Source organism: Prunus persica, chromosome G2 (genome assembly GCF_000346465.2).
Source record: "Prunus persica cultivar Lovell chromosome G2, Prunus_persica_NCBIv2, whole genome shotgun sequence".
NCBI classification, from domain to species: Eukaryota; Viridiplantae; Streptophyta; class Magnoliopsida; order Rosales; family Rosaceae; genus Prunus; species Prunus persica.
Window position 1 is genome coordinate 3,530,157 of NC_034010.1, and position 71,009 is coordinate 3,601,165.

At 38.9% G+C, this 71,009-nt stretch overlaps 8 protein-coding genes across 12 annotated transcripts in view; 3 read left to right on the top strand and 5 right to left on the bottom strand.

The window, feature by feature from the left end:
- The window catches only part of LOC18785298 (uridine 5'-monophosphate synthase), a 4,112-nt gene extending 3,216 nt beyond the window's left edge, over positions 1-896 (bottom strand). The window contains exon 1 of the mRNA XM_007217877.2: positions 1-896. This exon is cut by the window's left edge and continues 55 nt beyond it. Coding sequence (XP_007217939.1) covers positions 1-749 — 749 coding nt within the window. The 5' untranslated portion in view covers positions 750-896.
- LOC18784559 (probable ADP-ribosylation factor GTPase-activating protein AGD11) lies at positions 3,953-9,587 on the top strand. 4 transcript variants are annotated; one of them, XM_020558583.1, is made up of 11 exons: positions 3,953-4,372; positions 4,450-4,513; positions 4,629-4,749; positions 5,060-5,140; positions 5,818-5,902; positions 6,663-6,738; positions 7,199-7,362; positions 7,454-7,685; positions 8,508-8,624; positions 8,711-8,806; positions 8,981-9,587. In XM_020558583.1, exons 3-11 carry the CDS (start codon positions 4,701-4,703, stop codon positions 9,260-9,262), a joined length of 1,182 nt encoding a protein of 393 aa, XP_020414172.1. In that variant the 5' UTR covers positions 3,953-4,372; positions 4,450-4,513; positions 4,629-4,700; the 3' UTR covers positions 9,263-9,587. The 4 variants fall into 4 exon arrangements, with proteins under 4 accessions (XP_020414172.1, XP_020414174.1, XP_007218074.1 ...); XM_020558585.1 differs by having other exon boundaries at positions 4,659-4,749; XM_007218012.2 differs by having other exon boundaries at positions 3,953-4,357.
- Positions 11,087-13,267, bottom strand: LOC18784690 (subtilisin-like protease SBT4.13). Its single transcript, XM_007219592.2, has one exon. It carries the CDS (start codon positions 13,265-13,267, stop codon positions 11,087-11,089), a length of 2,181 nt encoding a protein of 726 aa, XP_007219654.2.
- On the bottom strand, positions 18,580-20,778 carry LOC18785944 (subtilisin-like protease SBT4.3). Its single transcript, XM_007219505.2, has one exon. The coding sequence runs from the start codon at positions 20,776-20,778 to the stop codon at positions 18,580-18,582; it is 2,199 nt and encodes a 732-aa protein (XP_007219567.2).
- LOC18786116 (subtilisin-like protease SBT4.4) lies at positions 28,783-31,122 on the bottom strand. Its single transcript, XM_007220694.2, has one exon. It carries the CDS (start codon positions 31,120-31,122, stop codon positions 28,924-28,926), a length of 2,199 nt encoding a protein of 732 aa, XP_007220756.2. The 3' UTR covers positions 28,783-28,923.
- Positions 33,412-35,041, bottom strand: LOC18787295 (uncharacterized protein At5g39865). Its single transcript, XM_007218742.2, has one exon. The coding sequence runs from the start codon at positions 34,623-34,625 to the stop codon at positions 33,798-33,800; it is 828 nt and encodes a 275-aa protein (XP_007218804.1). The 5' UTR covers positions 34,626-35,041; the 3' UTR covers positions 33,412-33,797.
- LOC18785946 (LEAF RUST 10 DISEASE-RESISTANCE LOCUS RECEPTOR-LIKE PROTEIN KINASE-like 2.5) lies at positions 42,902-58,028 on the top strand. 2 transcript variants are annotated; one of them, XM_020557736.1, is made up of 5 exons: positions 42,903-43,152; positions 43,288-44,054; positions 54,396-54,883; positions 56,404-56,433; positions 56,565-58,028. In XM_020557736.1, the coding sequence occupies exons 1-5, from the start codon at positions 43,150-43,152 to the stop codon at positions 57,704-57,706; spliced, it is 2,430 nt and encodes an 809-aa protein (XP_020413325.1). In that variant the 5' UTR covers positions 42,903-43,149; the 3' UTR covers positions 57,707-58,028. The 2 variants fall into 2 exon arrangements, with proteins under 2 accessions (XP_020413324.1, XP_020413325.1); XM_020557735.1 differs by having other exon boundaries at positions 42,902-44,054.
- Positions 63,413-64,802, top strand: LOC109947521 (heavy metal-associated isoprenylated plant protein 3-like). The gene is made up of 4 exons (XM_020557915.1): positions 63,413-63,580; positions 63,716-63,844; positions 63,977-64,103; positions 64,195-64,802. Exons 1-4 carry the CDS (start codon positions 63,572-63,574, stop codon positions 64,674-64,676), a joined length of 747 nt encoding a protein of 248 aa, XP_020413504.1. The 5' UTR covers positions 63,413-63,571; the 3' UTR covers positions 64,677-64,802.

A 71,009-nucleotide genomic window follows, 5' to 3' on the forward strand; every position in this document is an offset into this window, starting at 1 on the left:
AAATTGCTCTGCTTCTGCACCATCACCTCAAAAAGCCTCTTCCCAGTCGGATTCTTCGCCAGCTTCACTCTCTCCTCAAACCCTAAACCCCTAATCTTAACTTTTTCGACATTTTTCAGCAACGCCGGCGCGACCACCTTCCGGTTCTCCTCCAAAAACTTCAACACAACGCCCTCCATCTCCTCCGCAACCTTCCCCTTCTCCTTCAAAACCCTAACCATCTCGCTCAACCGAAACAGCGAGTGCAATCGAATCCCATTCTCCTCCAAATTCTCCCTCCCCCCTTGTTCCCGGTCGATCAAAACGACGGCGTCCTGGACCTTCAACCCGGCGGCGCGTAGAGGCGCGGCGGTCTCCAAAACCGACGCGCCGCTGGTAACCAAGTCCTCGATGATAAGGCAGACCTGGTCGGGCTTGTAGACGCCTTCAATGGCCTTGGCGGTGCCGTAGTCCTTGACCTCCTTGCGGCGCATGAGCATGGGGATGTCATGGGAGGTGCTGATGCAGGTAGCGATGGGGAGGGCGGTGTAGGGGACGCCGCAGATGAGGTCGTAGCGCGTGGAGGAAGGGACGGTGGAGATTAGGGTTTTGGAGATTTGGAGGAGGAGGGAGGGGTATGATACGATGAGGCGCAGGTCTATGTAGATAGGGGAGGAGATGCCGGATTTGAGTTTGAAGTTGCCGAATTTGACGGCCGAGATTTCGTGGAGCTGGAGGATGAGGGCCTCGGTGGACGGCGACGATGTCATTTTGTGAAGCGGCGGCGGCGGCTTGTGGAGAGAAAACAAGTGTTAGTGGTGTGAGTGGGCACAGTGAAAGAGATACAGTGGCTTTTATTTTACGTACGGAATAAATAGAGTAAAATGTTTAAAAGAAAGTAAAACAGAAAGAAAATTTTAAATAAGAGTGCTGTTATTTCTATCTTTGTCTTATTTTCCACCCATTACATAAATTCTAAATTGTGGTGAAATTTATATTGGGGCCTCATATAATATAATACAAAAATATTATATATAACAAATTTGTCATAATAAAATAATTTTTTTTTTATAACTAAAAGCTTTTTGTTTTGTTTTATGTTGGGGGAATATATATACTGCTGCTTAGTTCAATGTAGGCCTCATCATTTGGCCCGCGGGCTCATGGGCAGAGGGGGGTTAATTCGGTCTGGTCTGTTATGGGCTTTGAGATGGTCCGGCCCGCTTTGAGTCTGGCTAGGCTTGGGTGTCTGAAGCTCGGTCTGGCTCATAGGTCCGGCCCAATTAAGCCCAAGAAAGCCCGGCCCTGCCCGCCCACAAAAATTCGGCCCGTTAAGCCCGCATACATATATAATTATGTATAAATAAAAGTTTAGGTTTAGGATTATATCACTTAAATCACATATATAATTTGTTTAATTTCATTTACTTTTCTTTACTCATTCCTAATTTATAATTGGATGATTAGCACATTAATTTGTGTCAATTATTAATTCAACAATTATATATATGGGGGCGGATCGTGGCATCATATTTTTGACACAAGTTTTAGACCTTTAGATCTATAAACTTTTAATGGTTGAGATGTACTTTCATTTCTCAAAACAATAAATTTTCTTCAATTAATATTTATACATTGGGATTAAAATTATGATACCATATTAATTAAGAATTCATTCTCTCTCTCATCTCATTAATTATCTTTATTTAGTTCTTTCCCTTTCCCACTAGACTCCTGTTCCTTCGCAGCCTCTGCAATTTTATGCGCTCTCTTTCTTCCACATTCATCATCCTCCTGCTATCTTCTCTTCTCTACTAATTAATTTGTTGCCTAAAGCAAATGAGAGGAAAAAAAAGTAGCTATATCTTCTATATGGTCTATTGGAACAAAGAAATCTTCCATATTTTCTCTACTAATTTGGATTTTCTTCGAGTTTCTCATATGCTTTGCTATGTTTTAGCTTTAACTTTATATTCAACATCTTCATAACCAATACTTATTGAAAAAAATTTATTATGTGATAAAAATAAAATATTAAGAAGAAGAAACTAGATTGTACGAAAACAAAGAAAACATGTTTGGTAGCCCTATTTTTAAAAACTCAAACTCAAGAAGAACTTCAAAAAAACACCCCAATTATTAAAAACAAAAAATATCTGTTTTTTCAGTTTTTTTTAAACAACCCACAAGTTCTCAAATTTTTAAGATTTGAAAACAGTTTTCAAATTGCATACCAAACAAGTTTTTTTAATCTTAAAAATGGATTTAAAAACTCCTTGTTTTTAAGAAAAATTAAGTTTTTGAGTTTCCTATTTAACAGAGAGCTTCCATCGAGGGATCCCTCAAATAAGCTTATTTGAGGGACACCCCTTGTAGGCCCCACTCCGGATTGTATTTCACTAATCCAAACCTTCTATTTTGTAGATACTCATTCAAAGATCATCTCTACAAAAAATCACTTGAATCCGATATCATTTGACCACTCAATTAAGTTATTGAAATTTTAGCATTTTCTTGAAACACCGTGTTCATTGATTTTGTAAGACACAATTGGATGTTGAAACGGTTTTCGATTTGTCTAATTTTTTGTAAGGATGATCTATGAATGAAGACCTAAAATATAGATGGTTTGGATCATTGGGAAAAAAATTGTAGGGTACCCTAAATGACGTCCCTCAAATAAAATTATTTGAGGGATCCCTCAATAAAAGGGGACTGTCCTATTTAAATATGATACCAAATGCCCCCTGAATATCTCAAGTTAAAAACTTCAGTTTTGTTGGGTCTTTCTATATTGGATTTGTCTTAGCAAAAACGTTTAGGCCTCGTTCGGTAACGTTTTAAGGGGTTGTTTTCATTTTCAGAGAACAAAAATGAGGCAAAAACACGTTCTGTGGCCCAAAAATAGAAAACACTGAGAATGTTTTCATAAAATGAAAACAAGTTCATGTGTACTTGTAGAAAACGGAAAAAAGTTGTTTTCATTCTCATGGAAAACGTTTTCATAAAAATAATTCACATACTATTATTTCAAATTGTACTACCAGATACGTTTTCATTATTTTTGTTTTCTGAAGATGTTTTCTAATTAATCTACCGGACGCATTTTTATTTCCTGAAAATGCAAATTCGTTTTCTTGTTTTCATTCTCTGAAAATATTATAAGAAAACATTCTCCGAAAACGTTACCGGACGGGCCCTTAGCTTTTTGTCACTTGTTTATGCATTGCTTTTTTACTAAATAAGAAAATGTGTTTTGTTTGATTAACTTGTTAATCAATGTGACTCCTCTTTAAATTGATAGGACATGTGCGGATTGTATGGGTTTAATGGAAACCTAAGTTAAAAAGCAACAGACAATGTGCTATAATACATATATATTTAAGATCGCATGGCGACCAACCAATTTTTGGTGTAGTGATTTTTTTTCTACTTAATTGGAGAATGTTTTAATTTCGACTTATATTAATAATGATGACGATATATATTTGTAATGGGTAATTCGTTTGGTTTTATTCATTACTTGAGATATGTAGCGTCTTTGATCTATTACTTAAGATATTTACCATTTTGTAGGTCATATTGAGGAAGTTCGTTAAATATTTATTATGAGGCTAATTTTGCAACAGATGTGACTAAAATGAATATTATCTTGATCAACCTACTCTCTAGTCTTACAATTGTCCTCCTAATGTTGTTTGCTCAGTTAATTTTTGATGTTTAGGTCTTGGGTGTCCTATGGCTTTTAGGTTTAGTTTTGTGGAGTAAAACAATATCAGTCTGTAAACCTGTTGCTTAATCACTCTTCATAATCTCCTCAAAAAGAAACTTCATAATGTTCTAGAACCATAGCCAAGAAAAAGAAGAAGAAAAAAAAGAAAAAAAGAGAGCTGATTTTATCACCTTCACTTTTTTCTATTATTATTATATATAAAAAGCCAGTCTCTGTTGTTTTTTTTTTCTTTTTGGTAAATAATGCCAAACTCTGTTTTATTTGTTTTCCATGCCACTCTGTTTGGAGGCTCTTTTTCTTTTATGGCAGTTTAGATCTAGAGGGTCCGTTCTATTAACAAAAAAGCAAGGGGGGAAAAAAAACAAAAAAACTGCATCTTTAAAATGTTATTAAATACAAAATTAAAAAGAGAAAAAAGAATTAAGAAAAATTTGACAAAAGCCATATGCAGATTGCTCTCATCATTCTCTCCCCGGATCTGTGTATTGTTTTTTCCCAAAATTCCATAAAGATAAAATAATATTATATTCATTCCTGGTCCCCACCATTTTTTTTTGCCCTTTTCCCCTTTGTTTTCCAACCCAATATCCAGTTTTTGTGGTTCAATCTGTATGCATCTTTTTGTCAACGTTTGTGTCTCAATCTGTGAGGACCCGTCTGGTTAGCTTATTTGGCTAATAGTTTATAAATTTAAATCTCCCAAATTGTTTGACTTGGCTCCTTTTTGTTTGATGCAGAGAAGAACCCCTTCTTGTTCGGATAAAGACATCAAGTTTTGTTTTGTGTCGTATATTTCAATTTGTAAGAACCCATTTGAAGTCTTTGTTTTATCTGTCATGGGTTTTCCCGATATAAATGTTGTTTACAGTTGAATTTTTTTATTTAAATTTTTGTTAATTGAATCCATTGGATGCAGAGAAATTGCTGATAAAATGGTTGTTCTCAGATTGTAGCCCCCTTTCATGATTTGGGTCTGAATCATTGGAGGATGGAGATGTCTACCCAGCGAGATAATTCTGGTCCCAACAAAGTTTCAGGTATAAATGTATTTTGGAATGATTTTCAATATATGAGAAGATGTATCCTGCAACTTCATTTAGACCTCTGACATTACATGATGAGTAATAATGTAAAGTGATAAATTTTCCATGTGAAAGTATGATTCTTGGAATGAAAAAATGCTTTTGGTCAACATTTTATATTGGAACTTTCAAGTGCAACCTTGTACTTTCTTGATATTAAACATATTTTCCTACAGTACGAAACTTGATGAAGTGATTGCAGTGTGTTGTACAATTGAATTTATATTGGCAGTTCGTTAGTTAATTGAACGTGTTGCATTTGTAGGATCAAGTTCTTGCCTATATGATCTCTTATGTTCAGACGCACCGACTTGGAGATGCCCAAGTGACCGACGAACACAATCTGGTACGCTATAGCCTTTATATCAATTACTTGTTTTAAATCTGTTGTGTTCTGACTTGCCAAGCTTTTCTGTTTTCTGGATATGTTAGCATAGTTAGCGAAACGTACAATTTACTCAAGTTAGGTTTCTTAAGGGTGCAGTACACCATTTGAAATAGATAGGATTCAGATACAAGCAATTATTTATAACCATACAGTATGAGTTGTTCCAAGGAACATTTCAAATCAGGCTGGTTGATGCAGTTAATTAAAAGTACGAAATGATATATAGATAGCTCAGGGATGATCCAATTTATTCATGTCTCAACTTTACCTTCGTGGAGACCAAACGAAAGACCATGTGAACGGAAAAAAGAAGAAAAAGTGGTATGTGCAAAGAATGTATGAGGCTCATATAGAAGGTTTACTGCGTCGATAGTTTAAGTGGGAATATGAGAGATGCATTCAGCCTCTGAAAAACTTGAGTGTTATAAATACCTCAAAATCATGTACCAGTTGAATTAATACATCCTGAAAATTGAGTTCTGCACCGCCAAGCTCTCTAGTCTATCTAATATACAAATGTTTTTATTTTTATTTTTTTTTATGTTTGTTATGTCTTTGTTTGTTGTGGATCTCCCTGTGACATTCTCAATAAGGGCATATTGTATCTTTTGTAACTCTTATAGCTCATTGAACAGGTCCACAAGAAAGGTTAGAGATTTTGTTGCATCAATCTGCCAATAGGTCCTGTGCAGATTGTGGATCTCTAGATCCAAAATGGGTGTAAGTATCATATTTGCATGGAGAGAAAATCTTATCATCGATCCTGCTTTTTTCAATAACTACTGAAGCAAACTTAATATGAAGTTATTTTGAACAAATAAAAGTTGTTTAAGTATCTCACCTGGTCATGTCTTTTCCTGTTCACCATCAGTTATGTTGCTAATTTTATCTTTTTTCTTCATATTGAGTTGGATTTTGAGTTATGTAAATATCAGAATATGTTCTCATAAAAAAAAACTCTACTTAAGTGCAGCTTTGTTTGCATGAACTCAAACATGAATTTAACTAGTTACCATATTCCAAAGCTCCTCTTCAACCAAATTCCAGTTTTCTACTTTCTTTGAAGCAGTTGGAGTCTTTTGAGCCTAGAAATTATTAGTATCTTCGCAATGTTCTCATATCACATGCTCAATAAATAATCAACATATGAGCAAATGCATGTCTGCTTTTGAAAGTTCCTGAAAGTTTCCAAAGTGATAACTAGTGATTATCTTTTAATTCATCTTTCTCCTCTGTTAGTTATTGTCTTTTTACTGAGCTCAATGACTATGATATCTTTCTAGTGCTGCAATTTTTTTTACAACATTAATGTATGCATGCATGCTTATTTTTGTATGCAACAATAGTTCTGAAATTTTCTAAATGAAATAACCTCATGTTTAAAATGTCTGCATCAACTACTTCTTCGTAGATGTATGTAAGTCATGATTATCTTTGTTTCTTGCATTCTATTTTGACTGTAGCTATTGGTTTATATCAGATCTTTAAGCTTTGGAGTATTTATTTGTATAAAATGTTCTGGTGTACATAGAAGCCTGGGAGTGCATGTATCAAAGGTATGGCTCTGATCTATGCTTCTCAATAATAACAGATTTGCAACCTTGTTTTGGCTTTATCTAAACATTGTATTGCGTGAAATTTTGACTATTGGAGAAATAAATGTTTTGTAAACATAAAAGAGTGACCCTGCTCATTTAGTTCCTGAATGTACAAGCCTCATCCCAACTGCATGGGTTGTCCCTTTGATGTGATCCCTTGTGGTATGGGTCTTTAGGGTTAATTTGGTCGAAGCAGGTTCGTCCCTGCTATGAACTTTGCTGCAAAAGCAGTTAGGGGATGGGGAAACCTACCTTAATGATAAAAGAATTTCTTAAGTATATTCCTTGCATGTTCTCAGCCTTTTTAAAATGCTTCTTTTGGAATATCATTGGTTAATTTCCTACTTTGACCTCTCTCTCTCTCTCTCTCTCTCTCTCTCTCTCTGGGATATTCTAATCTGATCTGAAAATATGCTAGGTTGTATCAGTGAAGCTAGATGAATGGACAGATGAAGAAGTTGATATCTTGGCGAGTATGGGAGGAAACGTTGCTGTAAATAAGAAGTATGAAGCTTGCTTGCCAGAAAATGTCAAAAAACCAAAACCAGATTCTTCTATAGAGGAGCGCTTTTATTTTATTAGGTAATGCTAAGTACAAAACTTTTCATAGTGCTGTATTCAAATCTGTACCATTCTAAATCAAAAATTTAAACCCTACTTCTTGAATTCTCAGGAGAAAATATGAGCTGTTAGACTTTTTAAACCCCAATGAACAGGTGTCCTGTCCTTATCCGCCTTCTCATAAGAAGTCACCTTCTAGCAATTCAACCAATAATTCTACCCAAGATAAGAAACAGTTTGAAAAACAACCAACGAAACATCGTATTGGGCAGGCATTTCGTAACAGCTGGGGAAGAAAAGACTCTGAACATAAGACTGCGAAGAAGGGCAACTCAATGCCAATGGTAATGGCCTTTCTATTTAATCAGTGTTTTATCTCATCATGTTATTTCTAAATTGCTTTGATACCCTTACTCTCTTTGGAGTGAGGTGCTTATGTGCTACTATAACATCCACATTGTTTCTGAAAAAACGTGTCAAGTTACATTTCTCTTTTTTCTTTAATTACATCTACAAAAGGCTTAGTCATTCAGAACTTTTAAATGTTTATATGACTTTGGCATATGTGAGGTTTTCCTTATCTTTCCTTATAGTTTGATGATTTTCAAGCTCCAAATTTGCACTGACTTATCCTAAATATAGTGTATGCGTTCATGTTGAACTTTTATACGTGCCATACATATATAAAAGAAACTTTTAAAAGGACAGGTATGCTTCAGATATTCCTGTGATAAAGAATATTATTATATTTGTTGAAATTTTTTGTTACTACAAAATAATTGTAAATTGGAGCTTTGATTACTCAAACACATATGCGTTCACAATCACCTGCACGTGCACATATACTCATAGATTATTTCCCCATCAAAATGAAGGTACAGCATAATTGTAGTGCATGAGTTAGATACGCATATATGCATGGCTTTAGTCTTCACTTCATGGTCCTAGTCATCATCAATTTCTATGCTTCCACATTGTTGTGAAGGGAAATAAGGAATTGATTTGACAAAAAGGAAAATATTCTTCTTTAAATTTCAACCAGAACTTTTAATTGATGACAAACAAAAACGAGGAAAGTATAAGACTAATTAGAATTTATTGTATAGATTTAATTTTTTTTGTTTTTGATATGGGTAGTATCTTACTGCATCAAGTGTACATTATAGGCAGGTATGGTTGAATTTGTTGGATTAGTTAAGGTGAATGTTGTTAGAGGAACCAACCTAGTTGTACGGGATGTGATGACAAGTGACCCCTACGTCATCCTGGCATTGGGTCACCAAGTAAGTCTCTTCTACTTAAGCTGTGATGAGATGAATTCACTTTTTCATAAACTCATAATGCAATGTTCCTTGAATATTTGTTGCAGTCAGTGAAGACACGTGTTATTAAAAACAACTTAAATCCAGTATGGAATGAGAGCCTGATGCTGTCAATTCCTGAACACATTCCTCCTCTAAAAGTGGTAAGTTATACTCTGAAAATAGTTTCTCTGTTTTTCACTTGATTTATCATTAATAATATAGACAGTAGTGTTGTATCACAAGAATTCCCTTGCTATTGATTATGATGTTTAAGTGCTTTGCATCTTGCTTTTCAATAAAATTTCTGAAGTTATTATTTGGATGGTTACATTCAGCTGGTGTATGACAAAGATACATTCACAACTGATGATTTTATGGGTGAGGCTGAAATTGACATTCAACCTCTGGTGAGTGCTGCCATAGCCTATGAGAAGTCCACGATCAATGAGCCGGTGCAGCTTGGAAAGTGGGTAGCCAGCAAAGAAAATACACTGGTAAAAGACGGTGTCATCAACCTAGTAGATGGGAAAGTAAGACAGCAAATCACTCTCAGGCTGCAGAATGTTGAGAGGGGTGTACTGGAGATTGAGCTTGAATGTGTTCCTCTTAATCAATAGCTGGAATAGAAAGTTAAGGAAATGAAACTCGGTGGCCATTATGATTCTGAGGTTGCAACTCACCATGATAGATGTATGTTATATTGTAGAAGTCATTGTATTGATAGCTGTATCAAGCGAGTCTTGGCTGTATATTACTGTAGTTTTTTTTTTTCCTTTTTGTGTAGATAAGAAGTTTAGGAAAATTTCAAAACATTAATTTTTAACTTGGATTTTATTTTTCTTTTCTTTTCTATAAAATTTCAAAACGTTGTTCAGTTTGGGGAAATTGGAAATTTATCAATCGACATTGACTTAAAGTTAGTAAATCGAGGTTGGGGATTCAGTCATTGCTTTGGCATTTGGTAATTCTCTCTTAAAAAGTAAATGTTCTGAATACAAGCCGACTACTTCAGGTTGAACCATAGGTGGATGTAGCGTAATACTTTGTCTTCATTTTTACTCTCAGTCGACCGGTAGAATTTCCCCCCCCCCCCCAAAGAACCGATCGGCAAGCTGACCTGCACATCTGCAAGTATGCTCTTTGCATGTGCGTAATCGGTTTTAGTGATTGAATTTGGGACAGGCTTAAAACCCAGAGAAGGGAAGAACATAATGCAAAACAGAAGAAAAGAAAACCAGTGCGCATGCTGACCATGATTAGATAAACTAACCAATATTGTATCAACGTACTTGAATTGAAGAACTTTCAGCAACTTTAAATCAAAATTGTATCCAAAATAGTGAAGACTCGAACCATGAGAAGAATACCAGTGGTTCCAACAACACCCTTTTTTGTGTCCCAATAGTTTGAAAGAAAGCAAGTTAGGGAAAGAAGATTGAAATGTTGACATGAGGTACCCCTGATTTTATTCACGATGTCCTTTTTCACAATGGTTTTGTTATGCGGGATTAGGTGTTACGTCCCCCATGCAGGCTTGCAATTGATTGATTAATAAAGTTTACAATATTTCTGTCATAATAATAATTTCAAGAACAGCATCTCTAGGCATACCCCAGGTATTACCCTGCTTTCTAAACTTCGTTTTAACTTCTAAATTTTTCTGTAGTAATGGTAAAATTTAAAGACATTTACAAATTGAATCGTCCACTTCCTGGAAGTAGTAGAGATTAAAATGGAAAGTAATATTCAACAGTTGTTTTGTTCCCTAAAAAGGTCTATAAGTAACTATTGTAATGGAATTGGAATTTGGATCCTATCCTTATCTAAGGCAATCCTTGGTTTCCAATCTAAGTCGTCTATTAGAAATCCATAGGTTATGATTTACTAACTAATGAATTATATCAAGAATGGAGGCTGTCACAGTAAAAAAAAAAATTGTATCAGGTAGGAGAGGGATTAGATGGCACAGCTTACTCTGGTTTGCTGAGACGTTCTTTTCGTTTCGAACAATCAACTTCAAGTCACATAAAAGAAATCTTAGCCTCACAATTAGGCTCACCGTATAACAAATTAGGAGTCAGAAGGTACATTGATGAAAGTAATTAGATAAGCAATACCAGAGAATTATGCTCATCTACTTCTCTTTAGAAACAGAAGTCTCTAACTTTTTATTCTTTTCTTTTTCCTTTTTGAAAATGACTGTTCTCCCACGTATACACTCTCCCTTCAATTGTAAAAGGTTACCAGATGAGCCATTGGGATTTAAAGAAAAAGAAAACTTTCTTCACTTGGATAATCACAATCGAATTTTCCAGAAACAGTGCCAAATAAAGCTGTATTTATTTCAACAAATAAACTAGTTTAACAAATGTGTGAGAAACAATCAAAAGCTTTGTTTTATTTCCAACAATGGAGCCCTATGTGAACTTGTTATTAAGCTTCTATGCTGCTACAAGAATTGGACTTCTAACGCTATGAGTACCATCCGTCCAGACCAGCGACGCAGATACATGTGATCCTTCCGGTATGCCTCTTCCAACCACGGTCACATCGAAGGTCTTCTCCTCATTCAAGGACTTGAAGGAAAGAACATCAGGCTCAACTTTGATGTCAACTTCGGAACTTGAGAGGATATTTGCCTTGTAAGTGGAGTTTGGAAGGCCAACATTTTTAACTGTTCTAAGAAAATTGATCGTAAATGAAGTGCTTGAATTAACATTGGCTGCCAGTGAAGGGTAATTGAGATCCTTTGGCAATACTTTGGCGGACCCTGCAGGGCAAGAGCTGCTATCTCCGGATATAAGTCTAACGCTCCCCTCATCCAAGACCGAGCAGAGAAACTTAATGTAATCCTCTTTAGAAGCTTCAAACACAAGGCCGGGGTTAATAGCCTTTAGAGGATTGATATGTCCAGATCCATAAGCAAATTCAGCAGGGGAAGTTTTGGTATCATTCACGGGCCAAGCAGTAGTCATGATGGATGATTTGATGGCTGCTGGAGACCAGTCAGGGTGGAATGTCTTAATATATGCAGCTACACCAGCAACATGCGGGCAAGACATGGAGGTTCCAGATAGTATACTGTATTTTACACGCCTTTTGTCTTCAGTGCTACCTGTGATAGGAGCAAGAGTCGAATACGCAGCCAAAATATCTATCCCTGGGGCACTTATATCGGGCTTAATAATTTCAGGTACAATTTGATTAGGTCCGCGTGAAGAGAAGGAAGCAACAACAGGTGCACCATCATCTTTTATGGCTTCACTTTTTAGTATGTTGGCTCGAGGACGTTTGGTGGATTTGAGGTAGGACTTGACCACATCATAGTCTTGGCTGCCTAAACCAGATGCAGGTAGTGGGACAACAAAAGCAACATCAGGTTTGGAAGTGTTCAAAATTGAACCTAGTGCACCAGCTTGATGAGCCTCAGTATTGCCACCAGCCTGATCACATAGCACAATCTTTCCCTTAACTAAATCGGCGTCTAGGCAACCGGCTACACATTGCCTTGCATCGGAGTCAACGCATTGACTTGAAGCATCTTTTCCATATACCAACGGAAAATTTGTTCCATTTAACTTGAAAGAGTTTACTGAACTCCCAACAATTGTCTTTCCATTTCCAAGAACAATCTTGTCAATGATTCGACGATCTGTGCTACTCGCTGCAACCGTGAGCGTCCATGGTGCCACACTTGATACGCTGCCTGCTTCAGGACCACTGTTGCCTGCAGATTGTAAGGTTAGTATACCTTTCTCCATTGCATGAAAAGCACCGATTGCTATAGGATCCTGCTGGAAAGGAGCTGAACTTTCGGCTCCAATTGAAATTGTAATGATGTCAACTCCATCGGCAATAGCATCATCAAAACCCTGCAATATCGCCTCTGTAGGGCAACCTGAAACACTGCAGACTTTATATGCAGCAATTCTCGCCGAGGGAACTCCACCTCTTGCTGTACCTTGTGCTAGTCCATAAAAGCTCACATCCTTTACGGGATTTCCTGCAGCGGTTGAGGCAGTGTGAGTTCCATGACCAACAGCATCACTTGCGCCATCATCAGTGTAATACCGAGCTCCAATGATCTTGTTGTTGCAAGTGAAATTTTGGCCACCTTTACAAACACCTTTCCACTTCTTGGGAGCTGGACCAAAACCTTCATCATTAAAGCTCTCTGAGTCAGGCGAGATTCCACTGTCAATCACACCAATAATAGTATTACTCTCGACAGTAGCGTTTCGTTTGGTTGTCTGATTGAGACCAAGAAAGTCCCAAGATCTTGTTGTTTGAAGTTGGAATGTTCTGCTTGGAAAGACAGAGACAACTTCCTTCATGCCAGCAAGCCTTTCTCTTTCTTGCTCAGTGAGCTTGGCAGCAAATCCATTGAAGCTCCTTTTGTAGCTTGTGAGCAAGAAATTTGCGGCAGAAGTTTTTTGTACGACTCTTTCTAGTATACCAATTTGGTTAGACAATGGGGAGAACACCTCATCATGAGGAAGTGACCCCAGGTACACAATATATGTCTTTCTATCTTCCGAATCAATGGCTTTGCACGATAAGCTCGTAGTGAAAACGAGAATGGAGAAAGCATAAGAAAACAGGAGAGCTCCATGCTTAGCCATTGTTCAATGCTACAAAACAGTGCAGGTCAAGAGTATTTATAGTGAGATGAAGGACACAAAAATCGCATCTCCATTAAAAATCCTGATTTTATTTCCTCTCTCTTCTCCATTAAACATCCTGATTTTATTCCTTTAATAGTGAATTCATCTTTGGAATTGAGTTTATTCGTTGGCAAACTTTCCAAATGGAGATAAGCTAATGCAAATCCCATATATGTTAACAAAATGCATTTACTCGCATTTCATGATCCTGAGTCTCTGCATTTAGCCATAGTGCATTTACCTGCATTTCAGAGGAAGAATGAAGAGAGCGATAGGCAAGATGGGAGATGGAGATGAAGAGATTTTTTATTTTTATTTTTCCTGTCAAAGGGACTTAACACCGTCAGTTAAATAAAAAAGGAAACAAACTTATTGTAGCTGATGTGGCATATTCACAAGCATTGGATTAGTTGAATGGTCCAGATTTTATGAAATGCGGGTAAATGCAGATACTCGGGACTCATGTTAACATATCTGGATTTGACTCTCCTGAAGTACGTTACATGCAAATTAATTTCTTTCCATGTAGGATGAAAAAAAAAAATTCAAACATTCCAAATATTCAGATTCTATACATATCTGGCTTATGTGTAGTTTTGAATATTCAGATTCTATGTAATAAAAAAGAATGCACAGATAGACGTCAACTAACTATCACCAAGAAGAAGGTCAGGTTCAAACAACTGGTGCTTTGTTGTGAAGATCCTTTTATTATTCTTTGCAAAAATCCATAATTTAATTAGTATATCATCCCTTCTTCCATGTAATTATTTTCACAATTAATCCTAAATATTCAAACGACAATATTAGGATTCCGAGCATTTGCATTTAGATCCCTTGAATTTACCCACATTTCGTTAAATCTAAGCCACTCAAATACCTAAAATAAGGATGATCATAGAACATGTTGAAAGTCTTACCTTAATTTTATCGAAATGATATAATGCGATTTTATGAAAAAGTTACTTTTTGTGGTTATTTTTGTCCATATCTAAAATCTATACCAAAATCAAATATATAAAATTTAATAAATTTGTGAGGTTACACAAGTAAACATATGTGGATCAGAATTCTAATTACTTCATAGTGTTCTATACAATATGCTTAGGAAACTCACTAAGCAATGAGAGTGGAAGCGTGTAAATAATTTGTTTCACCAGGAAGGCGAGCTGCTGTTATTTTACTATTCTTTTTCTTTCTTTAACTGTACATGCGTATCTCTCTATGTTCTCTTTCAAGGAATGACACATAGGATTTGATGCAAGAGCCAGGTCTGGAAATATCATGATTTAGGAGTTGTGGAAATATGCACATCACATAATAATAAACGGTGAGAGATTATGAAACCAGCCGTAGATTCTACGAAACCAAATGTCAAAAGTTGAGCTGTCAAACCAAGTTTTAGGAATTTGTTTGAGTCCATGGAAAGCTGTCAAATTTAATTAGAAAAATTAGGTATTAGAGATAACTATTCTTGCTTTTGAGACGAGCAATATTTTTGTTTGGGTTTTAATACCTAGGAATGGAATTTTGTTTTGGATTGGGCCAAAGAGGAGGCCCAAATCTGTTGGTCCACCTTACATTAATCACTGAAAAGATAATTATATCCTCCTCTTTAGAAAAATTAGGTATTAGACATAACTATCCTTACTAATTAGTATTTGAGACAAACAATAATTCTATATGGGTTTTAATACCTAGGAATGAAATTTTGTTTTGGATTTGCCCATAGAGGAGGCCCAGATTGTGTGTAATTTTGATGTTTTTTAATTACATTATTGTAAAATTAGGTACTACTTTTTGGTCTTTGGCTTTATCCTAATTAGTTGAAATTGGATTCTTATTTTACAAATTAGTAAACTATACAGTGTGTTAAAATGAAAGCTCTCGTAAAACAACACTTTGGACATCTAAAGTAGAGGTGTCAAACGAGCTGTGCTGGGCCGGCCCACCCCGTTTAGAGTTGGCCCATTTAATAAACAGGCCGTGATGGGCCCATCCATATAAACTTAGGCCATGCTCATGCTGGGCCACTAAACAAGCTGATATGGGCCCTTGTCAAATTTGACTTATGTATTGCATTTTTTTTGTAATTTTTTTAAACTTCATTTAAATATTTTTTACAATAATGTATATACTAATAATATTTATTATTTATTTAAAAAAAAGGGTTAATAACTTTATAAATAGAAATTTGCTAGGTTATTGTTTGGGTTTTAAAAATTGAAACTTGAAAAACAAAATAATTATTTTATATATAAATAAAACATTAATTTTTAATATATATTATTAGAGAAAAGGAATAGACTTGAATTTTAAGATATATATGTAATAATATTATATATTATTTTTCTATAAAAACAAGTATAATTTAATAAATGGGCTTTAAACGGGCCGATTATTGGATTTTGGACCGGCATGGCCCACAATAGGCCACGAGGCAGCCTATTAGACCTAATTACCTCATCCCGGCACGGCCTAAAGATACGGACTGTTCTGTGCCAGGCCTTACTTAAGCAGGCCGTGCTCGAGCCAGCCTAGTCTGTTTGACACCTCTACATCCAATGCGGATGTATTGTTTTGATCTTATTAATTAACAATTGCTAAAGTAATATATCAATATGGATAATGCCCTTCAAGGTTGAAGGAAAATGTTTCCTAACTATTGAAAGCAGATAAGTAGAATACTTGGACAGAGAGACTGTTGTCATTGATGCTTAACAGAAATAATAGAGCATTGTCTGTATGACAGTTAATGTGATGAGAAAACCAGCTACAATGAGAGAAATAATTGCCCAAGGCGAGTGGATATATTTTGCTTCCAATTGCCTTCCATTTGTTCCAGGGATTTTGGTAGAATTTTGTTGAGATCATTACAAACCTCAAGAAAACAATTGCTTTTTATATCCACCCCTTTTGCAATTCTATTAAAGAGAGCAGCCACTTGTTCTTCCTCACCGAGGCCATGTTCAACGATGCCATTCTCCACCAGCAGCTTCACATCCCTTGGGGTATTCACTAAGCAATCCATGAACAAAAAAAAACAAAACAAAAAAAAACTCACTTACGTAAATCTCATCCTTGTAGTGGCATTGCTCATATGCAATCGCATTTTTAATGAACATCTCTGCAAAATCGTTGATTCTCAACTTTGGAATCGTAAAAATCCCATGATGACGATCAAATTGCATTTCAAATAAGCTTTGACTTCGGCCCACCTAAAATTTGAGACCTGCTTGATTTAACTCGGACATACTGGGTGGACATGAAAGTTTGTAGCAGAATACATATTCTAGTTTCCTCCGAGTCTTCCCTTCCTTTTAACTTTTGAAATTGCATTCTGTAGACTGTAGTTTTGAGTTCTTATAAGATCAACAAATTGATGTCTTTCTCTGCCAGAAAAAAGTTCTTCAATCTCCTTCAATTCTTTGGTCTTCTCATCATATTTTTTGAAATTGAGTAATAGGTACGAGAGGGAAATTATTGAAAGCTTATCAGTAGATTCAAAATAATTGTTTGCATCGAAGAGATCGTCGAGAATGCAAAGTGATAGCTGATATTCCAGCATCCACAGGTCAGACAATACATCACAGACCCTCCATGGTTTACTGCATGTGCAGTCTTCTTCATTTCGGAATCTTCGGAAACTCGACTTCACCAAGAGTTCAATAATGAAGGCTGCATCCACTAGAACCATTTCTACAAACTGATCGCTGGTAAAGACAATGGCTTCTTCATAAGAACTTCTCAGTTTTTGTTCTTGCTTCTTTACTTTCTCTGGATAATCCTCCACGCTTAGTTGGCTTCTTTCTAGAAAATCTCGTAGGTACCTCTTGTTGTGAACCTCTATGACCTTTAAGCGTTCATTTCCATGGTGAAGTAGGCCAATAGAGACTACGTGAGGTGTGAAGACTTTGTCATCTCCCTGTCGTAGTCTCTCGAGAACTCTATAGATACATCGGGAAAGAGGCGAGGAAGAGAAGTTATCCGTGCCGGGTACGCCCGGCTCGTTTAGAGTCGGCCCATTTAATAAACAGGCCGAGCTAGGCTTACCCATTTAGGAAAATCATCAATCCTTGCTCGAGTCCATGATCAAAGCCAATATGGGCTCGGGCCGTGCTCATGATGGGCCAGTAAACAGACTGATATGGGCTCACGCCAAATTTGACTTATGTACTGCATTTTTTTTTTACAACTTCATTTAAATATTTTTTACAATTATGTATATACTAATAAGGTTTATTATTTGTTTAAAAAAAAAAAGAGAGATCAATAACTTTATTTAAAGTACATTTAAATAGAAAATTGCTAGATTATTGTTTGAGTTTTAAAAATTTAAACTTGAAAAACAAAATCATATTTAATATATAAAGAAAACATTAATTTTTAATATATATTATTAGAGAAAAGAAATAAACTTGAATTTAAGATATATATATATAATAGTATTATATTATTTTTTTCTAAAACAAGTATAATTTAATAAATAGGCTATAAATGAGCCATCACAGCCCGTGACGGGCCACAGCCGGGCCCAGCCCATTGGACCTAATTACCTTATCCCGGCACGACCCAAAGATACAGACCATGTTGTACCGAACCTTACTTAAGTGGGCCGTGCTCGGGCAGATTCGTTTGACACCTCTAATCTAAAGGAACAACTCAGTCCCCAAGTGGGGCTAATTGAACCAACTCAGTCCCTATGGTGACTTGTGATATACAGATACAGGAAATGATTTAGTTGCAGTTTAAAACGCATCAAACCAGAGCTTAATATGTAAAGAAGCTCTTGATAGTAATGCATGGCTAGTCTTGTGCAACTTTATTTTTTGTTTCCCTTTATAAGAACTACGTTTTTACGTTTAATCTCATTAGAATTTCGGAAGTTCAGTACTATACTCTCCACCTCCATCAGACCTAAGAATATTTCAGTGAAGGATTTAAACTCACAACACAGATTGAGCTCAAGGCTTGTATTGCAAATGAAAAATGCAAGGGTCCATATGGATTAAAGTATTTACAATAAGGAATTTTGACTTTTTTTAGACTGAAATGGTTAACTGAACTTTAGAAATTCTTAAAGCTAATGAAATCCACATAATTTGATATACTCAAAGAGAGAGCCCTAATTTTTTCTAAAGGAAAATCCCTCATGTCTGGCTTTATTTCTGATTTTAACTAGCTTGATAAAGGTGTCACATAGAATCATAACATTCTTTTTGCTTTGCAATAATGAGGTTCTGAATATTGTACAAACAACGTAGTTGTGTTCAAGCTGATACGCTGCTTATGACAATTGGACTTCTAACAATGCAGTTGTGACTTCCATCGTACCAACACAGCGACGCAGACACATGCGATCCCTCTGGCATATCTCTTCCATCAACAGTTACAGTGAAATTCTTCTCCTCATTCAAGGTCTTGAAGGAAAGAACTTCAGGCACCACTTTGATATCAACTTTAGAATTTGTGGAGATCAATGCCTTGTAATTGGAGTTTGCAAGGCCAACATTCTTAACTCTTCTATGAAAGTTGATCGTAAACAATTTCATTGACGTAACATTAGCAGCCATTGAAGGGTAATTGAGATCCTTTGGTGATCCTTTGTCCGAGCCAGTAGGGCAAGTGCTCTTATCTCCCGAAATGAGTCTAATTTTTTCCTCATCCAACATCATGCAAAGGAACTTAATGTAATCTTCTTCAGAAGCTTCGTACACAAGACCGGGGTTTATAGCTCTTACAGGATTGAGATGTCCAGATCCATAAGCAAATTCACCAGGAGAAGTGCTGGTATCATTCATGGGCCAAGCTGTAGTCATAATAGCTGATTTTATGGCTGCTGGAGACCAATCCGGGTGGAACTCTTTAACATATGCAGCTACACCAGCAGCATGGGGGCAAGACATGGAGGTTCCAGATAGTACATTGTATTTTACACGCCTCTCGTCATAAGGGCTGGCCGAGATAGAAGCATTAGGTGAATATGCGGCCACAATATCTATCCCGGGGCCAGTGATATCTGGCTTCAGAATTTCTGGTACAATTCTATTAGGACCGCGTGAAGAGAAGGAAGCGACACGAGGTGCAGCAGGATCTTTTATGATTTCAGTCTTTAGTATCTTGGCTCGAGGATTTCTGGTGGAGTTCTGGTAGGACTTGGCCACAGCATACTCTCGATTGTTTAAACCAGTCGCAGATAGTGGGACAACAGATGCAACATCATCTCTTGAATTGCTTAAAATTGCACCTTTTGCGCCAGCTCGATCAGCCTCAACATATCCACCGGACCAATCACATAGCACAATCTTTTCCTTAACTAAATCAGGGTCTAGGCAGCCTTCTAGACAATACCCGGCAAGGAATTCCGAGCATTGTTTTGAAGCATTTTTTCCATATATCAAAGGATAACTTGATTCATTTGATTCGAAAGAGTTTACTGAAATCCCAACTAGATTAGTTTCATTTCCAAGAACAGCCTTGGTAATGAATTTACGATCTATGCTACTTGCTGCAACCGTAAGAATCCACGGTGCCCCACTTGAGACAGTACCATTTCCAGGACCACTGTTGCCTGCAGATTGTACAGTTAGTATCCCTTTCTTCATTGCATGAAAAGCGCCAATTGCTATAGGATCCGTTTCGAAAGAAGTTGCAACAGTACGTCCAATTGAAATTGTAATGAGGCTAACTCCATCATCAACACAATCGTCGAAAGCAGCCAAGATATCAACCGAACTGCAACCTTGATTAGTGCAGACATTATATGCAGCAATTCTCCCAGCAGGAACTCCTCCTCTTGCAGTACCTCGGGCTAGTCCATAAAAGCTCACATCCTTTACAGCATTTCCTGCTGCCGTTGAGGCAGTGTGGCTTCCATGACCAATTTCATCCCTTGCAGACTCTTCTGATGTGTAAAACCGAGCTCCAATAATCTTGTTATTGCAAGTGAAATTTTGGCCACCTTGGCAAGCACCTTTCCATGTCTTGGGAGGAGGACCAAAACCATCATCTTTAAAGCTATTGGATTCAGGCCAAATTCCACTGTCAATCACGGCCATGACAACATTGCTCTCAACCGTTTTACTTCGAGATATGCTCTCACTGAAGCCCATAAAGTCCCAAGATCTTGTTGTGTGAAGTTGGAAAGTTGTGCTTGGAAAGACAGAGACTACTTCCTTCATGTTAGCAAGCTTTTCTCTCTCGCGGTTGGTGAGCTTGGCAGCAAATCCATTTAAACTCCTTCCATAACTTCTCACCAACACATTTGCAGCAGAACTTCCCTGGACAACCCTTTCTAGTATACCAAGTTGGTGAGACAATGGTGAGTAAAGCTCATCACTAGGAAGTGACCCCAAGTACACAATATGGACCTTTCTATCTTCTTCATCAATGGCTGTGCACAACAAGCTCATAGCCAGTGCAAGAATAGGAAAAGCATAAGAATACACGAGAGCTCCATGCTTAGCCATATCGTTCGATGATGACATTCGTAACTGGTGATGAGTACTTTATAAGAAAAGTGATTTAATTCCTTAACCCTATTTCCAAGTTCATATAGGAAGCTGTGCACATTTCATGTACATAAACACACATTTGGATTAGGCGGCTCTGGCCCTAACAATTTCTAAAGATGTTGCAAAAGACAAGATTTGCCCACTCCCCCTGCTCTATGTACAATTTAAGGAATGCAGTAACGGCACTCAACCCACATTCTGCACGCCAAACCAGGAGTACGTGCTCAAATATGTCTTTCCATGTATGTAGGGTAGGATGACAGAGATCCAAACGTTTCAAGAAATTGTTTCAGATTTTACATATATTTGGCTCTGCTGCAATGTAGGAAAGTATCAATAGAAAGCCACAACCTAACTATCACCAAAATAAACGTCATACGAAAACAATTCATTTTTCATTTTTAAAATTTTCCAACAATCAATAAAATTTATTATGATGTTTTGGCCTTGCCAGTTCCAATTTAATTGGAATTGCACACACATGATCACATCTTCAGCTGTCAACCTAAACACAGTTATCTAAAATGCCTCCTAATCCTCTTCATTAGCTAGGCTCTCTTCAAAACACTTCATATTCATCAAAATTATTTGGAAAAAAGTGAATCCTCTGTTTCCTTTTTTTGTTTCCTTAAACTGTTGAGTTGCCCAGAAATTAAGAAAACTAACAAAAGAATAATAACCTCATGCCCTAACAAAAATAACAATGCAATGTTATGACTTTCATACTGATAGAAGCGGTAGAGCCAAAAGACAAAATACTGACCCAAAAAAAAAACACTGTGATTTTTTATGGAAGAAACTCTTATTTGTAGGGAAGTGGTCCAGTGGAAGAGAGAGTTTGCCTGGTTCTCACGTCTCAGTGGTACTTGTTGGCGTGACTTGTGGATATTGACTTACTTTCCTTACACACCAAGAATTCCTATTATAATTGTAATTGATTTACTTTAATTCCTGATTTCCTACTGTAAATAGATTTAGGAATTTATTATTTACTTGCCCATTCAGGTTTCGTTGTATTATAAATATGACCTCCTACAAGGAGAAGAATACACAGAAAATTCCCACAAACAAATATTCTCTCATAGTTTTCATATTTTAGCATGGTATCAGAGCGGCGATCTTGGAATTGCTGACTCTAGTTTCAAAACTCCGCCGCCGCTATGAGGGTTGATGATTTTTTCAACCCTCATGGAGGTAGCACCACCGACTCCTTCTCTCATTCTCAACCAACCATCGTTGAGTTGAGTGCCCAGATGGCTCCGCCCCTACAGATGCAGACTTTGACCCCGAACCCGATCCAGAATCAGGATCCTTTTTTGACGACCTCGACCCCGACCCCGACTATGACGACGACGACCCCGACCCCGACTCCGAAGACGACCCCGACCCGCACTCCGATGATGACCCCAACCCCGAATTTGTCTATGATTCAGACCCCGATCCAGAATCAGGATCTTCTTTTGACGACCCCGACCCCGACCCCGACTATGACGATGACGACCCTGACCCCGACTCTGAAGACGACCACGACCCCTACTTCGATGATGACCCCAACCTCGAATTTGTCTATGATTCAGACCCCGATTCCGATTTCGACTCCGACTCCGGCCCCGACTCATGCTCAGATTCCGATCCAAATTCCTACTCAACCTGTATCCTATGCTTCTTCCGCTGCACAGCTTATGACTTCTAGACTAACGACCCCGACACATGGACCAAATTGCGCATATTGTGGTGATCCGAGACACACTTGTGAGACTTGTTTTACATCGCATGGCTACCCCGATTGGTGGGCTACTCTTACAGATCGAGGACAATGCAATATGACCAGTAATGGTACTGGTTATGGATTCCATACTTCCGATAAGATTGATTCCAAGAGCTGGATAATTGATTCTGGTGCAACTGATCATATGACGTTTGATCCTAATGATTTTCTGAATACTACACAACCTCGACGAACCTGTATTGCAAATGCCAATGGTGTTACTTATCCTGTGACAGGGGCTGGCACTGTTGCACTCTCATCCTCTCTCACACTGTCTAATACTTTACTTGTTCCATCTTTATCCACTAAATTGTTGTCAGTTAGTCAGCTTACTGAACAATTGAATTGTTGTGTACTCATTTACCCGAGTTTTTGTTTGCTTCAGGATATTCACACTAAGGAGATTCTTGGTCGTGGTACTAAGAGAGGGGGGCTATATTATGTCGATGACTTCAGTCCCGGCGTGGCTAACAGTGTGACACATTCCTTTGATAGCAAACAAAAGCAAATTTGGTTGTGGCATCGTCGATTGGGACATCCGTCTTTTAGTTATATGAAGCATCTTATACCAGATTTATTCTCAGGTTTCAAAGACTCCGACTTCACATGTGATACTTGTATTTTGGCCAAGAGTCACCGTGTGCCCTACCCGTTGAGTACGAACAAGTGTACTACTCCATTTACATTAATTCACTCTGATGTCTGGGGACCTTCGCCTATCACTGCTCCTTCTGGTGTTCGATGGTTTGTCACATTCATCGATGATTGTACACGGATGACATGGCTTTATTTGCTGAAGAATAAAAACGAGGTGTTTTCCCGTTTTCAGTCCTTCCACAAACAGATGAAAACTCAATTTAATGCTCAAATCCAGATTCTTCGCTCCGACAATGGTGGAGAATTTGTCAATCATGACTTTCAGACTTACTTCCAACAACATGGAATTATCCATGAGACGACTTGTCCTCAGACACCGCAACAAAATGGTGTTGCTGAACGAAAGAATCGACATCTTCTTGAAACCGCCCGAGCACTTCTGATTGGCGCTCATGTTCCTCGCCATCACTGGGATGATGCTATTGTCACTGCAGTTCACCTGATCAACCGCATGCCTTCTGGTGTATTGACCTTTAAAACTCCTTTACAGGTGCTTGCGCAACACAGACATCTACCCTCTGATTTGGTACTCACACCCCGAATCTTTGGATGCGTGGCTTTCGTTCATCTCCACAAAAATCAACGTAGCAAACTTGATCCCTGTGCGCTTCGTTGTGTTTTTGTGGGTTATGCCACTCATCAGAAAGGTTACCGCTGTTATCACCCTCCTACCCAACGAACCTATGTCACTTTGGATGTGACTTTTCTGGAATCTGAGCTGTTCTTTCATGACCCATCATCCAATTCTGCGCTTCAGGGGGAGATACGAAGTGAAGAACAGAATTGGAGCAACTTGGCAAACAAAGAAATTCTCCCATGTACAGAAATGATTGATCATCCCGAGTCTGGAGCACGAGATTACTCTCTGTTGAAAAGTGACCAATCGCCCATTCATAGCGATCAATTGCCTGACCCACCTGATCCATGCGAAGATATTTCTGATCTGAGTCCCACACCTACAGACAATACAGAACAACAAGATGAAGACCCCCCTTCTAACTCAACAGTACCAACAGACCAATCTCCTGAGAATATCCTTGAGGTAACTACTCCTACTAGACTTGTGCATTTAGATGATAAAACTATTGGATATCAATTACCTTTCAGGCAAAATCGTGGGAAGCCACCAAACCGTTATTCACCGGATATTGGCAAGACATCCAAGTATCCAATTGCAAATCATGTATCCACTGAGAAGCTGTCTGAACCACTCAAGGCTTTTGTGCATCAGTTGTCTGCTATCCATATTCCAACCAAGGTCTCTGAAGCATTGAAAGATCCTAAGTGGGTCCAAGCTATAAAAGAGGAGATGAAAGCTCTTGAGAAAAATCAGACTTGGACATTAGAGACTATACCACGAGGAAAAAAGACTATCGGATGTAGATGGGTGTTTACTATAAAACACAATGCAGATGGATCTATCGAGCGATACAAGGCAAGACTTGTAGCAAAAGGGTACACACAGACCTATGGTATAGACTATGAAGAAACTTTTGCACCAGTTGCAAAGTTAAACACCGTCAGAGTCTTATTGTCCCTTGCAGCTAATTTGGATTGGCCACTACACCAGTTTGATGTAAAGAATGCTTTTCTACATGGTGAACTCACAGAGGAGGTGTACATGGATATTCCTCCTGGATATAATACTACTCAGACTGGAACAGTTTGCAGGTTACGAAAAGCATTGTATGGATTGAAACAGTCACCACGTGCATGGTTTGGACGGTTCACCATGGCAATGAAGAACAATGGTTTCAAACAGTGCAACTCAGATCATACTCTGTTCTTGAAACATCAAAAAGGGAAGGTAACAGCATTAATAATCTATGTTGATGATATGATTATTACTGGGAATGATAAACAGGAAATATCACAGCTACAAGACTATCTGGCTACGGAGTTTGAGATGAAGGATCTAGGTGGACTCAAGTATTTCTTGGGAATTGAGGTGGCTCGATCGCAGCAAGGCATATTTCTCTCTCAAAGGAAATATGTCTTAGACTTGTTGACAGACACAGGAATGCTAGATTGTAAACCTGCGGACACTCCTATTGTTCAGAATCATCATCTTGGAGAATATCCGGATCAAGTTCCAACTAACAAAGAAAGATACCAAAGGTTAGTGGGAAGATTGATCTATTTGTCACATACTCGACCAGACATTGCTTATGCGGTAAGCGTTGTCAGTCAATTTATGCACTCTCCAAGTGAAGACCACATGAATGCAGTTCTTCGGATACTTAGATATTTGAAGTCTGCACCTGGAAAAGGACTTATGTTCTCAAAGCATGGTCATCTAAATATTGATGGTTATTCAGATGCAGATTGGGCAGGTAATGTAACAGATAGAAAATCCACATCGGGTTACTTCACATTCGTGGGAGGTAATTTGGTGACATGGAGGAGCAAGAAACAAAATGTAGTAGCTTTATCCAGTGCAGAAGCCGAGTTCAGAGGCATGACTAAAGGGATTTGTGAACTTCTTTGGTTAAGAAAGTTGCTTATTGAACTCGGGTATAAACCTACATCCACAATGAATCTCTTTTGTGATAACAAGGCTGCTATAGCCATTGCACAGAATCCGGTTCAGCATGATCGTACTAAACATGTTGAGGTAGATCGACACTTCATCAAACAGAAGCTTGAGGCTAAAGTGTTTCAGTTTCCTTTTGTGAAATCCGAGGATCAATTGGCGGATATTTTGACAAAGGCGATTTCCAGTAAAGCATTCCACAATTCACTGAATCAGTTGGGCATTGGCGACATCTATGCACCAACGTGAGGGGGAGTGTTGGCGTGACTTGTGGATATTGACTTACTTTCCTTACACACCAAGAATTCCTATTATAATTGTAATTGATTTACTTTAATTCCTGATTTCCTACTGTAAATAGATTTAGGAATTTATTATTTACTTGCCCATTCAGGTTTCGTTGTATTATAAATATGACCTCCTACAAGGAGAAGAATACACAGAAAATTCCCACAAACAAATATTCTCTCATAGTTTTCATATTTTAGCATGGTATCAGAGCGGCGATCTTGGAATTGCTGACTCTAGTTTCAAAACTCCGCCGCCGCTATGAGGGTTGATGAAGCACAATTTGAATTTAACTAACAAAATCAAAGTACGTTTTCCACTTAGCCTAGCCTTAGATAAGGATTTAGTTGTCCATTTTGAATACAAGCGATAGTCTAAACTACAAAAGAGAGGGGGGGTTCTTCACACACATACTACCAAGGTGCTATGAGGGTTCGAACTTTAGACCACTAGTTTGCAAGTCAAAGGTTTCCACTAGCCCCGTTGGCAAGGAGTTAGTTGTCCATGACAAAATTTTTTAAAAAAAAATTTCTAGAAAAGTAGAATTGTGTTTTAAGCCAGAAGCAAATGATAGAGATAAAGAACTCGAGACAGGAGCACCAAAGGACCGTTTTTACACTTTTCAATGGCCTTTCAAGTCCTAGTAGGAATAGATCCTCTTCCAATTATTTTCCTCTTTTATTGTCCTGCACAAGTAAATATAAAATATTATATTATCTACAAATAATATGGTAATTAATATAAATATTGAAATAGCACTTTCAGGCTAGTATCATCTATTTTATATGTCTTGGTTCTGCATATTCTTTCCTCCTTGTTAATGCTCATGTCTGGGAAACGCTTTATTTCTGCTGTCAATGTGTACTTATTACTTCTAGCTAGCTAAATAGTATTAATCGGCAAATCAGAAATGTGGTAATTTCTGTTCAGATTTGTAATTAGTAAAATTATTGAATCTAGTTGGAATAAGTAATGTATAGTGTTAAAGAAAAAAACTAAATTGTTACATAAAGGAATTGATATTGTTTAGGAGTACGGTGTTTGCGAGTGATTACAAGTATCCGGGATTTACAAACATGATTTGTCACCCCATCAGGAACGATTCATGGTGTTTTTCCTGGTGGCTGAAGAAAAAGGGTTAGGTTGGTTTTTGTTCATAGCTATATGTACAGCAGGATTACATATAATAGAATGAACTTGTGAGGTTTAATTACACAAAGAAACCAATTAGACTGCTTAAGTAGTAAGCACTTAGACTGCAAGGCTGAAATTAATTAGTTTCAACTCTTCCTAACTTCCTAACTTCCAAACTAACAATAACCACTCAAATTAATCTTGCTGCCGTAAGCTCTATTGTATTATTGATGAACTCCTACAGTAAGCCTCTGTCATAAACAATAAGTTTGCCACGAAGAAAACGAAATCAAGCAGTTAGTAAACTGCCAAGGAGTTCGTAAGCAGTGGATACAAACTGAACATCATGATTTTTGCTTATAATTCTATCACACACAAAAGCATAATCAGCATATTTGTGCTCTTTCCATGAGTGAAACATAAAATGGACCATGACTGAAATATTGTCACACCAAAGTTCAGGATCAAATTTTTATGTTGTTAATTTGAGTTCTGTTCGGGTATGGGTTTCCTTGTTCCAGGAAGGGTTTGGAAATGGACCAGTGGCTGGAGTCCAGCTTGTGACTAAGAACCTAGCACGATGTAGAGCAGGAACTTTTAGCTGGTTTTCAGATCAAAGTGAGATGCAGTTAGAGAAATAGGAAATAGTGATCTGAGTAATCTTGCCATACAAGCAATGCTTACGAGCATATACGAAGACTTGTCAGTAGAACTAGTAAAAAGAAACGTTCGACTTTTACTCACGTGTGGCTTGTTTTTGTGCCTAACACGTGAACAATTCTTATTGAGTTAAATGAAGCACACAATTTCAATTGTGCCTGAAGCAAAGATGAACACACAATTAAAATGTGCCAGAAGATTTTTTTTTTTTTTTTTTTTTTACTGCACAGAACTGATTGACAGGCAGTGAATTGGAAGCTCTAGAAGGGACATGTAACACATTGGGAGGGTGCCTATACCTTGAAAAGCAGAATTAACGTGATGTTATTGGCAGTAATATGACCAGCCACATATCTGACGTTAAACTTCCTCTTCAAGAAAGATGAGTTGTTTTTAGTAAGAAACAGATCCAAAATTGGTTTTAAGTTCTTGAAAAGTTACCAGGAAGATTAGGTCAAGATGCCATCGAAATTCAAATGGGATCACCTTCTTCATCAAGAAACTAAAGCTCTATCGGTTTGTTCAGTGATGTTATACTCTGTAGTCAGCATAGAAGTTGCATAATGCTGGTTCTGTTTATTAAGTGCTTCTATTGAAATTCTCTTCAGCCAAAGTGAAACATGTAATTCTTGCAGATTTTCTGATCGACGAGTTGTTCCTTATTGAGTTATAGCTACAGTTAAGGGAGGCTACGTAAGCTTTTTGTTGTCATCTAGATCCGTTTAATTACTGATGCTTTCATAATTTGTGTGATGATCATATGTTAAGCTCTTTATACCAAATTTATATTCAAAAGATTGAAATAAGTACAAATCTTTTGTTATCAAAGGACTTGGATTAACAAAAAATAATTTGGATAATCACAATAAGGTTTTCTAGCAACAAATCCTTCACAGTTTTGTTTTATTTACCACAGGAACAAGTGTCAGATACAATCATAAAATTTCCTTGGTATGCAACAATGAAGTTTTGAAGAATAAAACTGTGAAGCTGTTTTGAAGAATAAAATTTCCTTCGTCCAAAAAAAAAAAAAATGTTTTGAAGAATAAAAACAATGCAATTACCATGAAGCTGCTTTGCTGTGTACAAGAATTGGACTTCTAACTCTATGAGTTCCATCATACCAAACCAGCGATGCAGACACATGTGATCCAACCGGCAAGCCTTTTCCAACGACTGTCACGGTGAAAGTCTTCTCCTCATTCAAGGACTTGAATGACAGAACTTGAGGTACTACTTTGATGTCAACTTTAGAATCCGGGAGGATTTTGGCCTTGTAGGTAGAGTTTGCAAGGCCAACGTTTTTAACTGTTCTATTAAAGTTAATAGTAAAAGATGTCACTGGTTTAACAACAGCAGCCAGCGAAGGGTAATTGAAATCCTTTGGTGATCCTTTCTCAGAGCCTTTAGGACAAGAGCTGTTCTCTCCCGATATAAGTTTAACTCTTGCATCATCCAGGAACGAGCAGAGCAACTTAATGTGATCACCTTCAGAAGTTTCGTACACGAGGCCAGGGTCTAGAGCTGTTACAGGATTGATGTGTCCAGATCCATGAGCAAATTCAGCAGGAGAAACGTCGTCGGTGTGGTTCATGGGCCAAGCTGTAGTCATAAGAGATGATTTGATGGCTGCTGGAGACCATTCAGGGTGGAATGTTCTAATATATGCAGCTGCAGCAGCCGCATGGGGACAAGCCATGGAGGTTCCAGATAGTAGACTGTATTTGACATGCCTCCTGTCGTCAGGGCTATCTGTGATAGCAGCAACAGGCGAAAATGCAGCCAAAATATCTACTCCTGGGGCGCTTATGTCTGGTTTAATAATTTCTGGTAAAATCGAATTCGGTCCACGGGAAGAGAAAGAAACAACAATTGGTGCAGCAGTATCTTTTATGGCTTCACTTTTTAATATGTTGGCTTTAGCATGTTTTGTGGAGTTCAGGTAGGACTTGAGCCCCTCATAATCTTTGATGCTTAAACCTGTTGCAGGTAGTGGGACAATAAAAGCAACATCCTCACTGGGACTGATTACAATGGAACCTCGTGCACCAGCTTGACGAGCCACTATATCTCCATCAGACGCATCACATACCAAAATCTTTCCCTTGACTAAATCACTGTCTATGCAGCCTGCTAAACAACTCTGAGCATCGAAATTGGAGCAATGACTTGTAGCATCTTTTCCATATACCAAAGGATAACTTGTTCCATTGGATGTGAAAGAGTTCACCGAATTCCCGATGAGTGTCCTTCCATTTCCAAGAACAACCTTGTCAATGATCCGGCGATCTGTGCCACTTGCTGCAACTGTAAGTACCCATGGTTCTACACTTACTACGGTACCCTCTTCAGGGCCACTGTTGCCTGCAGAATGTGCGGTTAGTATCCCTTTCTTCATTGCATGAAAACTGCCAATGGCTATAGGATCCTTATCGAAAGAAGTGACGAAAGTGCCTCCAAGTGAAATTGTAATGATGTCAACTCCATCAGCAATAGCGTCGTCAAAAGCAGCCATGATAGCCTCTCCGGGGCACTTATCGAATTCGCAGACTTTATAGGCAGCAATTCTCGCAGAGGGAACTCCTCCTCTTGCAGTACCTTGTGCTAGACCATAAAAGCTCGCGCCCTTAACGGCATTCCCTGCTGCCGTTGAAGCAGTGTGGGATCCATGTCCAATTTCATCCCTTGCTGATGATGAGTTGTAACGCCGAGCTCCAATGATCTTGTTGTTGCAAGTGAAATTTTTGCCACCTTCACAAACACCTTTCCACTTCTTGGGAGCCGGACTAAAACCTTCGTCATTGAAGCTCTGCGATTCGGGCCAAATTCCAGTGTCGATTACACCAATGACAACATCACTCTCAGTAGTAGAATTTCGTTTGGTTTCGTCATTGAGACCAGTAAAATCCCAAGATCTTGTTGTGTGAAGTTGGAAGTTTGTGCTTGGAAAGACAGAGACTACTTCCTTCATGTTAGCAAGCCTTTCTATTTCTTGGTCAGTGAGCTTGGCAGCAAACCCATTGAAGCTCCTTTTGTAGCTTCTTATCAAGAAATCAGAAGCAGAAGTGCTCTCCACAACTCTTTCGAGTATACCGATTTGGTGAGACAATGGTGAGAAGGCCTCATCATTAGGAAGTGATCCCAAGTAGACAATATATGGCTTTCTGTCTTCATCATCAATGGCTTTGCACAATAAGCTCATAGTGAGTATGAGAAGGGAGAAAACGTAAGGAAACAGGAGAGCTCTATGCTTTGCCATTGTTTCGATTTGATGCTCTTAGACTAGACCATTACCCGTGAAGAATACTTTATAGGGGAAGAAGGACAGAACAATCTTATCTCCATTAACATCCAATATTTTTCTTTCCTTCAGCTTCCAATGCGCATTTGGAAATATTACAGCTTACATAGACATTATTTCTTCCCTTAAACTACAATTTCCAAGTGCACGTTTGCATATTGGAATTTAGACTTAATTCTGGCCCTGGTAATTTTGTAATGTGTTACAAATTTTTTATTTTTTTTATTTTTTATTCATCTTTACAAAATTTAAATTTATTTAATTCATTTGTTAGAAGTGTTCTTAATAAAATTAAAATTTTTGGGGGTAAAATAATAAATGTGATATATAATTGGTCATATAATCATGGTCACATAGATTTTTATTTATTTATGTAATATCCTTTACTAAAGGAATAAGAAGATTAGCTGAACTAACTCATTTTTTTGATAGAGGAGTAATTGATGGAATTACAAATGGAGTCAGTATTGCAGGTTTTGTCATAGGAGAGGTTATCAAATATGTAGGGGGTGGTCGAATTTCTTCTTATCTTTTAGTGTATGTATCCTATGTATTATTTTTTATTTTTTTAAATATTTTTAACTTTGAATTTTCTTGTTCTTGATTCCCATCCAAAGAATAAGTTTCATAAACGGGTCTATTTTTATAGTGTGTCTCGTTAAAGTGGAATTGATCCTTTGTTTTCTCCTTTCATTCACTCATATCTCTTTTTTGTTGTTGATATTTCGGTGCGTATGAAAATAATTTTTAGAAATTGGATGTGGAAAAACACAGAATTTTCGGATTATACAGAGAAACACACAAAAGAAAGTGAGGACAAAAAAAAAAAAAAGAGGACAAAAAAGAAGAAGACAAAAGAAAGGAGTAATCACGTATAGAAATAGGAGAAGCCTGGGATAGTATTAACAATGAAAGTTGTGTACCATAGTCAGTAGCTAGATATGGATAAGGGGGCATCGAATACATATGGTGAGCTACAACAACGGTTAAAAATCCCATGCTTCAGCACCCAGTGCAACGGCCTCTGGTGCAACAAGAAGCACCTGTTTGACTTGGAATTTAGACTTCATTCTGGCCCTGGTAATTTTTGAATGCCTCAAAAATCTCATTTCCATTAAAGCGTGCAGATTTTCATACCTTCCTTTTGAATCCATACTTGGAATTATAGAAAGCTGACGAATTGGATTCCTTGAACCATAATTTCAAGTTCATACAGTTGTACAATGACATTCAATAAGGGGAGCCAAAGGGAAAAGTAAACTCATATATTCATAATTATATATTCTACCTATTCATTCCATATGTCAATGACATTCTATCTACTCTTTTCTTTTCTATTTTGCTTTTTTTGTTTTGGTATTGAGGCAGGCCTAAGCCAAAAATAGAAAACTAGGTATCAGGATCAAGAGGCTTAGAACGGAGGATGGAAGTCAAACAAATGCGAAACCATGGCCAAATGAAGTAAACAGGTAATGAGAACAGATAAATATGAACCAAATGGTATCCAGTACAGATCATCAGATCAGAAATAGACATTTAGAACTTAGAAGTTTTCTGTCACTGTTTTCAGAAGAAGAAATAATGATAAAAGATTCCAGTAAATCACAATGCTGAAATCCACAACATCAAACACTGAAAACACTAACTTTTTCCATTTTGACGACAGTTAGCATGAATCCAACAGGAGAACAATTACACAAGATCAAGCTCATTATCAACAAAGGATAAAACACAACCTTGTTACTAGAGCTATTATTTAGTTTGCAGAGAAAAGAAAAGAGAGAAGAAAACGAACAACCAGATCACATTCTATACTCACAGAGATCAGTTAGTTGCAAGCAACAAATATTAAAAACCTATGTTTGATTACCGAACAAGAAGTTTGATTTCGTACCACCAGATATTGATCCCCACCGATCAAAAATCCAATGAAAAATAAGAGTCAGAGTTTCCATTCCCACGTATTAAGTAGATGAATGAAATCAAATTCAAAGCAGCATACTGAAAATAATCACTCACGAAAATTATCTACACTGATTCCCTACAAGTGAATACATTCACAATTTTACACATACAACAGGAACCCCACACACACAGACCAAATCCTAATCACACAATGGCCAAATCCTAATCACACAGAAGGCCAAATCCTAATTCCATTATGTCCACATAATCATATCAAAACTCCCACTAATCAAGAAAAGATCTACATATAAACGTACACTAAACTGCATTGAAAGCCAAAGATATTCAAGAGCGGATAGTTAAGGCATAAATAAATCCAATCTCAATACATTTCATCAGTTTGCAACCCTTTGCAGAGATACAATATACTAAATATTTACATTGCCATTGGGGAGGAAAGAAACACCTCTCCCTAGTGTGTATTACAATCAGACATACCCATACCAATTTTGCATCTTGATAACATACGCTATTATTCAAAATGCAGTTCAAAGAGTGAATGAACATCAGTCCCCAACAGATGCACAATCAACCAACAAAAAAACCACAAATCAAAGAGAAATTTGGATCCCAACTTTAAGCATTACCATCAACTATTCTCGAGTAGTTATTTATTTATGAACAACAGCAGGGCGTCTAGAGTATGCAGCAACGTGGCATTTGGCAATTCAAGAGCTGCAATCACGACACCGAGTCAAACCATTTTCATTGCACTCAGGGCACCTCTTGAGCATCCCTTCATCTTCATCAAATACCTTCCTACTCCCACTGCAATTCATGCAGGGCACGAACCGCGCATCCCCACAACCTTCACACACAAACCCGGGTTTCCGAATAGGAATCCCTTGAAGAATTTTCGCCAATTCCCCAGTCTCAAACAGCTGTTTGATCACCTCAGCACCTCCCACATACTTTCCCCTTATAAATACTTGTGGCAAACTCACATTCTTCTCACCCAAAACGCTCTGCAACTCTTTCCTATAGGCCGAATCCATAGATATATCTCTTTCATCAACCCATACCCCAAACCCCTTGAATATCATCCTCACAGCATAACAATCCTCATATGTCCTCCGAATCCCTCGCAAACTCGTGAAATACACCACAATTCGATCATCCGTGCCTGGCAACCGAATCGACAGAATCCGAAAATCTGGCGCTATGGATTTCGACGGCGCCATTGACTTCGAGGGTCTTAGCTTCACATTCATCAGGGATTGCGATTCATCAGGATTTCGCGACCCGGGTTTATCCGATTCGAAAAAACTGCAGAGCTTCTTGACCTTCCCTTTGAAGGAACTGCTGGCGGAACGCACCGTCTCGATGGAATTGTAGAATTTCTTGAAGGAATTTGTGTGGTGATCGAGCGAAGCATGGAAATGGGGCTTCTTGGGAGCATCCATGGGGGTAGGGTACATGCTAAGCGATCGATTGAAGAACAAGGCGGTGGGTTTGGGCTTACCCGACAATTCGAGCCTATTTTCAAGATCAGCCATCGACCCAGATGAAAAATCACCGGGAATTTGAATTAATTGAGCTCCTTTTTGGTGTTCTGCAACCCTAGGGTTTGAATTCAAATTCGAATTCGATCCAGAAATGAACAGAATTGACCGTACAAATTAGGTATAACAAGAAATGTTGAAAAAATGAATTGATCGGAATAAAAACAGACCGTTGGATTGCAGAGAAGGGCGGTGGAGAAAAAAGGAGGTGGAGACGGTGGAGGGCTGTGAGATTATAGGTAGGTAGGTAGAAGATGAGGGTAATTGGGTTTGTTGCTTTTTTGTGCTGTCAAAAGCGAGTGTTTTTTTATTCAGTTTTGTTTGTTGTGATGAGAAAACGTGGAGAGCTCTCTCTCTCCTCCCTCCTCCCTCCTCCCTCCTATGGCTGCTTTTCAAAGGGAGGCTTTTTATTATTTTATTATTATTATTATTATTATTATTTTTTGGTTTTTTGGTTTCGATAATAACAAAGCTATGGCAATTTGATTATGTCTGTTTTGTTGGGAAAAAAAAAAAAAAGAATTATAGGGTTATTATATGGAGAGAGAATTGGAAAACTTATTTAATGTTTTAGAGAGAGAGAGAGAGAGAGAGAGAGTGCTTTTCTTGACTTTAGCCTTGGATTTGTTGATTGCTGACATGAGGGCCCACCGTCTTGCTTTGATTCAAAGACGCGGTAATCCAGCGAAAACATGATTAATTACGCTGTTATTTATTTATTTTATTTATTAATTTCCTTGATTGAAGTATTTTATTTATTTTCATGTTAAAAAGTTTTATTTTTTTATTAGCTGAGTACCAGAATATTTTTTCACAACCAAGCATCAGAATTTGACAGTTGCTCTGTCTCTGTGTATCTTTATGTCATGGTGTAATTCCTCTTATGTGTTCTCCTGCATGTGCTGCAATGTTTTTAATTTATAATAGACTTTTTTTATATTTATAATGTAAACTGCTTAAATTGAGATTGAAATTATATATAGAACCATTGTGATTTAAATCCATGAAAGTAAAAACATTTTGATGTTATCAGTTTTGAAAGCTACATATATTATTAACTACTAGAATAAACACTTTAGTTTACATGGTCAATTATTTGCACATAAATTTTTAGGTAGTTTAATATGTTATGTTATTATGCAATTAATTAATTGTCAATTATAATGCTAGGAGATAATTGCTCATTACTTAGAATCAAATAATATTAATTCAGCCAATAGGGTCTAATTCAATGAAAAATGATATTGACTTGCATACTAGAAGTTTCATGTTCGAACCTCTATGGTATCTTGATTGTGCGTGTGTGAGAAACCTACCTCCCAATACTTTAAATTATCGCTTATACTCAAAAAATAATATTAATTCTTAAAAAAAAAAAAAAAGGAATCAAATATTACTTTCGGTCCCGTTTGGTTCATAGGAAAAGAGGCTTAAGGATAAGAAATTAATTGTTTTCCCATGTTTGGTAAGTCCAAGTATGGAAAATGGTTGCCTTGCACATGGAGAAGTAGGGGGAAAGTGAAGCCCTCCTATTCCTTGTGATTTGTTTTTTCTCCTCATGGGACAATTTGAGAAAATAAGTCAATATTAAATGCGCATTTTTCATGACTATTTTATCCCCATTAACAATTTAGAATTACAATATTTTATTAAATGTATTTTTTTATTTGATTCAATATGTGTATAATTGGAAAATTATAAAAAATTTGTTTTCTATTCCTACTCAAAACAAACATGAGAAATGAAAAAAAGTGATATATATATCGGTTACTTTCCCAGCATTACCAAACATGGAAAATAAATCTTCAATTTCTCATCTCTTAGAGCACTTCCACCCATTTGCCATGACAAAGGGCAAGGGCAAGGCAAGGGTTGTTACTATTTATGTGAATAGTGATAGCCCTTGTAACATGTTATGGTGTTTTCACCCATTGCCATGGCAAGTACTATTCACATGAGATATGAGGAAAGGAATTTGTATAGAGTTTTGGTGTGGGAAGTGAAGAATATAACTAAGTATTTATTTTTAAAAAAATTCTGAAATTTTTTGTAGTTTAAAAAAAAAAAAAATTAGTTACTGACGTCAGCAAATTTAGGCTAGCATATGGGCTCGTTTTGCCCGAGGGCTGGCCCAGTTTTGTGGGCCCCAACAGTTGCCCTGGCAGCTTCAGCCTGCTGGAAGACAAATTTGGGGCTTGGGCCCTCTGCTCTAGCAAAAGCAACTTGCTAGAACTGTTCTTAAAAAATAACATGAGAAACGATTTTTCTTTAAATCTGTTTCGTAAATCAAACGGATTTTGGTTAATAAAAATGCATCAATCATAATGATGTAGGGATTTAGTGGGCTGTCCAATCTTATCCCACTTTATTGACTTATTTATTTTGGTGGTGGGGAAGGGTGGACTAAAATTTATTAGGCCTCAAAAATGGATCCAAAGTTTGTGAGATCATCATCATGAAGGTCTTGATCATCAACACATCCAACCAAAATGACCATAAAAAAAAAAAAAATTGTAAAGTAATTTTAATGATGGGAATGGAAGTGTTAACCCCAGCTAGCCACTACCTTTACAACAAGGGAGTCAATTCTCAGCTACAAAGGGACTATTATTTAATTATTTCTTTTTAAAATGGTTCGACTTAAACAGATTTTATTAATTTTTAATTTGAACTCTGCTGAATTTTTTAAGATAAAAGGCAGACAACGAAAGGAAAGCTTGGTTTAATGGGCTACCTTATTGGTAGAGAAGGCCCACTGTATCTCCTCATTCTCTTTCGGCATTATCAAATTCTTTTTTTCTTTTTTTTTTTGTTTGGGTGGGAAGCCATTATAACACTCAGTGATGGTTTATTCACCACGAAGGCAAGAATAGATCTATTTGATTTATTAAATAAATTATTAGTTCGATAAAGCTTGAATTAGTTCGATAGATCTATATAAGTTCATAATAAGGCTCAAAATATAAAATAACTCTACAATACTAAAATTCTAGAAACTCTGATGGATAATCCGTTTAAAATACTAAAATATCCCTACCAAAAAAAAAAAAAAAAACCTCTAATGGTAGTATTATAATTTTTAAGTTTTTCAAGGTTTGTACGATATATTTGTAAAACTTAAAAATTATAATACTACCATCAGAGTTTTTTTCTTTTAAAAATTATCATGCAAGGATAATAATTGTATTTCACACATCATTTAAATAATACAGTTGGTCCTTTTTCGTTTTTTTTTTTCTTCAATTTATAGGTTTTAGTGTTTATATATAAAATCATTGCTTAAATGTCAAAATGGCCCATGTATTTTATCCATTTGGCCAATTTAGTCAATGTGTTTTTAATTTAGCTAATTTAGTTCCTATATTTACATATGTTAGCTAATGTAAGACAATGTGTGAAATAGACGTTAAAATGGATATGTGCATCGCACAGCACATGAGTAGACATAAAAGTATTTTAACACATAAACCCAAACCTTCGGGACTCTATTCCTTGTGTTTACATCTGTTGCGTTCTTGAGAATTGAGGGATGTACTTGGAAACAAGTTCATGTGAATATGTAATTGGAACATATGAAGTTTTCTTAAAGTTCTTTCTTGATTTATTTATTAGATTGATTCTATTGAAGTTCTTTTTGGAACAAATTAAGTACCTCACACAATACCAAATACCAATCATCACTACCACACAAACAGAGCATTGTTGACAAGCCAAGTTGATCCAGGGACGACCTTCAGTGCCCACCAATTCTTTAGGGTTTTATTTTTATTTTTTACATTGGACGTTTCATTTCATGCCAGCTTTTTTTTTTTTCTTTTTTTTTTTTTCAAACTTTACAAACCAATTAGTGCTAACAAACAATTTTGATAGATATGTAAAAATGTATTAGATCCAATATACCCAGGTCGCAAAAATTGTGGCTTCAAATAGAGCTTGGCATAGATTCACCTCTTTGAAACCTTTGCTAAGAAGAAAACTTGAAGCTTGGTGGTCATCATTTCTTGAACTCCATAAATTCAAACGTTGGGGTGGTTTTGGTGTTGAAATCTCTACCTGGTTTTCGGTTTTGAATACTCACTTGGGTTGTTTGAGCCTCTATCAGATTCAATTAGTCTGTGTTCTACCTTTATGCAGACTCACATGATTGATATTCCAAGGAACTGATTGAATTTAAAACCCCAAATTCTCATGAATGCAGTTGTTTGTTAGAGAATTTGGTGTTTCATGAGAATTTGGGGTTTCAAATGCTTGCGACTCTGATTTAATTTGATAGTCAGAGTCGCAAGCATTTGAGCGTTCCGGTTTATGTGTTAAAATACCTTTATGCCCACTCACGTGCGATGTATATGTCCATTTTAACGTCTATTTGACAGATTGTCCCATATTGGTATTGATGCCCAAAAAATCCAAGATTGGGCCCAAATAAATTCCCGGTCCAGTGTGACACCTTATTAAGAAAGACTCAGTTCGGAGCAAGCGAAATTCGTCATGCACGCTTGCACAAGCCATGACCACGTGCCATGCCAAATAAATATGCAATCCATCATGCTAAGAATTGAAATGAGCTTATAAAAGGCACTGGCTCTACAAGCCCATGCTAATTATCTCGTCAAACATCATATCTCTTTTCAAAGACGATAAAATTCAACCACGCCAATTGACATGCAATGCCAGGTGGAAAATCATTATGTACCTAGCCACTCTACAAGCTTAAGTGGGCCCAAGCCACGCAAATGCTAGAGGCTTGCTAAATGGGTTGGGGTATGGATGGTAACGAGCATTTATGAGGCTTATTGATGGCTGAGAAATGGAAGTTTTGGGCTGCTTGGGAGCCCCAAAACTCGAGCCCATTTCTTAAGCCCAATATGTGGGTAAGCATAAAAGAGAGAAAAGGGAGCCCACTACTTTAGAAAATTGACCCATTACCTTAATAAAAAATTGTCCATCACTTTGTGAAGTTGTCCCATTCCCTAGTAGACAAACCCATTACCTTAGGAAGGCCCAAATGACCAAGAAAAATATCAGAAAGTCTCCAGCACATGACTGGGGACAAAACCATGACAAAAGCCAATGAATGACTCACATATGTAGGCTACTGGGAGGCTCCAGCACGTGATCAAAGGCAAACCTCAAGACAAACCATTCGAAAGACTAAATGGTATTAACGTGCGTAGGTTGCTAGGAGGAAAGACATCTTTCAGACCAAAGCTGCTATCTATTTCCTTCCCTTACCAGCTCTTGCCATGAAACAACAGAGGAAAGAAGGAGAAGTGATAACCAGAGATGAGAGGTTACCATTGGAACGGCTGCGGGAAGATTTTTGAGCTCCCAAAAATCTTGTCTCTGTGTGTTTGGACAGAGGGGGATTTCACAAAATAGGATGAATCAAAGGAAGGGAAGAGAAATGAAAGGGAAGATTTGGCAAAATTGGAGAGAACCCATTAGGGTTTCTTGGGAAGAATGAGTTTCCAGTGGCTATAAAAGGGGGGTATCCTCTACCCATTAGACACACATCTAGAGAGAGCAAGCTTCACCTCTCATCCTTGGAACCCTTAAATTTCGAGCCCTATTCCTTCATCTGATCCCATCTTCTCCTCTGGCGAGCCATTCCAGAGCCTGACAAACCCTTCGTCAAGCTGCCGGAAAATTACCCAAAGCACCCATTTTTCCACCCTAATCTCTGTCTCTGTCTCTCTCTCTCCTCAGCAAATCCTCACGAAATCCTTTGCTTTAACCTCTGTTTCTCATAGAAAACCTGGTCTTTCTTTCTCTCTCATGCTAAACTCATGAATGTTTAGCTTTCATGCCACAAGCTTTTCAAGCCAAGCCAAGAATTTATCTGTAAGAAATTGTTGGTTTCATTGGTGAAGAATACCAATGTGTTTCCTAAGGCTCAACTACCCTTTCGAAGCACTCTTGGGGTCTGATTCTTGAACTCAGACTTATGGGCAATTTCACACATTTGGCTCTTTACAGCAACCCAGGCCCATCAATAGCTGCCGTCACAAAAAACCTCCTACAATTGGCTAACTAACTAAATTAAAAACACAAGGACTAAATTGGCTGAATGGATAAAACACATGGACCATTTCGACATTTAAGCCTAAAATCATTGCAACAAATGGGGTTTATTACAAATTTTTCCAAAATAAATCATATATAATTTGGAAATTGTACTAATGCATTGTGATCCTTTCTTAACCTTTGCATATGTTTCTTGTTTTTGTTTTTTGTTTTTTTGTTTTTGTTTTTTATCTTTTCTGATAAGTTGTTTTTTCTTTATTAATTGTGAATTTGATTAAATAAATCAACATCTTGGAAATTGTACTAATGCATCATGATCCTTTCTTAACCTTGTCCATATGTTTATGTTTATTTTTTTTGGATAGGTTATTTTTTCCTTTATTAATTGTAAATCGAACAAATAAATCACATATATTTTGGAAATTAAACTAATGCCTCATGGCCCTTTCTTAAACTTTTCCATATGTTTCTTGTTTTATTAAGGTGTTTTTATTATTTATTAATTGTGAATTTATTAAATAAACTTTTGGATTAATTTAAACTTTTGAATTTATTTTAGGATTGTATCGGCACTCCAACAATGGTAACGGAACATGTTACAAGCAATAATTATAATTGTCACAATAATATCAGAAAATGTATTAGCAGCTTGCAACTTTGATTTGAAGTTCATATATATTCTTAGTGGGTGGGACAGAGTTCAGCTCATGATTCAAGAATGCTAACAAGAAGAAATGTACTTAAAGTCCCACAAGGTATATGTAATTATTTTATTTTTAGTTTACATTAGGTCATACATTGGATACTATGGTACTGATTTTCCATACATTTAGTATACGTATTTTTTGTCAGGTAAATATTTTTTAGTGAATTGTGGATTTCCATATTGACGCCAATTTGTGGCTTTGTGTTGAGGTGTTAGATATCATCTCCAAGAGTTTGTTGGTCAAAGTCGTGATCATACAAATGTAATTTAGTTGTTTAGTTTTCATCATGCTTCCTTGAGGAATGTAATTGAGAGGATATTTGGTATATGAAAATTACGATTTACAATTTTTAAATCTACACCTCTATTTTCATAACGGAGCTAGTATTAGCTTGTGCATGACTATACAGGGACGGACGCACCAAAGGACAAGAGGGGTCAATTGACCCAATGACAGCCCTGAGTTTGGCTCTTGGAGGTCCCTGGTTTTCCTTGGTAGTTTGGGCAAAACAACGTCGCTTTGCTGCTCTATAAGGCGTATCTGAGCAAGGAAGAAGAAGATTAAACTACGCGCGTTCTTTTTTTTCTTTTTCTTTCTAAGGTTTTATTTAACAAAGCGACGCCGTTCATTCACTCTTATTCTTATATATGAGTGGAATGGAATGCATATATTTTAGGCAGTCCTGATGAATTGGTCTTTTAACACGCTATCCACTATATGACTGTAAAAAGAAAGAAAAAAAGGAACGCTGCCATTATTTTAAAGGAAACGTTGCGTTTTATGAGAAACAAAATGTTTTATTTTATTTTATTTTATTTACCATGCAGACCTAGTTAGCTATCTAATTTAGTGAATGAATTCAGTGCTTCTTTTGATATTGAATATTTCATGAACAATTGAGTATTTTATATTTTTAGGATTTATTATTATGCTTGAATGATAATCATATTTTTTTTTGGTCGAATAAGAATTAGTATTTCAATTGAATTATATTGTATTATTTATAATATTTTTATATATTAAAATAATCTTAGGCCTTGAAAGGTTTACGCCACTGACCCCATGAGCTATGGCCATACAACTTTCTTCAAAAGCAGTGTAATGAATTTCTTGTTGAACCAAATAACAAATCATCCTCATCTATATTTTCATCATTATCGGTGAATAAAGAGGATCTTAAACTATTTTTTCAAACCCAAGAATAAGAACAAGAAAATACTAATGAATGGAGAATTGAATTAACTTTGAATATGTGGAGAGATTCAGAGCACAATTATAACAATAGGAATCAAGAATAATATATATATTTTTTCATTTCGATAGTTTTTCAAAATATTCTAGAATCCTAGCATGCACTATAGAGGAAAATGACTGAACTCAATTCAAAGTTGAGCATAAGGAAAAAGAAGAAGATAGTGCCATAGCAGTAGTGGAGAATAGACCATGCTTTAGTGGGGCTTCTGTTTTGCGTTGAGAAAGGGACGGAATTTTATTAACACAAGAGGACAAGCTAGCTGTAAACCAATGTCCTTTGTGATATTTTGGTGAATGTATGAATGTGTGGTCATCGCTCGCTTACACAGTGGCCTCCTTAATTTGCTGTAGCCTCCTTTCCGTGTAGACTCTGGCGGAGACTGGTTGGCCCTTTTTGGTTTCCAACATCATCATCATCCCTCATTTTCGACCTCAAATTATTCTCATGGATTCTTCTAACTTCAACACAAAATTAGTAACAGTGAAACTGGAATGAAAGCAAACGCCTCCTCAAAGCAGCAAGCATTTCCAAAATGGTAAGTTTGCTGTTTATGTTTGTTTATCTTTTGTCTCTTATCCTCTTAATCAATATCATCTATCTTCCTCAACCATCACTGGCCCTGTCCTCCTGTAACGGCGCATGCGCAACCCTCAACGACTGCGATGGTCAGCTCATCTGCATCAACCGCAAGTGCAACGACGACCCGGATGTTGGGACTCACATATGCAGTAAACCGCCGCCACCACCTCCCATGACCGCCGGAGGTTGCAATCCCTCGGGAACTGTCCATTGCAATAACGTATCATACCCTACATACACATGCTCCCCGCCAGTAACTTCATCCACCATAGCCAAACTTGATATCAGCGAATTCAACAAAGGCGGGGATGGCGGAGGAGCAGCCGAGTGCGACGAGCAATACCATGAAAACACTGAGCGGATCGTGGGACTTTCCACTGGGTGGTATAATGGCGGGAAGATGTGCGGGAGGATGATAATAATTACGGCGGGCAACGGGAGGAGTGTGACGGCAAAAGTGGTGGACGAATGCGATTCGCGTGTGGGATGTGATGCAGAACATGCAGGCCAGCCGCCGTGTGAGAACAATGTTGTTGTAGCCTCTGAGGCTGTCTGGAAAGCATTGCAACTAGACGTACAAGGAGAGGGTGTTCAGGTCACTTGGTCCCTGCATAGCAACTGCAGCGAAGCTATCAACTGCGGTGGCATCGGAGGCCTCTCGTACCCGTTTTGGGGAGTAAACCGAGCTAGTTACTGTGGCCTTCCCGGGTTCGAGGTCGCATGCCTAGACAATGTCCCGGTGATCAACATGTCGAATATCAACTACAGAATTCTTAAAACCAACTCCAGTCGGGCTCCTCCTTCTGTTACAGTTGCTAGGCAGGACTATTGGAAAACAATCTGTCCTCCGAGTTTTGTAAACACTGTTTGTGCAAATAATCTCACGGGAGAATATTCGCTTCTAGATCCTTCAACCTTCGATCTTCCTTCTCTCTCTTCCTCGATTCCTGTAAAAAAGACTGGAGTAAATAGACCACACCCGGGGGGTGTTGGCCAAAGGCCCTCCGATGCCTAAGTTAGTTCGAGTGTTTGTAGGAAAACAATAGCTAAGCAAAGGGTACGGAGTTTTATGTAGGGTGTAAACCGGGTGGCCGGAGCCGTGTGTGGTGGCCGGAGCCGTGGGGAGAAAATATGGAGAGTGGAGAGGGAGAGAGAGCTTCGGGTATTTCTCGGGTATAAGGAGTAGGTTTAGATGTAGGTTTAGATGTCGGTTTAGATGTCGGTTTAGATGTACCTTGAATGATGAATGAGGTCGTCTATTTATAGGAGCCTCGGGGCTAGGGTTTCGTAGGAATGGGCCTGATAATATCTGAATTAAATAGACATTATCTCTTAAGAAGATAATATCTGATTTAAATGATATTATCTTCTCTTTATTGTGATAATATCTTAATTAATGATATTATCTCTTTAAATAAAGATAATATCATATTAATTAAGATATTTATCCCAATTAATTAATTAGCCAGATAAACTGATTTAATTAATTAATTAAAGAGATAATCTTCTTTTCCACGTGGCGTGCCCTGATTGGAGACGAAAATATATGCTCCCACAAATGCCCCCAGCTTCTGCATGGCGCTTGTGTGGCATGTAGGAGATGAAATTATTTTTTTCGGGCTCTCCAACTGTGTCTGGGCTTTATTATGTGAGTTGGACTCCTTCGCGGATTGGATTTCCAATTGGTGTAGGCTTCTGACTGTTGTTGGAGTTGGATTCCCAGTAGGAATGAGTTTATGATTCCTTCTTGACCCGGGTTGTCCAACCTATATAAATACAGGGCTTCTCTTCACTCTTTCTCATATCGCAAACTTAACTTCTCTACCTTCTGGCTTGAGAAAGATTTTGGAGAATTTGTACTGCTTGTTGAGGAGAGGAGTTGCCGTGCATCCCAAGTAAGTCGAGCCTATAAAAATATATATGTATGTATATATATATTTTTATTTTTATTTTGCAGCACGGAGATGGTCCAGCATGAGTTGCAATTCGTGAGCGATAGCTGCCAAATAGCTGGGGAATTGATGCTGGGATCAGATGGAGCATGATGTGCATGCTGGTCTTGGTGCTACATGGCCTGGGCTGGAGCATATGCGTGCTGGGCCTGAAGCAAGGGCGTGGAGGAGGATGGTGGTCTGCCCAAGACGCACTTTCTATCAAGTCCATCCGCTTGTGCTGAGCTGGTTGATCAAGTCCGTCAGGCTGGTGACCTCGGTACTTTTTCAAGTCTTTCCTTGGAAAAACAAAGAGAAGCAACATTTCATCTGCTTCAAAAAGGAGTGGTTTTTGCTGCGGAGACCATCCGGAACTCGTCGTCTGCTGTTGCCCCCTCTTCTGCTCAGCTTAGTGAGTTGGAGAAGAAGAATGCTGAGCTGGCTAGCAAGCTTTCTGCCGAGCAGACTCGTTATGAGAAGAAGACGTCTGATTTGCGGGCGATGATATCTGAGCTGAAGAGTTCCCTTACTGAGAAAGATTCCGAGCTGAGCTCTTCTGCTGTTGACTTGGCGAGTCGAAAAGATGCTTATTTCCGCCTTGAGCGCAAGAATGTCGACATCTCTCATAGTTATGACAAGCTTTTGGCTAGATTTCACGCCTATCATAAGTCTGCTGAAGAATCCAAGTCCGATGCTGTCATGGATGCGTACAAGTTGGGCTACTTGGACTGCACAATTGGATATGATCCCTTCTATGCCATTGGAGATGAAGACATCGAAACGCTCTATCCTGACTTGCCCCCTGTGAAAGGTGAGGAGGCTAATGCTGCGAACACCAAAGGGGCTGAAGAGCAGGTGGCTGAAGACGCGGTAGCTGAAGAAGATGGAGCAGAGGATGATACAGCTGATGAGGCGGCGGCAGACGTCATAGATCATGCATGTGGAGCTGCTGAGAGCGTGGCTGATCAGGTGGACGCTGAAGAGGCTGCAGATCAGGGGTCTCCTGCTGGCGTTTCGGAGTAGACGAAGACTCCTTTATTTCTTTTCAGCTTTTGTAGTCTGCTTTTTGTTTAGAATAATTGGTCTTGTTTTGACCATCTTCTTTTTGTTTGAACTTGGCCGGTTGGTCGCTTTACTATGGAAATTTCAGTCTTTATTTTTTCAACTTCAATTTGCACATTGTCTTGTGAACTGCTTGAGTAACCGATTAGTGTCCTGCTGTGTATTTCCCTTGGGATTTTGGCAAAAGCCAGGTCCCCCTTGAGGGACTCCGGGCGTGTTCTGCATTTTTCCAGAAAACGCTTTAAGACGCTTCTGGTCGTTGCCCTGCGTCTCCCTTAGGACGCTGCTTATGGACAACTGTCTGACTATCCTGCCCCCCTTAGGAAACGGATAGGAACCTGGATACCTCCCTTAGGAAATTCCTGGCGCACCCTGCAACCCCCTTAGGATGCTGCTTTGTGGGCTGCGTCTCCCGAAGGACGCTTTTGGTTGTCGCCCTGCGTCTCCCGAAGGACGCTTTTTATGGACAACTTTTTGACTATCCTGCCTCCCTTAAGAAACGGATAGGAACCTGGATATTTCCCGCAGAGAGCATGGTGACCCCCTTTTAAGAAATTCCCGGCGCACCCTGCGTCTCCCTTAGGACGCTTTTTTAGCGGGCCACGTCTCCAAACGGACGCGTTTTGTCGTCACCCTGCGTCTCCCTTAGGACGCTCCTTATGGGCAACTGTGTGACTATCCTGCCTCCCTTAGAAAACGGATAGGAACCTGGATACCTCCCTTAGGAAATTCCTGGCGCACCCTGCGTCTCCCTTAGGACGCTTTTTTAGCGGGCTACGTCTCCAAACGGACGCGTTTTGTCGTCACCCTGCGTCTCCCTTAGGACGCTCCTTATGGGCAACTGTGTGACTATCCTGCCTCCCTTAGGAAACGGATAGGAACCTGGATATCTCCCTTAGGAAATTCCTGGCGCACCCTGCGTCTCCCTTAGGACGCTTTTTTAGCGGGCTACGTCTCCAAACGGACGCGTTTTGTCGTCACCCTGCGTCTCCCTTAGGACGCTCCTTATGGGCAACTGTCTTTTGTTGTGGCACATTCTGGAATTTGCAGTAGTTGCTTCTCTTTTTCAGAAATGTGCAGTACTCAGTCGTCTGCTGGGGACTGAGCAGGAAGCGTCATGGATAATATCTTTGGAGATGGTAGGCGTTCCATTGTCGCGGAATCTCCTTCCCTTCCATGGTGTCAAGCGTATAGCTTCCTCTGCCCCCGGACCGGCTGATTATGTAAGGGCCTTCCCAATTGGGTTTCATCTTTTTGGACCCTTGTCTTTGTGCAGTGATGAAGGCCTTTCTTAGCACAAGGTCGCCTGGTTGAAACTGTCTGATCTTGGCTCTTTTATAGTAGTAAGACTTCAACCGCTGTTGATAGGAGGCGACCCGAACAATGGCCTTCTCGCGCTCGCCTTCAAGTAAGTCAAGGTTGAGTCTCATCTGCTCGGAGTTCTGCTCAATACTGCCCACTTCGATGCCTATTGAGGGGACAGTGATGTGAGGAGGAATGATCGCTTCAGTTCCATAGGCGAGGGAAAACGGGGTTTCGCCAGTTGATCTTCGCTTGGTGGTGCGATAAGCCCATAGTACGCCAGGGAGCTCATCTACCCATTTTCCTTCGGCGCCTTCTAATCTCTTCTTTAGACAGTCCAATATTATTTTATTGGATGCCTCGGCCTGGCCGTTGCCTTGAGGATATCTTGGAGTAGATAAATGCTGCTTGATGCCGTACCTTTTGTAGAAGGCAGTGATCTGCTTGCCGATGAATTGCGAGCCATTGTCGGTGACTAGTGATTGTGGGCAGCCAAACCGGCAGATAATATTTCTCCAGATAAATCGTTCCACATCATCTTCTTTAGTAGAGGATAGAGCTTCGGCCTCGATCCATTTAGTAAAGTAATCAGTGGCGACGATCATCATTTCTTTCTTGGCAGGTGCCGTTGGCATGGGGCCTACTAAGTCGATGGCCCATTGCATGAAAGGCCACGGACTGTTCTGCGGATGGTAGACTTCGGCAGGCAGATTAGGAACTGGTTTGTACCGTTGGCAGCGATCACATCTTTTGACATATTCAGTAGAGTCATGGCGCATAGTAGGCCAGAAATAGCCTACGTTTAGGGCCTTCTGGGCGAGTGACCTGCCCCCAGAGTGGTTGCCACACTCGCCGTCATGAATTTTGCAAAGGACCTCAAGTGTTTGAGGGTACTTTATGCAAGTGAGATGAGGGCCGGAGTATGATCTGCGAATGAGCTTGTCGCCCTGCATGTAATATCTCGCGGCTTTCTGTTGGACCTTCCTAGCTTCGGACTTATCCATTGGCAGATTTCCATTCACCAAGTAGTCGATGATGGTGTCTTGCCAGCTGGGGTCTTCATCGATCTGCATTGAGTCGATTGGCTTTATTTCATCGATGCTTGGTCGGTCAAGGTGTTCGACTGGGATGGAGCGTCTGAACTGGCTGTCCAGCGCTGATCCTAGGCTTGCCAACGCATCTGCATGAGTGTTCTCTGCCCGTGGAATTTGTTGGATGGTGAAAGTAGGAAATTCTTTCAAAAGTCCTTGGACTTTGTCGAGGTACTGAATCATTCTTGGATGTTTTGCCATGTACTCGCCTGAGGCTTGATTCGTGATCAGCTGGGAGTCTGAGTAGATGGCTAATCTCTTGATCGTCAGTTCTTTTGCTAGGCGCAGTCCTGCGAGCAATGCCTCATATTCTGCCTCGTTGTTTGACGCAGAAAAGCCTAGTGTGATGGCTTGTTCCAACAAGGTTCCGTCTGGGGTGATTATGACGACGCCTGCCCCTGATCCTTTATGATTTGATGCTCCGTCTACATGCAATTGCCACATGTCGTTAGGTAGGTTTGAATCGGCAGGGGAGGTGTCGTCTGCTTTTTCCTTGCTTTTCGTGACCATCTTCTCTTCTTCGGCTGTCGGAGTAAACTCTACAACAAAATCTGCTAAAGCTTGGGCTTTTATAGCAGTCTTCGGCCGGTAGAGGAGGTCGTATTGACTGAGTTCGATAGCCCATTTCATGAGTCGCTGAGAAGCGTCGGGGCTGTGGAGGATCGATCTCAAAGGAAATTCTGTTATGACAATTATCCGGTGTGCTTGGTAGTAGGGCCTTAGTTTTCTCGCGGAAACTACAAGCGAAAAAATGAGCTTCTCCATTTTCGGATAGCGAGTCTCTGCATCAAGGAGAGCTTTTGAAGTGTAGAATACCGGATGTTGTGCCCCCAGCTCTTCTCGGATGAGAGCTGAGCTGACAGCTGAGTCGGACACCGCCAGGTAGATGTACAAGTCTTCGCCTGGTATCGGTTTTGAGAGTAAGGGAGGTGAAGTGAGGTAGGTTTTCAAGTTTTGAAAAGCTACTTCACACTCGTCATCCCACTTGTCCCTATGTCCTTTCTTCAAGGCTTTAAAAAATGGCCTGCACTTGTCGGTAGATTTTGAGAGGAATCGGTTGAGGGCTGCCGCCCTACCCGTTAGACTTTGTATCTCCTTTGTTGTGGCAGGTGACTTCATGTCGAGTATAGCCTTGATTTGATTTGGATGTGCTTCAATTCCTCTTTGGGTGACTAAGTATCCCAGGAATCGGCCGGTCGAGACTCCAAACGTGCATTTGCTCGGGTTCAACTTCATGTTGTATTTTCGGAGTAGGCTGAATGCCTCGACAAGGTTCTTGATGTGGTCTGCTCGCTCGGGAGCCTTGACTAGCATGTCGTCTACGTAGACCTCCATAGTCTTGCCGATTTGCTCCTTGAAAATTTTGTTCACCAGCCTTTGGTAAGTTGCTCCGGCGTTCTTCAGCCCAAAGGGCATGACTTTGTAGCAGTATGTACCTCTTTCGATGATGAAAGAGGTTTTAGCCTTGTCATCTTCATGCATCATGATTTGGTTGTAGCCGGAGTAGGCGTCCATGAAGCTTAGCAGTTGGTTGCCGGAAGTTGAATCGACGAGCTGATCAATTCTAGGCAGTGGAAAGTTGTCTTTAGGGCATGCCTTGTTGAGGTCGGTGTAGTCGACGCACACTCTCCACAGACCTTTATCTTTTTTTGCCACTAGAACAATGTTCGCCAGCCATTCTGCGTAGGAGACTTCTTCGATGAAACCAGCAGCTAGAAGCTTATCGATCTCGGTTTCAATGATGGCAACCCGCTCGGGGGCGAAGTTACGTCTCTTCTGCGCTACAGGTTTGATGGCTGGGTTGACGTGTAAGCGATGGCAGATGATCTGGGGATCGATGCCAGGCATGTCGGATGGCGACCATGCAAATACGTCTTTGTTGTTCCGGAGGAAGGCTGCAAGCTCTATCTTTTCCTCATGGCTTAGGCGCGAGCCGATCCGCGCTTTTCTCTCTGGCTTGTCAGGATCAAGGGGTACTAGCTCAACGTCCTCTTCGGGCTTCCATCCTTCTTCAGGAGAGACCTCCGGACGGATTCCCTCGACTTGGTCCTGATTCTTTGATTGCTATTGGGGAGTAGCTATTCCCTTTCCTTTCTGGTCTGCTCGGCCGTCAGGAATGAGATCTGCTTTCTCCTCTGCTTGTTCTACTCCCTTTAGATCTGCCTGATTCACAGGGAGGAACTGTGTTTGCTTGCTTTTCTTCAACCCTTGAGCTGAGCATTTTCTTGCCATTGCTTGATCGCTGTTGATCTGGCCGATACCGCCCCCAGGGATTGGGTAGCGAATCTTCTGATGTGTGGCAGAGGTGATGGCGTTGATCTGGCCGATCCATGGTCTGCCTAGAATGCCATTGTAGGGTGAGATCTCATCAATGACCATGAACGTTTGCGAGCTGATTACAGGTGGAGAGTAGACGTCGAGATCTATCGTGCCCACGGTAACCGTCGTTGCGCCATTGAAACCAGTCAGGGACTTGGCTGATTTATTGATCTTTGCCTCTAAGCCCATCTGTTGGACGACTGCCAATTGTAGGATGTTGGCTGCACTGCCCTCATCTGCATGGACTCGGTCGACCATGGCCTGAGCGATTTGAATGCTGATGACAAGGGCGTCGTTGTGCGGTAGATCCAGGCCGATTAAGTCTTTCTTTTGGAAGCCGATCACGGGATCGTCTTCTGCCAGTGAGAGGCTAGTTGAGACTTGGGAGATCATAGTAGCCTGTTTGATCTTCCTCTTCTTTTCTTTGTTGGTCAGTCCGGACTTCTCAGAGTCGGCTAGGATTGTGTTAATTTTTATGACCTTCTGGGGTGGCTCCTTGGCGGTATCGCGGTCTTCTATATGCTGGATGGCCTGCTTCGCGATGAACTCCGTGCAATGACCTTCTCTCACAAGTTCTTCGAGATGTGCTTTCCAAGCAAAGCAATTATTCGTATTGTGCCCATGTGTCGCATGGAAGGCACAATATTTTCTGGTATCCCTCTTGTCTGGATCTCCTTTCAAGGGTGGCGGTCTTTTTACCCAAGGTTTGTTCTTCACTTGGGCTAAAATTTGATGTATGGGGATAGAGAACTTGGTGTAGTTCTCTTTCGTCGCAGCTTCTCTTTGTGGGCGTGGCCTGCCTTTGTCTTTGTCCCTGCTGCCAAGCCTGTCGCCTCTTTGTTCTGCCCGTTTAGCCGGTCGGTCTTCCTGCTCAGTGGACTTCTTCGCGGCGATTCGATCGTCATCCCAGAGTGCGTAGCGTTCTGCGGTCGCGAAGACCTCTGCAAGAGTCTGGCTGGGAGTGATAGTCAGCTCGCGGTATAAGTCATGTTCTGCTGGAAGACCTTTCTTGAATGCAGAGGATGCGATTTGGTCATCGCACCCTACGATGTTGGCCTTTTCTGCTTTGAACCTCTTGATGTAATCTCGAAGGGATTCCTCGGGCTTCTTGCGCAGGTTGAACAGATGGTCAGGGTTCTTCTTGATCGTCCGATAAGAAGTGTATTCTTTAGTGAAGACGTAAGTAAGCTCCTTGAAGCTGTTGATCGACCCGGATGGCAGGGTATGGAACCAATCCTGAGCTGCTCCTCGCAAAGTCATTGCAAACACCTTGCACATTAGCGCGTCTTCGGCTTTGTAGAGGATCATAAGGCTCTTGAAATGCTTCAGATGACTTTCGGGGTCGGAATCGCCTTTGAAGCATGTGAAAGAGGGCGTTGAGAATCTTTTTGGGGGAGCAGCCTGCTCGATTTTGGCAGTGAAAGGTGAGGAGTTTGCTTGGTCTACCTCAATGCGTAGTGCATCTTCGAAATTTCTGCCAATCTTTAAGTCTCGAAGTCGGTTATTCACAAGCTTCTCAACGTCTTCTGCACGCATGGCTAGTCGGTCATGTTGATGACCTTCGTGATTTAGACGATGCTGATTGACTTCGTCATTGGCTTGCGAGGGTCGACCTTCTCGGTTGCGCTGTCTAGGCGGCGTGTTGGTGGACTGCGCTTGTGAAGGATTTCCAGTAGTTTGGCGACGAGAATTGGTTCTTCGAGAGCGAGTAGCGGAGCGCCTTTCTTCACGGTCCTCATTGTGATGATTGTCGAGTTGGCCTCCCTGGGGGACTATCCTTTCGTGAATGTTTCTCTGTGAGTGAGCAGCAGAGCGCCTTTCTTCTCGATCCTCGTCTCGATGGCCGTCAAGTTGACCTCCTTGGGAGCCTAGCCTTTCCTGAACGTCTTCCTGCGGGCCCAGGCGAGCGTGGATGTCAGGTATTGGGCCCAGCCTATCGCGCACGTTGGTCCTTAAATTCAATCGAGATGGGAAACTTCGTCTGCTCTGAGTGTGGCTTGTGGATGCTTGCGACATGTCCGCGAGCTGATCTCGTTGTTGCGCATTTCCTTGTCTGCTTACTCCTGCTCGACCTGCTTGGTTCCCACCGAACTGCCTATCGGCGCGTTCGTTTATCCTTCTCTCTTCCCCCTGTTGTCCAAGGCCAAGGTTTTGAGCCAAATTTATTTGATTGAGGAATTGCCTCATCAAATTGTTTTGGTCGTCCATTCTCTGAGTTAGCTGGTCAACTCTCAGATTAAGGTCTGCTTGACTTCGTGGATCGGGAGGAGAGAAATGTGTAGAGCCTAATTGCACACGGGCTAGGTTTTCGTTGGATGTGTGCGTGGGAGCATGCGTCGAGCGTGGAGGCAATGGAGGGAATGGTTGAAGTTGCCCCAAGATTGGGCCAAAGTCGGCGGTGGTAGTGAGCCCAATTGGATGTGAGGTTCCACCATGCTCAACGGTGGTGCTATGAAGGTGGCTAGGTCCGGCCATGGGGCCTTGAGATGGTACAATGGCGGTGGAGGCCGGTGCGGTGGTCCTCACTGCGAGTCCAGCAGGTGGCACGGTGGTTCTAGTCACAAGGGGTGGCTGCTGAGGGTTCATGGCGGTGAGAGGTGGTGGAGCCGCCATGTCGATCGTGGGATCGTGGGAGGAGTAGCTTTGGGCCGTCACGGATTGAGCCATAGCGGCGGTTTTGCTCCTCGTGCGCTTGCTTCCAACCATGGTTGTTTGGAAGGCTTCGGTGGATTGGAAAATAGGAGGAACGGATTCCTTGAGCACGCGTTGAGTATAACTCGTGCTCTCAATGAAAGCACCAAATGTTTGTGCAAATAATCTCACGGGAGAATATTCGCTTCTAGATCCTTCAACCTTCGATCTTCCTTCTCTCTCTTCCTCGATTCCTGTAAAAAAGACTGGAGTAAATAGACCACACCCGGGGGGTGTTGGCCAAAGGCCCTCCGATGCCTAAGTTAGTTCGAGTGTTTGTAGGAAAACAATAGCTAAGCAAAGGGTACGGAGTTTTATGTAGGGTGTAAACCGGGTGGCCGGAGCCGTGTGTGGTGGCCGGAGCCGTGGGGAGAAAATATGGAGAGTGGAGAGGGAGAGAGAGCTTCGGGTATTTCTCGGGTATAAGGAGTAGGTTTAGATGTAGGTTTAGATGTCGGTTTAGATGTCGGTTTAGATGTACCTTGAATGATGAATGAGGTCGTCTATTTATAGGAGCCTCGGGGCTAGGGTTTCGTAGGAATGGGCCTGATAATATCTGAATTAAATAGACATTATCTCTTAAGAAGATAATATCTGATTTAAATGATATTATCTTCTCTTTATTGTGATAATATCTTAATTAATGATATTATCTCTTTAAATAAAGATAATATCATATTAATTAAGATATTTATCCCAATTAATTAATTAGCCAGATAAACTGATTTAATTAATTAATTAAAGAGATAATCTTCTTTTCCACGTGGCGTGCCCTGATTGGAGACGAAAATATATGCTCCCACAAACACCAGCATCAACTCGTCTATGTTTCATTATACTTCCTCTGGGCTTACAAACCTGACCTTATACTACGGGTGCAATACAAGTACAAGTACAACAACTACCACTCCAGAGCTTACTTCTACTACCCAAGTTTGCAGTAGAAGAAACAGCGGTAACATCACCGTTTCGTATGTCACGCCAAGTACCCGAGTTGATCCAGTTGCTCCAGGGGCCTGTAAAAATCGGGTCATTGTTCCGGTTTCTACAACAGCTGCTGCAGCTCTAGAGACCAACCGAACTGCTATCCAAGACGCGGTTGATGGGGGCTTTGAATTGGAATTGCAGATTCATACTGATCAATGCAACACTTGTACGCAATCAGGAGGGAAGTGTGGGCTTGACACTGCTTCTGGTGGATTCAGTTGCTTTTGCCAGGATAATCGGGCCTATGCAACCAGATGTAATATTACAACAAATATTTCAAATCCACCACCACCCAGACCAAAAGGTATGTCTGTTCCTTCCCTTGTCAGTCCATTATAAATTAGAGACTATTAATTAGGAAGATGTTAGAAGTTTTTTGTGTCATTGAAATTCCAGGATTGTTGGCATCCACACTTTTTTTATTACATCGATCCGAGCTAGCTGATAAAACCCGGGTCCGAAATTGGGAATTATGTGCTATATAGTCCATGGTAATTAGATTTAATTATCTGCAGAAACAGAAAATTGAAACTGCTGAACCTCACAGACAAGAAAAGAGATTGTTGTTGCTATGAATTTCAGCAATTGAACATCTAGGACAGAAAATTTTGTAAACCAATTGACCCGTAAACCCTTAAGAGTGTTCATGTTTTTTGTCATTTTGATCCTTTGGTACGGACATCAAATTGGAAGTCTTGATGGTGCCAGTCAACACCTTGCAGTGTCATATGCTCCAAGCAGCCTAACAAATACACCTACCATACATCCGTACAATCCCATCGACATCGGTCCTTAAGATGCTAAAAACTTGAGTCCACCTTTGTTGACTTTGATCATTCTACTTGAGTTGTAGTCAGCTGGGGGCATAAATGGATATTATAAATAACTCAAACTTTAATCTAAATATTTCATCATCCCAAATTAAAAGCTAAAAAAATCAGGAGTACAAAAAAACAGCTAGAGCACAAAGGCATGGCAGCAACATGAGCTCCACCACAATTGAATTGAAGTCAATACCAGTTAAGCATAACCTCTGCCCTTTCATTCCGCACCATATGTCGATTTGCTCTTGGGTGTAATGTGTTTTAGAAAGCATAAACTAAGCATTAAGTTTATAAAACTTACCAACTAGGAAGCCCAAGAAACAAAGAAAATTCCACACCTAAATACATACAGAAAGATTATTATTCAAACTGTGCACATCGAAGTACCAAGAGGCTGCAAGTAAATCCCTTTAAACCCACCTTTTTCAATGAGAGAGTGGCAGCATAAGCTTCAGTTCCAATAGGCATCACTATTCATTGTGTTGATGCTATGTATTACACAAAAGACATCAGTGGTTTGAAGCAGCGAAGTTTGTAAAGATATAAGAATCATGTCATTTAAGTTTTCATTGTCTAATGTCATAAGCAACGTTGTCAAATACCAAATTTAAGTAGTGCACTGAACCTCAACAGCCACCCACCGAGCTTACGATAAACCAGAATCTTTAAGATGAAAAGTGAAAACATGTTCGGTTACAGTGTTCATTTTTTGTTTCAGAAAGATAGAAGCAAGTTTTCAAAATAATTGTGAAACTCTTTTAAGACAACTTTAAAAGGTTTTTAATTCTCAAATTTTTGTTTGGCTCGATTTCTCATTCACTAATTCTGAAAATATATATAAATAAGCTTATCATGATAAATATCGCATGCTTTAAATTGGTTCGAACTGCTTTTTCTATTGTCCAAAAAGAAAAGAAAAGAAAATGACTGATGCAGTTGAAGAAGCACATGATACACCATCCGAAGAACTCTTATGATTTAACCTTTTTTTTCTGTGCAGGTTCAAATTCAAAGGCTAAATATGAAATAGGTGGGTATATATATGTTAAATTGCAAATACCAGAAGTTTTCTTTTTTGTTCAAAGAAATGCCAGAAGTTTCAATCTTTGCTTTCTTTCACAAATCCATGAAATGCATAACTTAAAGAATTTTGCAATATAGGCATTTCGGCTGGTGTTTCGGGCATCTTCATAATCATTTTTTGCATTGTATGCATATCAAGGAAAAGAATATCAGGTTTCTTCAAGAAAGATATAAGGGATGAGTTTGATGTTGAGGCATTTATAAGGAACTATGGATCCCTTACTCCAAAACGGTATAGTTATGCAGATGTCAAGAAATTGACAGACTCATTCAAAGACAAAATAGGTAAAGGTGGATTTGGAACCGTGTACAAAGGCAGGCTGCCGGATGGCCTTGTCGTGGCTGTGAAAGTCCTAAGCGAGTCCAATGGTAATGCAGAAGACTTTATTAATGAAGTTGCTAGCATTGGTAGAACCTCCCATGTCAACATTGTCACTCTATCTGGATTCTGTTATGAGAGGGACAAAAGAGCTTTGATTTATGAATTCATGCCCAATGGATCTCTAGATAAGTTCATACAGAAGCAAGGATCTGAAGCAAAATGTCGCTTGGAATGGAAAACACTATCTGAAATTGCTGTTGGCATTGCACGAGGACTAGAATACTTACATCGTGGATGTAACACTAGAATTCTGCATTTAGACATCAAACCACAGAACATTCTTTTGGATAAAGATTTTTGCCCGAAAATCGCTGATTTCGGGCTTGCCAAACTATGCAAACCGAAGGAGAGTATTGTATCCATGATGGGGACAAGAGGAACGGCAGGGTACATTGCACCAGAAGTGTTTAACCGGAACTTTGGAGGCGTATCTCACAAGTCTGATGTGTACAGCTACGGCATGTTGGTTCTTGAAATGGTTGGAGCAAGAAAGAATTTGGATTCAGAAGCGTCTCATACCAGTGAATTGTTTCCGCATTACGTTTATAAAGATCTAGAGCTAGACAATGACGAGAATGTTTTTGGGGCAATCACAGAGGAGGAAAAAGAAATAGCAAGAAAGATGGTAATAATAAGTATGTGGTGCATTCAGACAAATCCTTCTAATCGGCCATCAATGAGCAAAGTAGTAGAGATGTTGGAAGGACCCCTTCATACATTGAAAATTGCACCCCAGCCTTTCTTGTTTTCTCCTGCACAAGGCTCTATGACCACATCCCAACCAGCTGAAATAGATACCGAGGCAATTTTGTTTCATGAGCAGATCTCTGGTAATTAGGAAATTCTAGCTGAATTATTGTAACATAGTTAGTTTCGTTATCGTAAATGAGACAGTTTTCATTATCCGAGTATACTATATATTCTATGGCCAAACTTGGTTTCCATTGGGCTCAGATCTTTTCCAAGTTTGCTTCCAACCAGTCGTTCTGTCTTCTCGATGCGGTGCTCTGTTTTGCCTAGTAGTGCCTGCTATGTTTTGTGTTCTGCACTTTAGTTGATGCTCTATATTTTTGTGTATTCTTGTCTCCCGTCATTCTGAATGAAAATAAAACAAGCAAAGACTAGGGTCGAAAAAAACTGATCCTGGGATTAAAGAATTATTACTGTGAGTATAAATTTATGTTGAATGTTTTGGATTTTCGTCATTCGACATGAAGCAAACCGAAAAGGAGGCTACAGCAAATTAGGGAGGCTACTGTGTGTGCAAGCGATGACCATACATTCATACATTCACCAAAATATCACAAAGGATAGCATTGGTCTACAGTGGTCTACAGGCTTTGGTGGGGCTTTTGCCCTCGTGTGTTAATAAAAGTCTGCAAATCTATTTCTAGTCCACTTTTTGGATCCCCTTTCTCAACGCAAAAGCCCCACCAAAGCCTGGTCCAATCTCCAGTAATTGCTATGGCACTATCTTCTTCTTTTTTCTTTTTTTTTATTGGGTGAATATATGCTCAACTTTGAATTGAGTTCAGTCATTTTCCTTTGTGGGGCATGCTAGGATTCTAGAAAATTTTGATAACTTTGTCGAAATGAAAAAAAAAAAATATTATTCTTGATTCCCATTGTTATCATTGTGCTTTGCACTGCATCTCTCCACATATTCAAAGTTACACCAATTTTGAATTCGTTAGTATTTTCTTGTTCTTATTCTTGGGTTTGAAAAATTAGTTTAGGATCCCCTTTATTCACCGATAATGATGAAAATGAAGATGAGGATGATTTGTTATTCGGTTCAACAGGAAATTCATTACACTGCTTTCGAAGAAAGCATTCAAGGGCTCATATTAATACAGCATTCAAGGGCTCATATTAGGGTTGATCCTGAACTGTGCCTCAGTTTCCTGACAAAAATAAAAGTTAACAATTTGCCATCTATCTTGCCATTGACATCTTCTTGAAAAGAGTGTTGCAAAAGGGTCCCATGCTTCATTTGATGTTTTGGCTTTCCTTTTGTTCTCCAACATTTCTTCTTCAATTGTTATCTTTAGAGCAACTACTTTGATTTTCCACTTACGCAAAGTCTCACTATTGTCTCTTGAGGCTATGTAACGTCGTTACCCCTGACAACATCCCAAAGATCTTGACCTTGTAGATAAGACTCCATACATGTCGCCCATGTGTTGTAATTTTTGTTGTTGAGCTTCTTGATTCCGCCAACTATGTGAAGATAACCCATCGTGTCGACCAAATTTCGGCAGTACCGAACAAGCTTGATCTAAAGATGCAAACTTATAGAGACAAACTCCTCACGACTCAAGGAAGCTATAATAGAATCAGTCCCTGATCGTCCCGCTCTGGTACCAATTATTGAGAAAACTAGAGTACACAACTTCTAATATATAATTGTCGGAGACAAAACAAGTAAACAAATCACTTGTATTAAACTCACAAAATATCACAACCAGACAACTCTCAAAGGAAAGACCAACTCTTACAAGCACTCTTTTTCACTTCTGAAGACAAACTCTAGAACACTCACACTCCTCATAAGGACTACTTAGTTCTATAACTTATTACTCACTCTTCTTCTTGACTTGTTCACACAATGAAGTACATCTTTTTTGTACCCAGTTTTGGTCAATGGACCAAAAAGGGTCTAAATGGTTAAAAGAATATTTTAAAGATAAAGCCAGGCCCATTAACATTTGTTTTTTTCTATAAAGGTCATCCTTTTCCTAACGGGCCTTTTTGAATAAATCAGTAAGAAGGCCCAAATTGTAAAAATCAGACTCTTGTTTCGCGCTACAGGTTAAAAAATCGGTAAATGTGTTTTCTAGGCCCATGTGGGAGGCTAAAGGGGATTATCACATTTAATGACGACTTGACCTCCTTCTCTCCCAGCAAGAAAACAAGCCGTACTGAAGCCTCCAAAACCAGAGAAGGATCAAATTGCCAGCCAGGTCTTCAAGTACAAAGGGGTTAGATCAAGAAAGCTTCACAAAGAAAACTGAAGGTTCTTAACAGAAGCCTTCCATCATTCCCTCTATGAACCAGTTGAGATCGACAAACCAGCAGCTGACCTTGAACCACAAGCCACAGTTTCCATCATTACAAGCTCATTCCTCCTCTATAAATAAAGAAAGTCTACTTCAAAAGAAGGGGACTCTCTCTCCAAAACCAGACGCAACGTCTCAAAAAACACTTGAAAACTCTCAAAATAACAATCTGCCTACTCTCTTTAGATAACCAGTCGACAACTCCTGCGTTTATCTCTCGTAGCTCTGCCATATCCATGATATGATTTTCTTCGAAAAGTAATCTGCTTCAATTCATGTAATCGTTTAACTGGATTGAGAAATCTCCAGTCTCTCTTTCCCTGCTCTATAATTCGGATTGTAAAATAATTGATCGATTAATTGAAGAAGATTTTGTTATTTAGTTTACTTTTGGATTAAATATAAGTTGCAGAAAAATCATCTTAAATAAGTTCACTTAATTATCTTAAAATAAATTATAGACTATTCTAATACATAAAATCGCATTCCCGCCTTCCTCCCTTTATAAAAGTCCAAAAGAACCAACGTTCGAGCCCGAAAGGAAGTAGGGGCCCAAATGAGATAGTAAAAATAAGAGGGATAGGAAGTTGAGTTGGGCCTGAGCTACACCAATGGGCCCGAATGAACTATTAATCCAGCCCGAGGACGATAAGAATATTGAACTCGGTTGATAAAACCCAGATAGGGTCTTACTAACCACGAACTTGCTCTCTCTCTCTCTCTCTCTCTCTCTCTCTCTCTCTCTCTCTCTCTCTCTCTCTATCTATCTCACTTGTTCAGGTACGTACCACTCATACTTGTCAGGTTGACACTCATGAAGGAAAGAATGTCGAAGTCCTCTTAATTGAGGCATAGAAAAGAATCAATCCAGGCCAGTACCCCTCTGGAGCACAATGGCTTGAGAAGAAGTCCAGAAAAAGACGCATGAGTTCCATCAGAATTAACCATTCACAAAGCATCCATACCAGATCTATTGGGCTGGTCATATACCCAATAGTGGCACGCCTACGCAACACCACAAATCAGAATTGAGAAAAGTTGACCGATAGGGCCTCGATCAGGCTCGCTCGCTTTTGAAAAATTGATTCAACTTTCAATTTTGTTCAGAAATTGAAGGAGTCCTCTCTGCGAGCCAAGAGACACCATCCGATAGGGGCATTGGTGTTGATCCAACGATCCTCTCTGTTCTTCAGAGCAGAGCTGACCTCGCGGGTGGCGAAAAGGAACGGCGAACGGAAAAAAGGGCCAACACATCTTCAATTTATAGGCATCTTTAGCCGACTTTCTCACCAATCTCTCCACTGACTTTGGCTTCTCCATAATTCTTAGCCACAAGTGTGTGAATACTCCAGACAATTCTCCAAGCTTCAATATTTCCGACTTGCTTTGCCACTCCACAGACTTTGGCTTTCTTCTTCTAGATATTTCTTACAATAATTATCTAAGATACTTGTGAAGACTTTTCTAAGCAACCTTTTGTTGGAAATTTAATATTAAATAATATTAATTTTCCTATTTGAATGGAAATTAATAAAATTTATTGGATTAAAGACATGACCCTTGGGTTAAAGACATCTTTAATTGGGGGGGTAACAACTCTTCAAACCAAGGGATGTATTGTTTGTGGTGACAACTCTTCAAACCAAGGGATGCATTGTTTGCCTTTTCAGATTGGAATACCTTTTTGAAAAAGGTATTTCATCATCTATAAATAGAGCAATCCTCCTGCAGTTTTATTCATTCAATAAATTCTTTACATACGTACTTTCATACATAGAGAGGCGAACGCTAGTGCTTCTTTCATAAGGAGGGGAGTCATTGTATCCTGGGAGGCGAACGCTAGTAAATCATAAGCACCAGTGTGGGACGTAATTGGTCCTAAAGTCAGAGTGTCCAACACTTACCTCGACTCAATTAAGATTCTTTTAATTCTATTATGCTATTGTAAAAATCTATTTTGTTTATAGTGTTTATTTATTTATTTTATAACAATTTATCACTCGTATTTTCCAACACCTTTAGCTTGCCGACTTTGAATAGTCGGTGGAATTTGTTATTTTACTATATTACCTAATTCAAGTGTTAACAAATTTCCATTGGCCGGGTTTTATTTTCCTTGGGCTAATTAATGTGTTGGTGGGCTGGAGTTGATATTTTAACACATACACGATATTCTATTTCTCTTTGTCTCCTGGCGTGGGTTGTTCCACTTAATTAACATTGCTAATACAGCCACCAAATTGTGGTAAATAAACAAACAAATTGCAACATACTCGAATTTCTTATCTTATAACTTCTTTAAGTGAGTACTTGATTGCTCAAGTATTCTTACTGTACAGATCATAATTTATTCTCATTGTTGATGCCCAAAATTGGGGGTCAACTTAGGTGAAAGAAGTGTCTAATCTTCAGCAAGATAAGAGGGTTGTGGACCTTTGGCAAGGAGAGACCTGCATAAGAAAATAAGGAAGAAGTAACAAGGAGAGACCCTGCATAAGAAAATAAGGAAGAAGTAATCGCCAAGCTCCAGGCATCAGTGTGGTACCTACCGAAGGTTCTTCGATGCTTAAGTCAGCAAGTGTGGGATGCATGGTAATTTTGGCACAGTGATAGTAAAGGTAAAAAGTAGTTACTCTATTTACTTGGATACTATTCCTCTTTTATAGATAAGTGAAAGTGAGAATTTGCACAAAGTTTCGATATAGGATGCACAAAGTTTCGATGTGGAACTTTGTGCAAGTCGTGGTGATGGTGACATGTGTCCATAGTTCTAAATTATGTAGTTGAGAACATCAGCAGGTGACTCCCGCTTTAGAAGGAGGTCTTCCTTTGATAGGAAGATGGTGATGTCATCCGTATTTTAAAGGCTGCCCGAGCATCTTGGAGTGTTTTCCTTCAGCAGCAAGTATGTCTGCCTATGTACCAGTCCTCCAATGTCGGATGTGTTTCGTTGATTAGGTGCAAACACTCATCTGGACTAATAAAGAATGATAGAATCGTAAGCATGTGGGCGTGGGAAGTGAACTCTGGGAGTCATGCAGAACCAATTCTTGGCTGCTAAGTAAAAACTACATATTTGCTGGATACGTGGGCTATTAGCACGCGTTTTTGGGGAGGAAGGATGCACGCCTGGTTCTTTTAGTTATTTTTAATTTTTTATGAGGACTTTTATTTTTTTGGTTGTATAAATATATTATATATATGGCTTAACCTTTGTTTTTTTTTTTTTTTGCGCCCCGGGCCCATGCCCTGGTCGCCCTGGCCAAGTGCCGGCTTTCCCTAATATTTTTCTATAAAAAAGCGGGTTCTCAGCTTTTGAATCAGCAGAGCCCACCTTCCACCAAAATTACAAGGAAGCTTCTCACTCTCTCCCATGTCCAAAACGTTCATCTACGCGTACCAGTGCCACCGACGCAACCCACACACGCACATCACTTCACATACGTAAGTGCAAATGCCTAAACCTCCACGCATATAAAATCATACACACCATCATAGAAGGCATAAACCGTTTGAGGAAGTGAACCTTGAACCTACCTCCGGCGTCACACAACAACAACTGACCCCGAAACTCACTCGTACCCTCACCACGTTTCCTACTCTCCACTCACAAATTACACATACATCCGCCAAAAAAACTCACAATGGCCAAGGTGAGACCCAATTCATCCGCCTCTGATTCTCTATCTTTTGGTTTAGCCCTTATTTTCTCTCTATATGCTTGCGTTTGCTTGATGGGTTTGTGTTTGAGTAATGGGTTTTGGGGTTTGTTTTTGGGTTTCATGCAGAACAACAACAACAATGGCTTCGAGAACAAGAACATGAACAACGTCGAGAACAAATTCAACAAAGAAGACGCCAACGACGCCAAGAAAATGCAGCCTGAGAAAACAGACAACGACGAAAAACCCAAAGAGGTGCGCGTAGTGCGCACTGGTTCCTAACGTGCGCCTGTCTTGTTCTACGCACCTGCCTGCCTCAATTTTTAATTTTGTTTTGTTTCAAAATTTATCGCTTTTATTAATTAAACGGGTTATGTGTTTGTGTAGGCTCCGTTGAACTTGAGAAACTCGAGAGTTCTTGAATCGGAAAAACTTATGCTGGACTTACTTGAGATTTTTGACCTCGACAAACTTTTGACCCTGTCAGGGTGTACGAGTTTGTCAAAAACCGAAGGTGAGGTTATAAATTCCACCAATCGTTATGTGACGGCGTTTCTACGGTGATGAATTTGTTTTTAATTATTTGACATGGGTAACGTGGACAGGGTGCGATTCGGTAAGGGCGGATACGACGACGGACTTGCTGTCAAAGATAGAGTTCAATCTGCAGAAATTGGCTGAGAGTATGGAAAAGCTCAAGAAGCCTGTGCAAATTGTGCCACCAAAGAAAAAAAATGGAGGCAACGACAGGAATGATGGCAATGACGGCAATGGCGGTGGCGGTGGAGATGAGAAGAAAAGGGAGGAAGACGAGGGCAATGGTGGTGGCAAAATGAAGTATCCAGCAGGTCAGTCCCGGTTTGGACAATTTTCATATGGAAAGGTATACCGTCATGGATATGGTTATCAAAATGGGGCACTCAAAACGGAGGAAAAAATGTTGTTACTGTGCTGTGAGTTCTTTGGCTTACTGGTGAACCACTTGGCCAAGGACATTTACTCTAATATAATGCTATTCTTTATCACATTTGTATACTATCTTATGTGGCAGTTTAGGTGGACAACAACGTCAATTAAAATTATGTAATATTTTCTTTTCTTTTTTAATTTATTAGAGTATTTGTATTTCTAATTGTCTTAATTAAAATATATTTCATTGATTTAATTGATGTAGCATATAATATGGATATGCCTCTTCAACAGCAAACTCCAACTACTTTAAACTCCCAAACCCTTGCTTATGTTGATAAATAAATAAAAAATATTTAATTTGTTATATAATTTTCTCCTCTTCTTGCGAGCTAACTGGTTTTCATATCTTCTGCTAAAGTAAATTGGTTGTACAGGTTGCATCTAGGGATGACAACGGATTGGGTATGACAATACCATCTCCGTCCCCGTCCCTGTCTCCGAACCCATCCCCGTTCCAGTCGGGGAACTATCCCCCTTCCTGTCGGGGAACTATCCCTCATACCCTCCTCGAATCCCCGAATTTTTTTTTTACATAAAAAATATTTATCATACATTTTAACATTAAGCTTCCTCTTAAATTATCATTCAACACATCCAAATTAACTATAAAGTTCAACTCAACTATTCAAAATCACATCAATATGAAATTTTAGAAAAGATTAGAAAAAATTAAGAGAGGGAGGTTAACTTAGGTTCAAACATAAATATTAGAATTATATTTATTTATTTAAATATATATATATATATATATTTTTGGGTCGGGTTTGGGGATGGGGACGCCAATATCATCCCCTCCCCATACTCCTTATACCCGTCGGGGATTTTTCAAGTTCGGGAATCTCCGTACTCAATACCCGTTTGGCCTCGAAATCTCCCCCCGTTAGGGTCGGGGACCCGCTCCTGTAGGGATTTTTGCCATCACTTGCATACAACCTGTTCCAAGGGAAAAAAACAAAAAGAAAAGAAAAGGTTTTTAAGCCATTTCGTTGTCACCCATTAATCAACAATAGTACATATACAATTTTTATCCTTCAAGTCAATGATGTTGCACAATCAAAAAACAAAATGTGCAGTCCCTATTAACCCAATTCTCATGTGCTGCACAGAATGTACAAGTATGATCTCCTTTGACATGTTGCACGACCCGACAAAAAACTTGTGCAATTTATCTGTTAAATATTTCATAACTGCACTATCCAAAAAATATCCAGCAAAAAGATCTTGCTCAACTTCTCAATTCTTGGTCTTGTGAAAAAGCATCAATGTGTACTTGTTCCTATAAAGTATCCAAGCTTCAAGTTAATGAGGTAAATTTAGCATAGAAATGTTGACATCATGACTATACCTACATGAAGTAGTTGGGTGAAAGAAATTTTGTCTTGCCAACTTGTCATCATATTAGAGTTTTCCTGTGTTGAAAATAGCATATAGGTTCCATTTTCCGTACAAGGTTCCTATTAGAGGCATAAAGAAAAATAGAAGTTTAAATTAATTATTTATATGCAAACTGAAACTGAAAAGGTAATTTCCTTGAAGAGTAAATGCTTGAACCTCATGTTCAACAATCTGTTCACTTGTGAAATCAATTTCCTACAAACAGGTTTTTGACAAAAAAAAAAAACAAAAAACAAAAAACAAAAAATTTCATAAGTGGTGTATAAAGTACTATGCACTTTGTATATTCGCAGTGTCAATATGTATGGAGTTACCTGCATTGTTATTTGTCGTCTAACAAAAGCTTTTGTTGATGTTTTCTATCTTTTTCGTTCAAGGGGGTCCTTCAATCAATTGCGTGGGCGTCCAATTATAGCCTTTCTTTTAACTACAGTTACGATTGGTGTAGCATAATTAGTTTGCTCAACCACTCTGTCAACAGGATGATTTCCATCAAAAAGATTTGTCTTTATTTCAACCTTTGAGCATCTAAATGGAGCATTGATCAACATATTCTGTTAATTTCTCATGCTCTGCTGCAAAGGATGCAATCTCACGAAAATTCTGACACAAATGGTTGTAATGCTTTCCCATAGACTCTTTGGGGTTGTCATGAATCCCAAATCCATTATAACTAGTGATACTCTTAGCCTTTGCATCTCTCCTCCACCGATATTCAATATGTATTGGGATGGAATTCTTTTCACATTTTTCTTATCAAGCACTTTCATTGCACGAGCATTTAAAATCCCAACAAACATGAACTTCATGCAACTACAATTGACTTTTTCTGTTGAAGCTTCAAACTTAACCAAGTGCTCTTGAGATTTACCAACATAAGACACTTTATACTCGGTTGTCATCTCACATTTACCAACTTTATATATGTTATAATCAAGAATTCTCTTATACTCTTCTTGAAAGAGTTTAAATACCTCCGGAGTATAAACTTCAACTCCGCGTCGCAACATCCACTAGTAAAAAAAACCCCTTGCGCGACCAAATTTTGCGCGACGAAAAACTATTCGTCGCTCAAAGTCACTTTGCGCGACGAAACTCAAAACTTCGTCGCTCAAAGTCTTGCGCGACCAAATTTTGCGCGACGAAAAACAGTTCGTAGCGCAAAGTCACTTCGCGTGACAAACTTTTGCGCGACGACAATACATCGTCGCTCAAAGTCTTGCGCGACCAAATTTTGCGCGACAAAAAAAATTCGTCGCGCAAAGTAACTTTGCGCGACAAACTTTTGCGCGACAACAATACATCGTCGCTCAAAGTGACTTTGCGCGACGCAACAACAAACTTCGTCGTGCAAAGTCCTTATAAAAATAAAATATATATATTTTAAAATCTTTGCATGACGTAATCCAAACATTTCGTCGCCTAAACTAATTTATTTTTGTTTTTTATTTTGTATGCATAACACTTAAGAAATTAAACAGTATATATATTTATTAAGTAGCTTTAAATTTATTATTTTAGATCGGATCGGATTTTTGTTAGAAAAATATATTATTGTTGTTCAGATTGGGTTTTTGTTAGAAAATATATATTTTAAATTGACGATCGAATTAGTTCATTGTATTCATATAGGGTCAAGGAGTGTAGCTGTAAAAAATCATCAAAATCGGAGTTAAAATAACCATTAAATCGTGATTTTTCATTATAACCGTCGAAAAGTTTTGTTCCATTACTTGATCTCTGAATGTTTATTTTTTCTGATTTTTGGCGTATATGATCTCAAAGTATAAACAAACAAGTTTGACGGTTGGATTGTTGAAACTAGTTTTGGTGAATGCATATGCCATCAAAACAATATATTCACTAACAATTAAGAGTTTATTTATACGTTCGTTAAATATAACATAAGATTTTGTGGTATCCACTAGTGTAAATATTTTAAATTGAAGATCAAATTCAGTCATTGTATTCATATAGGGTCAAGGAGTGTAGCTGTAAAAAATCATCAAAATCGGAGTTAAAATAACCGTTAAATCGTGATTTTTCATTATAACCGTCGAAAAGTTTTGTCCCATTACTTGATCTCTGAATGTTTATTTTTTCCGATTTTTGGCGTATATGATCTCGAAGTATAAACAAACAATTTTGACGGTTGGATCATTGAAACTAGTTTTGGTGAATGCATATGCCATCAAAACAATATATTCACTAACAATTAAGAGGTTATTTATACGTTCGTTAGATATAACATAAGATTTTGTGGTATCCACTAGTGTAAATATTTTAAATTGAAGATCAAATTCAGTCATTGTATTCATATATGGTCAAGGAGTGTAGCTGTAAAAAAAATCATCAAAATCGGAGTTAAAATAACCGTTAAATCGTAATTTTTCATTTATAACTATCGAAAAGTTTTGTCTCGTTACTAGATCTCTGAATGTTTGTTTTTTGTGATTTTTGGGGTATACGATCTTGAAGTATATACAAATAAGTCTGACGGTTGGATCGTTGAATGGTGTGTGTATATATATTTATTTATTAAGTAGCTTTAAATTTATTTATTTTGTACGTATAACACTTAAGAAATTGAATAGTATATATATTTATTAAGCAGCTTTAACCTCATTTATATTTTAAATTGTAAAATAAAATAATTTTATTTTTATTATTCATAACAATTATTTTTATAAATATTGTGTTACGAACCAATTTTTCGTCTCTCAAAAGTTTGCGCAACCAACAATTTGTCGCGCAAAACTCTAAAAATTTGGACAGGTACAAAAAATGGGACGCGGGATTTAAAAAAAAAATAAAAAAATTTTAGACTTTGCGCGACCAATATTTTTTGTCGCTCAAAACTTTGCGCGACCGATATATATTTTTCGTCTCGCAAAAATTTGGGCGGGTACCAAAAATCGGACAAGGGAATTTTTTAGACTTTGCGCTACCAGTATGTATTTTTCGTCGCGCAAAAATTTAAAAATTTTGGCGGGTACAAAAAATGGGACGCGGGGATTTTTATTTTTTTGAAATAATTTTTTTAGACTTTGCGCAACCAATATTCCTATATTCATCGCGCAAAAATTTAAAAATTTTGGCGGGTACCAAAAATGGGACGCGGGGATTTTTATTTTTTTGAAATAATTTTTTTAGACTTTGCGCGACCAATATTCCTATATTCGTCGCGCAAAAATTTAAAAATTTTGGCTGGTACCAAAAATGGGACGCGGGGATTTTTATTTTTTTAAATAATTTTTTTAGACTTTGCGCGACCAATATTCCTATATTCGTCGCGCAAAAATTTAAAAATTTTGGCGGGTACCAAAAATGGGACGCGGGGATTTTTATTTTTTTAAATAATGTTTTTAGACTTTGCGCGACCAATATTCCTATATTCGTCGCGCAAAAATTTAAAAATTTTGGCGGGTACCAAAAATGGGACGCGGGAATTTTTATTTTTTTTAAATAATTTTTTTAGACTTTGCGCGACCAATATTTTTCGTCGCGCAAAACTTTGCGCGACCAGTATTCCACTATTTTTCGTCGCGCAAACCTTTGCGCGACCAACAATATTTTTCGTCGCGCAAAGTGATACGGTTTTTAAAACCGAAATAACTCATCCACCATTTTCTCAATGCCTTTCTTTACTCTTACCTCTCCTTTCTCTTTCCCTCTCCCCAAATCCCACCATTTCTCTCACTCACTCCTCTCACTTAATCTCTCATCTCTCTCTTCACTATCTCTCACTCTCTCTCACTCACTCTCTCATCTCTCTATCATTATCTTCTCTAATTCTCTCACACTCACTTCTCCCTCTCATTCTCATTCACTCTCAATCTTGCCAAAAGGTATATTCTCTCCAAATTTTAAATTTTTTTCATTAATATGTATTTTTGGAGTTAATTTTGAGTTTGTGTGGGTTTTGGGGTTGAGTAAAGGGGAAGGATTGGAGTTTGGGTTGGATTTGTGGTATAACAATTTTAGGGGAGATTATGCCTTCTTTTTTTTTTTTTGTGGTTATTTGACCATATTTGTTTTTTTGTAGGGAATCATCGAGACTTTGACGGCTAAAGTTGAGGATTAGGAAGCTATCAAAACATATCCTCTGCCACTACCACCACAATACGCTTGTATTAGGATTTTATTATTGTACTTTGTTAATTTATGTGTACATTTTGAATATTATATATATATTTATTGGATAATTTAATCACTATTTTTCATATGTAATTTTATTTTGAATATGTTAATTTAAATTAAAGTAATTAAAAAAATCATACAATTAAATTAAATTTAAAAATTAAAAATTAATATCAATTTAAATTAAAGTAATTTTAAAAAGAAATCTTACAATTAAATTAAATTTAAAAAGTAAAAATTTGAAAAAATTCATATAAATAAATTCATATTAAAGAAATAATAAAACAAAAAGTTAAAAACCTTGCGCGACAAAATATTTAGTAGCGCAAACTATTAAATTAGTTTATTTTAAATTAAAAAAATTTAAAACAAAAAATATTTCGTCGTGCAAAACTCAAAAAATTTGGGCAGGTACCAAAAATTGGACGCGGGAAATTTTTATTTTTTTAAAATTTTTTTTAGACTTTGCGCGACCGATGTTTTTAGTCGCGCAAAACTTTGCACGACCGATATATTTCGTCGCGCAAACCTTTGCGCGACCAGTGTATTTCGTCGCGCAAAGTCACTTTGCGCGACCAATCTTTTTCGTCGCGCAAAGTCGCTTTGCGCGACCAATATTTTTTCGTCGCGCAAAGTTACTTTGCGTGACCAATGAAAAAACTTCGTCGCGCAAAGTCTTTCTTCACGATCTTTGCGCGACGAAGTTTCTGTCGCGCTGAAATTTGTGCGACTACAATGTATTTTGCGCGACGAAATTCTCTTCGTCGCGCAAAGTGTAAAATGTAGTAGTGATCTCTACACTTAGTAATAGTATAGGTGTTGACTGCAGCATCTTGAAATCAGCAACTAGTTCTTCATATCTACGGTATACCAAAACCCTCTCATAATGTTCAAAAAACTGCAAAAGATTATG

Bases quoted from the DNA above. Each gene is read 5' to 3' on its own strand.
- LOC18787295 (XM_007218742.2), bottom strand. From the start codon at position 34,625: ATGGCTGATCTTGAAAATAGGCTCGAATTGTCGGGTAAGCCCAAACCC.
- LOC18784690 (XM_007219592.2), bottom strand. From the start codon at position 13,267: ATGGCTAAGCATGGAGCTCTCCTGTTTTCTTATGCTTTCTCCATTCTC.
- LOC18785944 (XM_007219505.2), bottom strand. From the start codon at position 20,778: ATGGCTAAGCATGGAGCTCTCGTGTATTCTTATGCTTTTCCTATTCTT.
- LOC18786116 (XM_007220694.2), bottom strand. From the start codon at position 31,122: ATGGCAAAGCATAGAGCTCTCCTGTTTCCTTACGTTTTCTCCCTTCTC.
- LOC109947521 (XM_020557915.1), top strand. The intron at 63,845-63,976 runs GTGCGCGTAGTG...GTGTTTGTGTAG, and splicing joins ACGACGAAAAACCCAAAGAG to GCTCCGTTGAACTTGAGAAA. The intron at 64,104-64,194 runs GTGAGGTTATAA...TAACGTGGACAG, and splicing joins GAGTTTGTCAAAAACCGAAG to GGTGCGATTCGGTAAGGGCG.
- LOC18784559 (XM_020558583.1), top strand. From the start codon at position 4,701: ATGGAGATGTCTACCCAGCGAGATAATTCTGGTCCCAACAAAGTTTCA. The intron at 6,739-7,198 runs GTATGGCTCTGA...AAAATATGCTAG, and splicing joins TGGGAGTGCATGTATCAAAG to GTTGTATCAGTGAAGCTAGA. The intron at 8,807-8,980 runs GTAAGTTATACT...GGTTACATTCAG, and splicing joins ACATTCCTCCTCTAAAAGTG to CTGGTGTATGACAAAGATAC.
- LOC18785946 (XM_020557735.1), top strand. From the start codon at position 43,150: ATGGTAAGTTTGCTGTTTATGTTTGTTTATCTTTTGTCTCTTATCCTC. The intron at 44,055-54,395 runs AAACACTGTTTG...ATATGCTCCCAC, and splicing joins ATCTGTCCTCCGAGTTTTGT to AAACACCAGCATCAACTCGT. The intron at 54,884-56,403 runs GTATGTCTGTTC...TTTTCTGTGCAG, and splicing joins ACCACCACCCAGACCAAAAG to GTTCAAATTCAAAGGCTAAA.